Source organism: Colius striatus, chromosome 7, assembly GCF_028858725.1.
Source record: "Colius striatus isolate bColStr4 chromosome 7, bColStr4.1.hap1, whole genome shotgun sequence".
In the NCBI taxonomy this organism is placed as follows: domain Eukaryota; kingdom Metazoa; phylum Chordata; class Aves; order Coliiformes; family Coliidae; genus Colius; species Colius striatus.
The window spans coordinates 28,081,657-28,143,040 of record NC_084765.1 but is presented as its reverse complement, the minus strand read 5'-3'; the positions used below and the strand labels follow the sequence as shown (position 1 = coordinate 28,143,040).

The 61,384-nt window shown below is 40.3% G+C and overlaps 1 protein-coding gene across 2 annotated transcripts; it reads right to left on the bottom strand.

The window, feature by feature from the left end:
• Positions 1-1,785: 1,785 nt before the first annotated feature.
• On the bottom strand, positions 1,786-43,933 carry USP3 (ubiquitin specific peptidase 3). Of its 2 annotated transcripts, XM_061999395.1 has the most exons (15): positions 43,675-43,933; positions 28,647-28,707; positions 26,198-26,329; positions 17,665-17,748; positions 16,072-16,153; positions 13,420-13,502; positions 12,441-12,554; positions 11,687-11,800; positions 7,408-7,554; positions 5,899-6,005; positions 5,668-5,748; positions 4,701-4,819; positions 4,415-4,528; positions 4,231-4,298; positions 1,786-2,696 (listed from the first exon to the last, which is right to left on the bottom strand). In XM_061999395.1, exons 1-15 carry the CDS (start codon positions 43,763-43,765, stop codon positions 2,531-2,533), a joined length of 1,563 nt encoding a protein of 520 aa, XP_061855379.1. In that variant the 5' UTR covers positions 43,766-43,933; the 3' UTR covers positions 1,786-2,530. The 2 variants fall into 2 exon arrangements, with proteins under 2 accessions (XP_061855379.1, XP_061855380.1); XM_061999396.1 differs by lacking the exons at positions 28,647-28,707; positions 43,675-43,933 and adding an exon at positions 27,171-27,250.
• Positions 43,934-61,384: the final 17,451 nt, after the last annotated feature.

Here is a 61,384-nt window from a genome sequence, read left to right as displayed (position 1 = left end):
GCGGGCTGTTCCCGTGGCCGTGGCTCCCGCAGGCCACGCTGGATAGATGCCATTGCCCAAGACATTGACGTGACACAACAAAATGGTACTGTAAGGAAATAATGAAGTGAGAACATAACTCTGACCCCAAAAAATTAACTGGAGAAGTAGAAGCTGCTTAAAATAAGTGAATGTTGCTGAAGATTACAAATTTAAGTTTCTAAGAATACAGAAAGGCACATTTACATCACTGCTTTAGGAGAACACATGCTGTGACTACCGTCAAACTGCTTCTGGGCCCAGAGCTAGGTGTGTAGGTTTAAGCTTCGTCTTCTCAAAACTGAGATTCTCAAGCAATCCAACCCCTGTGGCATGCAGATAAAATGCAGCCCTAGATAGAATCTACTTGCCTCCCCAACTAGCAGTGAGCAGTAGGGCTGCCCCTCAGGGTAGCAGCAAGGGAACATGCATCAGTGGCCGCACACACCAGTGCACTCTGTCAAACACCTTTCTCTGCCTGTACAAATGGTGGTGGCTCCCTGCTCTGATTAGAAGGCAGGCTCTGGCTGCAAGAGATGCAGAAATGGTAGGTGACAAACTATCTACAACTTAAAGTAATGAATAGTTCTATTTATTGTTTGAGTAAAAGAAGACACATATGATGTCACTTAACGTAATAATAATCACAATAGGTTTCAACTACTGTACAGTTTACATATTCATACACCATTAGCAATGCTGAATGCTTTCTACAGTTCTCTAATCAAGCCAATTCCTCGCTTTCCTGCTTTAAGATGCTGTGAAAAAGCTATAGAAAATGACATTTAAAAAACAGCTCCTTGTGATTTCTCATTATCAGTGTTGGAACTAGCAGCCAGCCCACAGCGAGGGAACTGATCCATACTCCATGTGCAGCAGGCTGAGCTATTGGTACAATCTCTATGGACATTTTTACTGTCTCTTAGAATATGTTTAACTGAAAAGGTTCATCACATTTTACTTGAGTTCTTGTGTGTTTCCAGACTACTCTATTTACTGTTATCACAACCAAAAGCGCTGGCCGATGGGGTGACTCTAAGTAAATCCTACTCTTAGGCTATTGAGATTTTAGGAGCATCCAGTTCCTTGCTAGGCACCCAGAGGCTCCCAGAGAAAGGGAGAGAGAACTGAAATGGAGCATTTGGCACATCTCAGATTTTCTGGGGGACTCCTGGCTTTTGCAATATTGGTTCTCCTGTCCACCTCTGAATCATTTTAGCCGACTTCCAGTCTCCAGCAGGGTAGAACAGCTGAAATTGAGGTTGTAGGGCTTTTTTGCAAGAAGCCTTTCTCTGTTACATAGCCACATTTCAGAAATGGCACCATGCCTCCAGTGTAAAGATCCCACACTGGGCCACCGTGCAAAGGCTACAGCCAGTTCAGCCTGCTCCAGTCACCAAGCAGCCTTGGCTCACCATCTCCCAGCAGGCTGCACTGTGAAACTGAGCATCTCCCCTTGAGTTCACCTCTGAACTAAAACAGTTGTTTTGCAAAGCAGCTGTAACACCATTTTCTCCCTTGTAGTTTTAAGTGAACTGCAGGTATTTAGTGGACAGGAGCTACATTTAGGCCCAAGACTGTTCTCACAAACCCTAATGTGGGGCTGTACTTCCCAGTTCCCACCAGGAGGGTTGGGGTCCCACTGCCAGGAAGCCTCCCAAATTTTCAAGCAAGTAAGCGTTCACAATCAAACTTCAGGATGACACTCTAAACCAGGAGATGTCTAAGGCAATTCAGGTTTGGTTAAAAAAAAGATAAACCTCAACACAATTTAAACATGTATATATTTTAGGATAATTTTTTTAAAATTTGAAGGGAGAGAGGGCAGAGCACGAGAGGAATACTTGAATTAAACTGCAGTACTGATACAATTGATCCAACTGTTTATTTACAATGATTCCTGAAAGTCAGCAGCCTGAATACACAGCAATATAGCAGCAATTACCTGGTCTATTTACTGATGCCACCTCTCCTCGCTTCTGCAGACAAAGAATGATTGCTCGGAGGTCGCTGTTTAGTTTGTTGCACGAGAGAAAATAGTACGTGCAACCAACTCCTTGATTTAAAGAGCTTCAATCATATCTACGTAAGAGCCGTGAGAACAGCATGAATGTATTGCTCTTCAAAATCAGAAGCACATTTATCTTGCTTGTAAGGAGGACAGAAAGCTTCTCTGATGTAAATGTGCCTTTAGAAAGTGAGAACTGAAAACATTAATATAAAAAAGTCAAATAACTAAGTATTTCATGAAACTATATATATAAAAATTGAGTTATCACAACTAAAGCAGCAAATCAAAATCTGCTGAGGTTTTCTGGTATAACTAAAAAAAAAAGTTAGTTTGTGTCCAAGTTCAGTAAGTCAAATGCTACCATTGACACAACAAAACTAAAACCCACGAGAGGAAATTGAAAAGTGCACAATGAAATTAATAGTCTTGGATCAAGTATTTATGGAAAAAATGGAAATGTTTTGTCCGGTGGACTTGATAAGTAAGAATTACAAGGAGGTATTAAAGTTTCTCTGATCCAGGTTTGGCTTGCCGTTCCACGTAGAAGAGGATGTAGGCCTTGGCCTTTACCACAGTCTCCTCGTCGGTCAGCGTTACAGTACTGTCGTTGAAGTGGAACCAGCGGCCCTCGTGCTCTGCGTACGCCGTGTAATGTCCAGAGCCAACGCTGCGGGCGGCGGGAGGCGCGTGGGGAAAGAAAGGACAGTCAGAAGGAGACACACCACCTCACTCTGATGCGTTTTCTGTCAGGGCTAAAACACTTGCAAGAACCAGGGGAAGAAAGGAATTGACAGCCCTCCACAACAGTCGGTAAGATGCTTCCCTTCTTCATCTGTGGGATTCCAAGTTCTCCACATTAAAGTTTTATGTCAAGTAAAAGACTCACTTATGGGGATGAGTTGAAAGGGGTTTCTTTTCTTATGACCTCAGTATCATCCCACAGCTTTTGTGCAAGCAAGGCTTCTTGCACCACTGAACTTCCGTAGTTGCTACATTAAACTGAGTCTATTACCTGTTACAGTTCAAGGATTAGCTGTAAAACTTTCACTCCTCATTTAGGTCTGGAGAAACTCACACAGTCTAAACTATAATCAAAAGCACTCGCAGCAAAACGAATTCTAGAATACTGACACAATTTTTTCTAGTCCATCTGAAACAGATCCACCACACCTTAGAGCCATGTTTCTTGACTCTAACATACCTGAACTACACACCCATCCATTTCATTACCCTGCCACCCCAAGATAAGGCCTGCTTTCACTCGTTTACATGTTACAACAACATGCACAATCTAATTCCTTTCTAATAATGACCAGATTTCCTTTGCTCTCCATGTAGTTTTTCTCTGACTTTGAAGCACCTGTCAGGGTTACCTTTAGCAGTCAGATCTTTTTTTCTAAAAGACTCCAAACCGTTCCTCTAGAGAAAGCAAAAGGAAGGGCTTTCTTGACAAACTTTTGGCTTCGTATCTTTGAATCAAATTCAGGTATCAGCAAGGCTTTGATTAATGGGGTTTAGTTTCTTTTAAGAAAGTTCCATTCACAGCTCACACCCATGGAGTCGTTGCCTGAACAACAGGAACACTTTTCTCAGGATCAACAGTTGCTTTGTCCCCACTACTGTGACTCTTAACAGATCTGTCCAGGGCTAGGAAAAGGGGAAAAAATACAAAGCAAAACAAAGGCAGCACCTTTAGTTCCAGCAAGGCACATGAGGCAGCCTTGTGGCAGGGCTGTGGGCCTTCACTTCTGTAGGAGAGAAGGGGAATACACAACTGCTTTCACTGTGCCAGTCTACAGTGATTCCACACATGCACACACACCGTTTTGGCACCAGTGCACATGTGTCCCTTCAAAGCAAGTAACAGGAAAAAGTATTTCTGCCTTGTACTGAGACTTTCAAAATGAGGAGTTAACTTCTGGAAGGCCCGTTGACTCAAACCAATGGTTTAGGGCTTCTCCTTCCTGGAGGAACTAGACTGTTCCCATCTTGTACTTCTGGTCATTACCCCCAAAGACTGCCAGTAGGCATTCACAGGAATAAGTAACTGCACAGATCTATCTGAAGTTAATCCAGTTTAGCTCCATTGAAGTTTATAAATTACTGCTTATTTAAAAATTACCACTTATTCTGTAAAAGTACAGACTTTCACTTGGGCCAGAAAACCTGCATTAAGAAGCAGACTTACGCCAGGTACTCACCCTGAACCATGATGCACAACAACAGCCACGAGATCATACAGGCAGCTTTCTGGGCCACTGTTTTCAGGCTGTGGTTAAAAAAAGACAGAAATCTCTCAAGTCTCAATAGCACCTACTGTAGTTCATAATAAAGATGTACATCAAGGCACAAATTTCCACAGAAAGTATCAGTGAGTCTCCATACCTCTAACAAGTAGCATTTCATGTCCAGGCCTCGTAAGGGGAACTCAACATATGTATCAACCTTGTTTCTCAGATATGCTGTCCAGTGAAATCGTTTCAAGTGTAAGCATAGCACCTACAGGATTAAAAGAAGAATTAAAAATGGATGACTTAGAGGAAGAGGTTGCACTTTGTGCTGAACAACTGCAGTAGCCTACAAGAGGGCTCAGTGTGGAGGTCTTCTAATGGTTGAACCTTTAACTTCCATTGACACATTGTCACATGTTACTTTTCCTGCTTATACAAACCTTTGGTAGTTTCTGAATCCAGAATTTTTTTGTGGACTTCTGTTTCTTTTTGCATTTGTGACACATATACAGCTCTGTCTCATCAAGTTCTTCCAGGTCTGTAAAACTGCGAAGACAATCTAAAACCAAACAAGATACAGAAACTAAAACACTCCCACCAAGAAACTTGACTCAAGGTGACAGCAAGTTTGGGGTTTTTTTTTAACATTAAATAAAACAAATACAACAATATAGAAAAGGTGTGCCTATCTGCTGCACTCCCAGCATTCCCTGTTCCTGAAAACACAGCTATGAGCAGCTCAAGAGAAAAAAAGGCCTTCATGAAATCTCCATCTTTCAAACAAGATTCTGTCCCACATTCAGTCCAACTGTTTTCACAAGAAACTAAATCACTTTCTAACAAAGAAAACTGAACTTTTAAAGTTAACTTGGTTTTAGGTACACAGTGAACAGAGAAAACAAGACAGCTTTGGTTAGTATTTCACAATCTGCCCAAGTATATTCACAGATCTGTAAAAATTAACATCCTTTAAAACAAGGTCACCAACAGCACTACTGCCCAGCCTTGCACGACTATTTACATTGTACAAAAAGCAGAACCATCCATACTAAGTGCAAGAGGCATAGAACTTCTAAGCCTTAGCAAATGCCAGTAGGCATGATGCAGTTGAGTGTTGGTTGGAAAGACTGGAATACATTGGAAATACTTTGGGCACGAAGAAAAACCTCTGCCAGCATCTTCCTTGATAGTTAGCTGACCTCCTGAAGCACTTCTCAGACACAGTTCACCATTGTAGTATGTCAATGTACAGTGACTGAGGCAAAAGCTACCACAGAATCTCATAAAACTGGATGTCATGTGGCACCAAGTTACACTGTAGATGAAAGCCTGGCTCCTTTGAAAGAGATACACAAAGAGCATGTACTCTTAGTCCAGGTAATGATTTCATTAGCTGAGCACTCTTACCCCGTAGTGTGCACATTGGTCCACTTTCTTGATTTTTAGTACGTTTACTTCTGAACTGACTTGGAATATCTAGCGAGAGGTCTGGGAAAACAGAAAAAAAGTAGGGCTGAATAAATCAATACCTATTTCAAGCTAAAACTATGCTTCACTCATGACATTTAAATATATCAAGCTTCAGATTTACTCTTCTGCCTCAAGTCTGAGGCACGTTGAAAGCAGGTGGCACCTTACCTAGGAATGGGTCAAACTTTCTAGATTCAGTCCCACATATTAGACAGTTGACTTCATTTTGAAGAATGCCTCCAAAAATCGCTGTGACAACAGTAGATGCTCCATTTCTAGACAGACCATATCGGAGAGGAAAAGTCAGTCAATGTCTGAGCTTAACTTTTAACACCTGTTACAGGTTTACTGCTTGCAATCCACCACTACTAGGCAGAGTGCTTTTGTCCTTGTCTAACGAATAGTGACCTAGTTCATCCACCCAGGCACTCCAGAATTGTCCTTTTTTAACTATTCAGTTGTTATAATACTTTTGCTTTATCTTGTACCTCAAGAGAATGGGAACTGTGCATGCTCCAAGTAGATGCTCCAATTGCAGTGCTGAAAGTATTGTGGCTGGTTATGCTTCCTAAGCAGAGCACTGATGCACACAGGTCTACAGTATTTTAACCCTCTAATTAAGGCTGTTTCCAAAACAAAAATTCATCCTTCTTAGGTGGGTTAAGCATATTTTTTTTAGTTTTACACCCTTTGTTAGAAGTAATTTTGACTTCTTTAAGCATATTTCTGCATTTCCCTTCCAGAGAGAGCACAAGTTGCATTCAGATACAGTAAGCAATATGCATCACCATCACTGGTCTCTAGGTTTCATTACTCCCTTCATCTTTTTAGCAGGTTAAGTAACGGACTTACTTCTCATAGTTCAATTCAATTAAATACATTTCAAGTTGTATTATTATACAACTTCTATGCTTGCTAGTTTGTGCTTGCAGATATGACACTACAAGCCCACAGAAAGCTGTGTTCCTTACCTGCACTCCACCTACACATCTTCACAGTTAATCTACACGCTTCTCGTGGAGCAGAACATAAACCAGTGCTCAGGAAGAGAGCATTCACAGCATATTTATTACTGTACTCTACGCATCTAAGTGTATGAGACTTAAATTTGCCCTGGATAGAAGGCCAGTTACTTCACCTCACCATGAATTTGAACAGTCATTCTCAAGACAAATTTACAGCAGATTAAAATCCTGCATCTCTCAGGCCTGCTTACTAATCAGTACAGGAAGGGAAAACTCACTCAACTCTTACATAGGGAATCCAAGGGCTTAAGAGACTCAAAGTGCAGGCTGAACTGACTTAACATTCCTTCCTCAAGCAAATTAAAATGTTTTCTCTCTGTCATAGTTTCAAGTCTGAGAGAAAATGCACCTGGGACGGAATCCAAAACCAACAGTATTTTGAGACGTATAGAAAGAGGAGTGAAACACACAAATCACCTCTGTTTCAAGACACACAGTAACAGGAAAATCAAAATTACACTTGCTTCGGAAAGGAAGCACATCCTACAGGATGCTAAGCCTTTATAACCTGCTGCTTTGCAATTTGTAACGTTAGAGAGGTACCATGGAAAATTTAAAACTAAGGAACCATAACATTGAAATGTCAGATCTACCACACACAGCCTCATTCATAGGCGTTACGGTTCTGAAGAAATCAAAAAGCACTTCTTACATGCAACACTTGTTGCTTGCAGACAGGCTAGAATTTTCTTGCAAAATTACTGAACGTGAAACACCATTGAAGCCACCCTGGAGCTCCAGGTGTAGATGGTCCAGAAGGTAACGCATGAACTCGTGGGCATCCTGTTGCTGGTATCCCCTTAAAAGAAAACAAAAGCAACAAAATCACTAAGCAACAAGTTGAGAGCACCAGGGTCACAGCTAAGAACCTTTGCTTATTTCAGACTGAGCAGACTTTACAGGGACAGACACATTTTGTACCACAAAAGTTTTCTAGCAGCCTTTGGCAAAGTGCAGCGATGTCTGGACAAACGCAGCGATTCTGGTCCTCCACAGCTCTCCCTCCCTGCACGGCACTTTTTGAGGGTGGAGAAACATTTAAGAAAATACACTTCAGATGGGAAGAGACCTTTTGGAAAACAACAGGGAGCAGCAGAGGCTAACATTTGGTCACATATTGTGTCATCATAGCTGCTATGTTAATGAGCCTCACCAGACTTGGTCTGTACTAGTAACATCCTGAGTTACTGCTATCATACCCACATTAACTACAAGTACACAATGGTAGCAGAGACTTCCCCTCACTCCCACAAACCATTTCTCCTTTTTCTTTGTTATTGGCTATATTTGATGAGTGTGTCTGCAGAATTGTTAACAATCAGGTTTATACAGCACATTCTTCATCTCTACTTTGAATTACAAACCTGGTACAATTCAAACCAAAGGCACCGCAAAATCTATTGTTCACGTGGGATTTAGTCAGTATTTCAGAGCAGTTTTCATTCAGCCACTGATCCCACTCACTTGGGCAGTTCCAGAGAGTCACTTGCCTGTTTGTTCCACTCCCCACCAAAGCCAGGAATTTAATCTTTAGGTTTTTCAAATGCATCTTTCAGCAGCACTATGAAGTCTGAAATAATTAGGATGACAGATTTATTCCCTCTTCTAGGATGGGATCTATAGTCATGCTCAGAATTGCACATCTCCTCTGCAAAACTCACACAGCACTTTTTGGGAGAGGGAGGTAACAGTGGGGTATCCAGAGCATCTCTTGAACATTTGGGTATGACAGGCTAGCATGACACATCTGAGTCTGGTGCTCTTAACAGCAGTAATGCTGCCCAAAGAGTCACTGTTATTTCACCACTAACAAACCTAATTGAAGGGAACGGAGATTTTTACCTATCAGGGTAAAAATATGACCTTAAACTAAATAATACATCAAATTTAACAGCTGCTATTCATTTGCCATGAGATGTATACTGGGATGAAGTAGGAAAGCACACACTGTGAGACAGTGAAAGCTTTGTGCAGTGCTGACATAATTATGTGTAAGTCTTTGTAGGTCTAGTTACAAAACTCCTTTACGCAGCAGAGGTGGCTTTCCCTCTTCCTCTTGTTCATCTTTTAAGCTGTGCTATGATGCCTCCCGTGCCCCTTTTTCCTCCTCACTACTCCATGTAAGTATGAGCAGTAACTGTCACATAGGAATATTTGGGAAAAAACAGCAGAGACAGATTTTTATGCTGCTGCTCAGGGGAGGGAAATAATTACCCAGAGAGAAATGAGAATAGTCAGTGAAATACAAGTATGCAATGTGAGGCTGATGTGTTCACCAAAGAACGTGTATATGTCCTACAGAAATATTGCTAGGAGGTACCCAAATCAAAATGAAATAAAGCTTTTTCACCTTGTGGAATTACAGTAATGTTTTCTTTCAAACTATCATCTTTAAAAGAAACCACTGAGTTTGTATCTGGATCTGACAGCACCCTGTAAACATCAGGAGTGCTACCTACCTTTTACAAGAGAAAAACTAGCTGGCGGAAGACCTGTTGTGCTTCAACGGGCCAGAGTTCTGTACAGCCAAAAATAGGCCTTATTATCCCAAAGTTGCAAAATAATTATACATCACCATGAAACAAAGTCGGAAAACAGAACTCAGCTTCAAAGCTGCATGTTAACAGTGCACACTGTAGGATAATTTTGAAGTTGCTGAGATAAGACAGGATTTGCTTAGCTTAGTGAATACAGTTATCTTCAATATAATAAACTGCTGAAGATTAAATCTGTGGAAATGGTGCCTCAGACACCTTTTGAACATGAAACTCTTCATAAAAGAGCTCTAAAGTATATGGCACACTTGCTCAGCACAAATTTGATTAACCTTTGGAATCATTCCACATCTTTGGTTGTGCTCCTGGTACATGTGTTTATACTTGCACACAAATATGTTAATTATAGATGACAAGTTCTTTGGATTTTTCAAAAAAGCAAAAGTATAGATACAGATCTTTAAAAGAACATGATACAGATGATGCACTGTTTAAAATAAACTATGAGCTTAAAGCCCTTCAGCAAAAAGCATAGCTTCTCTGACAGTCAGCTTGTGCAATAAAACCGATCTCCCTCCACCTAAAGCAATTCAAGTTCACCTCTGACATTCCTTTTCCTACTGGCAACAAGACAGGACATAAACAGGAATAGTAACTAGGAAAATAGAGCATACTATTTATACAGCAGTAAATCCACAAAATACACATCTTGCAACTCTGCACGGTGCTACAGAACTATCTAGGCACGCAGCTGAATCACCTCAGCAGACCTTGTCTGGCAGTCAAGGAGCAAGCCTTCCACAGCAGCATTAGAGCCCAGAGGCACTCTGGCTGTGTTTACAGCAACTAAAAATGATGTTCTCTACTCCCTGTATGCAACATGAGACAGAGGGCCATGGAAGTCAGCAGCAGACCTTCCCCTAAGCTTCTGGAAGAGCAGCAGCACTTGCAGGCCTTGGAGGCAGCCATGACATGCCTTTAACAACTGAAATCTCTTTGGGCTAAAACAATTGAATGTTTCCAGGTGTTTTGTTTCCAACCTGTCCCATCACTTCAAGTTTCCTAAACACCAGCCATAGTGGCTTGTTTGCTGTTAAGAAGCTACAGGATCTGACTTCCTTTCATGTGCACGCTTGTCTGTTCCCCCTCTCCTTCCCATCTCACAAGCAGCACACAAGGTAGAACTGGAACTGCAGCATCATCAGCTTTTACAAAGTAAAATTAGCACCAAATAAATTCCATTTTTTCTCCCTGCATCATGTGAGTGTGGGAATTACTGAGCAGCTGACTATACTCCAGGTGATTTAACGTGAATTCTCCTATCAATTCATCACACATGCTCCCAGCTAATTAGGAATAAAAAGGGGAAGAACCCCAACAACCAGCACTTTTTCTTTTAAAAACCATGATGGAACCCACAGTGCTGAAAATTTGCTTGAGGAACTTTAAATAACTGGTTTCTCACTTAGTCTAACAAGAATTACAGTGAGGACTGCAATAAAGAAAGTGGTCAAGGACGTTGTGGGTGATGATCATTTGCCTATTATGTTTTGGTTGCTGTTTGCAACTACTGGTATTAAACTTCCTTGATTCTCATAGGCCAAGTGAAACATATTTGGCAGTGTGAAGAACAGAGTAAAAAGATTTGTGCTACTCAGGTTACTTGTTGAGCAGATGTGTTCACAGCATCTTTTCAGCACTGCTGGAGATGTAACAGATAACAGAACATCTTTACTACCTGAGAACATGGAGCAACTTACCTTCATAATATATCCTAACAGGTTTCAGTGCTCCTTTGAAAGAGGATCAGTGGCCAGGACAGGGAGACCTTGGAGAGGAACAATACTTTGATTTATATGGGTAATCTTCTTTTTCTCTTTCTATTTTTACCATCATTTTTTTGTTAGTATGGCCACAAAGTGCCTATTATGCACAAGATTTTTTTCCTATACACCTTATTTCATGTCCAGCTACTGGTGACTACAGTATTTTTGAGAGAATCAAGGAAGTTTTCAGCCAGTATGTTTGCATTTAGGCCTGTACGTGCTGTACCTTTCTGAATATGACTGCATCGCTTTCTTATTGCAGCTAAGCTTGGGTTCTGTCAGCACCATGCACTTGGCACTTACCTAACAGTCATTATCCCGATTCTTCACCCTTTGGAGCACTACCTTAAAGGTACAACCACTACTATTGTAGTATTTGATAAGTTTTTTCTCTTGAGCACTGCTACGTGTAGCATGTGATAGAAAGGCAGGGGAAAAAGCCCTACAGTGAACACAAAACTGTCGATCAAAGTGAAGATCCTTTTCAAAGCCACTTGTGGACATATGGGAAAGCTGCAAAGATTGCATCCCACAGATCTGGCAAATTTTAGACTAGGACAACAGCAATACAAGGTTGCAATCAAGAATATCCTTATTTTACAAAACTTACCTAAAATTTGGCATGATTTTCCAAACAACGTAAAATAAAGACTCTGGACTAAATGCAGTTTGGCTTCCTTGCCATAAAGCACAGAGGGTCTTTCTGAATTCTTCCACCAGTGAACTGCAAAGAAAGTAAAAGCTAGTGATTTACCTGGGTTTGTGTTATAGCCCTTACAGGTTTACTAGCTCCATGGTACAAGTATCAGATGTCACTGTGGTTAAGATTGTAATGACTGGTAAATTTCATTTCCAGTACTTCACAGATTTTACATCCAAAATCCTACCCATAATGTTGGAGAGACATGTGGGTTAGGAGAGCTACATTTCAGATGCTGAGGACTCACCTGGAAAGCAGTCCACCTTTTGCCACTTGAGTGTAGACTCTGATAACACCATCCCTTTACCACTTGCTCAAACAAGCCATAGACTGTGAATCACTCTGATTTTTATTTTCTTTTTTGTGAGTTCCCTTGCAGACACATCCTCATGACTGTATTTTAGCTGGAATTAAGTAATGTAATGTGTGCAGTACGAAAACTAGCACTCCAGCACTCTCTGATGCATCTGACTGCCTCCCACTGCAGCACCAGACCTATATAAGCAAACTGCAAGTGACATAAGTTTTGTTTTCTGTCCAACCATTTTCCTATGACTCTGTCCCCCTATGAATCAGTTCTATATGATTCTGCAACATGGCTCTACTCCTCAAGCATTTGGTGGTTTCCATAAAGCTTGGTGCTAACAAGGAGCAGGCAGCTTACACGTTGTTATCCCCCTGGCTCCTGGTATGGTAAGTTCGTCTGCCTGCTGTCTTCCCGTTCCTCAGCTCCACAGCTGGCAACTCTTTGAAGTAACAGCAAAACTGTTGAATGTTACTATGGAAAAAGGAAAAATGAATGAAATCCTTAAAGGTCAGAGAATAAAGGGAATATTATGTATTCTGGAGCCTGTTCTTTGAACTGCATAAACACAACTTCCTGCAGTAACAGAGGATGGCAATCACAAACAGTCCAAGCTACAAGGAATACTGTGGCAAATACTCATCTTCATAAATGACTGAGCAGATCTCTAAAGATCAGCATCCTCCCAACTACCTGAAATAATTCCATTTTGGCTCTGCTTTGACTACGAAATAGCATGGCAGACCAAGATAAGAGAAGTCATTCACTAGCAAACCAGGCTGCATCTGCTGAGGAGGCGAACTCCATGTCACCTATCAACTCTAACCTCTGCTACTACAGTCCCAGTAATGGAACATAGAGGGATGTGCCTCACCTCCTGACAGTGAGCCCTGAATGATGGAGAATAAAATGGAGACCAATTAGTCCTGCCCAACTCAGTAGTCTCCCCGTGAAGTAGGCAAATTCAGAAATGCAAAGGGCAATTACAGAGCAGCGGTGGTCTTGGCAGCTATGAAATGGGCACTGCAGAAATTCTTCTCCTACCCACTTCCACAAGATCCCATCCCTCAAAGCTCTGTCTCAGCTTTCCCAGGAAGCATAAGCATCAACATGTTTCAATAGAAGGGCAGTCTTCTTTTCTGCTAAGGATACGGCAGGCTTCCTCTGGAACACTGCATCACAGAAAGTCCCTCACATTGCCAAACAAACCTTAATGGTACCTGCACAGCAGTTCCTGCAAATCCAGGTGCACTTTCATACAGTGTTAACTTGCCAAATTCACTTGCCTAATGCTACCGCACACACCTACTCTCTCAGAGGCGTGGGGAGCGGGAGGTACCTGAGCGACTGCAGGATTGCATTCATGAAACACGTATTCCCCAGGTTCCGAAGGCCTGTGGCACAAAGGGCAGTGGTGCTTCCCTGGAAAAGAGAATGGCCAAGTTAAAGAAAGATGTGTCATTGCTCCTCCACTTTCTCCCCACAGAGTTGTTACTGTTATATCAGCACAGATTTAAGCAATAATAAACCACACTGTTTGAAAAGTGCAGTTTCAAAGCCAAAGCAACCATCCCACCACCTCAAATTGCCTTGAAGCTCCATCTTGACAAGAAACCCATTTCTTACTCATTCCTGTCAACAGAAAACTATACTACACTTTTTCCTGTGCAAATAAATAATAAATCTAGAATAGACAACACACAGTCAATCACAAGCTTTTGCTGCAAAGTATTTGTGCGTGCATACTTTACACTCCAATAATGTTCTGTGAGAGCTGGACAGCAATTTCCCTGATGTGCCCTTGAAAATACGAATCTTCACCCGCCTCATCCCATGTCTAACATGCTCAGTGTGGCAGCCTACAGGTTGTTTTTAAGTCATCAGCACTAGTCTGCTGTTGCAGCAGGGTTTTGTGGTGGCCAGGAGGATGTTTGAAAGAGACAACAGCATTTATTTGGGAGACAAATAGTCATACTAGACTGTGAAAAGAAAAAGCACAGCTGCAAAAGTGTTGAATGAAGAGAAGGAAAATAAACACCATTTTACAGTTTAGAAGTTTCAACAGGTTAGAGCAATATTACCCACACTGAGCTTGCTTTTTTGGCAAATAATATTCAGAGTGGGCTGGGAGGAGGAGGAGGAGGAAGAGAAATGTGGACATTGCTGCATTTATGATTTCTTGAAACCACAACACTTGGACACATTCCATTGTCTACAAAACAGCACATTGGAAGTTTTGGAGCATTGTTCATTGTTGTAACAGAATTAAAAGCTTAGACTATCTTTTAGCAGTACTATCTCAAAATGAACATATCACTTGACACAGAAGCTCACGTGCAAATCCAAATTACCAAATACATATTCAACGTGTTCCAAAAAACTTTCTCCTCCCCAAATCTACTACAAATATGGTCTCGAGTGAAAAAGTAATGACAGCAGGATATGTGTGTATACATTGTTTAAGGTTAAAAAAAACCCAACAAAACCAAACCAGTATGAATTACAGAAGCAATTTACCAGTTAAGTAAGAGCTGATTAAAGAGAGACTCATATTTCAATAAAGGAAGAGAACTTTCCAGTACAAATACTGCAGTGCCCTTAGTGTTTCCCTTTCTCACTCCTGTTCAGGGTGAGACAGCATGGTATTAATGCAAACAGCAGTGCTCTGTGTTTTCCAGATAAGAATCCAATGTGTCAACAATGAAAAGATCATTTGTTGCCATGGGCAATCTTCAAGTATTAATAAAACTGAGAAAACAGGACAGACTAAGAAGACTAAAACCAGCAATAAGTTCATGCTTTCTTCATATCTAATTGTTGCCTTGAATTTTCCTTTTTACTTCCTGCTTTTTACTGGCTTTGAGTTTTCCAGGCAATGATGCCGTGTGTAGCCATAGCTAAATAACCCCAATACTTCTCCCTCAATCACCCCAAGATCAGGACAGTAGAGGAAGCATACCCAGTCCATTCACAGGACCCTGCATTACACTTCAGGTAATACATTTTTTGAGTAATTAATCCCCTATCAACTTTGCAAACCAGCAACCTGTCTCTTACTGCCATTCATATTCCTCTCAAGAACTTCTCTTTGTAATCAAGTAATTGTTCCTCATAGCTGAAGACAGCTATTACTTCAGCTCCCTTGGATTACACTGCTGTCCTGCAGCCCCAAGGAAGAATAGCTCTGTTCTACCACTCCCAGCCAAGGGTGAAATGAAGCAGTTGCATACAACTGGGTCAGTCATCTCCCTCCCTAAAATCTGGGAGAAATTACAAAGACTATAAACTCCCTCACCAGAACTGTGGAAAACAGACACATTTGGTTTGAGGCATTCTTTGTCTGAAAGACACTGTGCAGCCCTTCAGTTATCCAGAAAAGGGCTGGATCATCCTCTCCTGGGTGCTACTCTGAAGATGTAAAGTTTCAACAGCAGGAAGATGAGACATGAGAATGAGGAAAGCTTTCAGAACAGTCCACAGTTCCTTTTGAATGCAAGTTTTACTAAGCTCTTTCAAAAAATTGATAATTTTTTTTTCCTAACAATTACCTTCTTATCTCCCTACAAAAATATAATACACCTGCTTGCTTGCCTTCTGCACTGTAAAAAACAATTCAAAACAAAGGTACAAAAAACCCTTGTCTGATCAGAAGTCTTATGTCTAGTCCTCTTTTAATCCCAATAAGTACTAGGCTCCTTTAGATTTCATTGATCCCACCAAGCTCAAATTGTCCTGAAGCTCCATCTTGACATGCAAGCCTTCTTAAGCATAGGGAAGCTCCAAATCTAGACCAACAGAAATGCAGCAGAATAACAAACATTCTTTTATAAGAAGAGGCTCTTCTAGATGTGGGGTGAGAAGGTAAGAGACAAAATACACTAAGCAGAATTTGGGTAACCAATCATAAGTATCTCAAGGCTTGGCCAACTATAAGGCTCAACGGGTTTAGAAAAAACCCTTAAACTCACTGTACCACATCTGTCATACTTACATTTACTTTTAACAACTTGCTGTTCAGAGATGAGTTTTCCAATAGTTTTCTTTTCCTATGTCTGTCTGATGAAAAGGCTGAACTGTTGGAAGATAATAAAAAGAGGTTACTTGGTACAAAACCCAAATATTGTATGAAATGAACAACGGATAACCATCCTATTGTTTAGCACGGTGATTACTTCTGCCATCAGTTGTCATTAAGACAGCAAAGAGCTTCCTGATTGCAACATATGCTTTGCATAGTGAAAGACAGCCTGCATCTCTCTCAGAGTACAGAGCACATTCTATTTTCAACACCAATGTCTGAGTTAATTGCATTAAGTTATACATGCTACGGCATGAGCCCTGCAGAGTGCCCTTAATAGCATGCTACTTCTCATCTAAAACACTGATCTTATTCCATAATCAAAGGAATATTTATTATAGAATTTTCCACTAAACACTTGTCAGAAGAATCATCTAAGCCTTTAGATTAAAGACAACTTCAAAAACATCAAAACAAAATAATAAAAAACATCTTATGTACGATGGCTGACAAATAAAAATACATGGGGTTATAACATTTGTGTTATACTAAAGTTACAAGAAAAATTAATTATTCTTCTCCACGTGACTGGAAATTACCATCTCCTCAGTTCTACCAATTTATGACTTCTCTTTAATCTAACAGCAAAATCATAACTTGGTCCAGATTTTAGGGCGTCCTTTAGGATATCTGTTACCTCTTAGAGTTAGAACTCCTGAACATTTCTGAAACACTAACATGCACTTCTAAGTACACTTAAACATCTTGATATCTCATTATATACCTGGGAATCCCATCAAAAAGAGAATGGAAACTAATGAAGGGGAAGGGTCCCAGAGGCTTCCCAAAATCATAGCAATTTCTTAGCAAAAGTCTTATTTCAACTCAAATATCAGTATTCAAATCTCTTTGGAAGCACCATACACATATACTTCTACTTAGTAGTATATGAGATTTCCAAGCAAACTGTGAAAAGACTTGGTGCTATCTAGCACAAGCCACAGCATCTGCATTACAAAGATTAATATCTACTTTTCAGTGGAACAATGCCAGAAAAAGACAGAAAAAAAAAAGGCTCTTCTGTATAATCTCAAATTCATAAGTCTTCTTCATTTTTTTTGCTTGGAAACTAAAGTATTCAATTAATATGAAGACTACTTCTGCCTGCATTTCCACTTCCATTTCTCTGCTCCAGAAAATTATTCTGATTTTGATAAAACTATGATTCTCTTCTGGAAACTCTTTCCCCTTTATAAGGAAGAAGACAGTAACTATTGGCTGGAAAGCAAGAAAGTAATCAATATCTGAATTTGTGTATCACTATACGCTGCTGTTACAAGATTCACTGTGTAAGAAACAAAACATGTGGTAGGTCAAATCCATTCATTCTATACCTCTGCTTCTCAGTGACAAAAAAAGATATTTAAAAATACACAGTATCACACACATACAAAGTCCAAAATGCATATATTAAAAATACATATACATTTCAAACAGAAATACCACTTAAATGATGCAATATTATAAGTCCACACAAAGTAGTCTGGATGTAAACAACCTACTTACTTTTCCAAGTTCTGTAGATGCTCTCTGACCTTCTGTACCAGGCCCAGCTTGGTATCATTGACTACAAAATCATCACAGCGGTAACTGCAAGAGAAACATTTAACAGAATGTGCAAAGGAGTTCAATTAAGCACTCCAAAACAGTCATACAAGTCTATGTGCAGGAAGCACCGAAGTGACTCCGTGGAAGGTTCTGAGAGAGCAGGGGAGCACAACACCAACATACTGAGCTAGGTTCCCTTGGAAACTTATCCTATAGCAAGAGAAGGCACAGGCACTATCTTATTACCTTCCATCTTACACCAATCCAGTTTTTTTCTTCTAGCTCGGTTCTTTATTAGCAATCAGAAACGTGATGTACTGCTTTGTCTCAATGCAGAACTCCAGTTCAACAAAAACTCAAACATACAGTGTAATCAAAAACAGCATTACTAGACAATCCACAGAAGATTTATGAGAAAAAAAAAATCAACTGACATCAAGTAAACAGAATACAAAGGTTCTATTAATGTAAAGCACAAATCAATTTACTTTAATACTGTAAAGTTAACATTAAAACCTGAGGTGCTGAACAGATAGAATGTAAAAGTTTCTGCTACAGTGAAGAGATCACAGATGAACTAAGAGATTATGTAATTTGACCAGAAGTCTGTAGCACCTAGCACTTGTGCTTTAACTACAAATATCACTCAATATCTCATATAGTTTCATACATACAGAAACTCTTACAAAACTTAAGCTGGTATTTTGAGCTTTTCAGGATAAGCATGCAAAAGTAAGTAACTGGGCTGAAAAAGAGAGAGAAGCTGATCCTCCTCAAAGCAAACGTGACGCCAAATCAAAATGGTCTCTCAGCAGAAGCAAGGGTTACAAAAGTCTACAATCCTATAATGTTCTACTAAGATCTCACGTTTCCCAAGAAGCAACGTAGTAAAATTTAATATTCTAACTGTGGTCTTTTAGTACCTTATATAGTGCACAAAGGCAAAGGCTACAGACCATTTCTAAAGCGGGGGAGCAGAGTCTTTTAGAGAATGCTGAAGGAAAACCCACGTTGTTCCACTGTTTGCTCACTACATGCAGACATGTCAATTTGAAGGAACAAGAGCAGCAAAGAAAACTGTCACAAGGAGAACACTGTTGCAAGATGGCATTAACTTCTGCTGCTTTGCTTTATTTTAAATCCTTTGCATTTCTTTCCTTCGCAAAAAGAAGGAACAGAGATCCCAGAGTGATGTGGACCCCCTTACCCTTGCTCTTTCTTCCACTTGTGAAGACTGTGACCTGATCTAGGTGAATCTGCGTCTGCAGGGGGGTTGGACTAGATGATCTCTAAAGGTCCCTTCCAACCCTACCATTCTATGATTTTATGAAAGACAATGCCCGTATGCAGTGGTGGTGGTGTCATTTGCCCAGTGTGTTGGACACCAATATGCACACACAGAGCAGAGATATTTTATTGCATATTTGAGCAGATAAGGGTGCTAGGTGGTAATCCACAAAGCTAGCACACCCCAACAGTACCTCCAGCACCCTATTTATACACCAAACATTAACATATTCTATACTCTAACACATATGTATTGTTATTCTACTTAGCAATTGGTTAGCAGCCCTTCTCCTAACATGTAAATGAGTGTGCATGCTCAGTTCACTTCCTCCACCCTCTTCTTTTGGGTCTGGGGTCTGAATTGGTGAGGTGGGCTGTAAGTCAGTGGTCATGATCTCCCCCTGCCAGAATTACCTTTCCTCCAGTTTCTGTTTGATGACGCCTTTGGGCCTTCTGATGCAGGAGTTCCCTCCTCATCAGTCTCTAGTCTCTCTCCAAGGATACAGAGTTATCAGGTTCACACAATGAAGCTGTTGACTAATGGTCAGCCTAACCTAAGCAGTGTTACTATAACTTAGGCATTAACCCATTCTTCTACCTGCCAGAGCCTGTTTCCCCAGACACTCTTTGTCCTTGCTTAAAGGAAAATTCCATTCTATAAAGTACATTAGTGTGGTAGTAGAAAGTGAAGGGGAAGAAAGGACAAAAGTCCCTTAAAGCCAAGAAACAGAAGTGCTGCAGTCAGTAAGGAAGCCCAGCCCTGCAGAATCCACACGTCCATTTTGGTAAACCAAGAATTCTGTGCAGCCTCCTAGGATCTCTCTCAAGGAAGGCAGCCAGCAGAGTGGCAGTCTTACTGATGGTGCACAGGAGCTGCAGATGACATTTCACACTGCTCTTGCATTCTGCAAGGGCATTCTGATATGAGAAACAGGAAGCTAAGAAAAGACTTAGCACCACTTGCACCAGCTCTTTCGAGAGCAGTGTGACAAAAAGGGAGCAGAGACTTGCCATGACTTCCCTTCCCCCACATCCCCACCTCAGCTCTGAGTAGTGTTTGTCAGCCCTGTGCTTACTACAAAGCATCAACTACAGTTTCAAACCCTGGCAAGCAACTGAATGCTTCCTGCAAAGAAAACTAACTGGATATGTTTAACATCAGAACTATGGCTCTTTCTTCCCTTTGGTATAGGGCTGACTAAAAGGTGAAATACATCGTCATCATCTCAGGTTACTCCTCTGCTGCAGCAAATCTGTGCTTTGTAGGTTAATGAAGCTATCTACTTCAGGCACAACTGGAATTTACAACATGCTTTGTGGCATGAATCTGATGTAGTTCAAGGGCAACAGTATCGCTGGTGTGAATTCAAACACCGAATTCTCAAAGAGACTACAGAGTTGAGAAAGTAAAGGTCCTTGCCACAGAAAAGAGTCTGTAAGACCAGTCTCTCCAGGCTCTCTGATGATTTTTGCCTCTGAGAACTTAATGTGACTCTCAATATTTCCAAATACTGAACATAGCAGTTATGGATACTTAACACAAGATTATTGCAGCAGTAATTGACTTTTTTTTTCCCCCAAGATTGCCACAGACCTAGTTAGTCTGAGATGGGGAAGAAGTAAGTAAAAGTACTTATTTTTTCAGCTGTGTTTTAAGTAGTTGCATTCAGCTTCGTCAGCCACCTACGATTACCCAGTGAAATGTTCCTGCATTTGCTACTCTCACAGGACACCACACCTCAGGAACAACAGTCACAGCAAACTACCTAGTCCAGCTTTGGTGAGAGGTAAATATGGTGCAGGTGGATATAGTACAGTCTGACTCCTCCTTAATACCAAGCATGTCCACACCTCCAGGTATAGTAGCACAATTTCACTGCTACTCAGCTGTGTAGTTACTTATATTTATAAACAGGAATGAAAGCATATTCAAGCTCACTGAAAGCCTCTACGTTGATTTTTTGCTGAAAGATGCTGCAATACTTGCACCCATGCCCTGAAGATCACCTTAACCTTATTTTTAGTCTGATCTGACAGAACAGTTACATCTTTACACAGAAGTGCAAGTTAGTACCTTCCCCAAGATAAGTGAATAAAACCAAATACATCTTTAAGTGTCAAGTTCTTTGCAAGAGTGAAATTTTTAAGATTCACATAGAAATAAGACAAGCTTCTCCTATTTCACTTTCTAATAGGCAGGTGTTTTAAAACCTTGCAACACTAAGGATTCAGCACTACTACTAGAAATAGCAGCACTATCGTCAATCTATTTTGGATAAGTGAAGTTAACAGCATAAGATGTAGTTTATACTTTAATAGCTTAAAATTTACTAAGCCCACACACTTTAAACATATAAATAAATAGAAACTGCTGAGGGATTGCTTCCTATATATGAAGCTGACATCCAAAACAGATGTTTAATGTGAGATCCTCAGGATTATCACAAATCAAGAATATACTTTTTGCAATACAGCAATTCTACACTATGCTTTTGATAGCAATTGTACAGAAAAAATTCTGTACTTTGGGGAGGGTCCCTTATATGGATTAGCACAATATTTTCCTCTATACACTATCTATTTTTAGCATCTCTGCCACCTCCAAGGCCTGGTCTTTTCTGGTCTCCTTTGCTGCTAAAATAGCAGCCAGCTACTAAATGTCTACACTGCTCTGGAGAACACTAACACTTAGTGCTGGCCATTTCAGTAGGTTACAGAACTTCATGTGGCATTTCTGGTTGGATTTGAAGAATTACAGGGCAAGAAAAATTAAGAAAACCTAAGTTTCCTTATTTGTGCTAACACCTTATACAAGTAAACTAAGAGTTCAAGTTTTACTGTCTAGATAACAGGTTTTTTACCTTCTTTAATTCCCTCTAACTGTAAAATGCAAAATAATGGTCCCAAGTAATCTAATTCTTGGATGTTTATGTGCTAACAAAATTAATTTGTTTTTTAACTAGAATGACAATCACAAAAAGAAAGAATAAAAAAGATTTTTAAGTCCCTGGCACTTAAGTTATTTTTACATCAGACTTGGGAGACACGTACAACCATGTCCCTTTAAGAGAGAACAACGAGGCTAATGGATCAGAAACCTGACCTGCAAATTGTGTCCGGGATTAAATTAACACAGGACACATATTATGCAAATACACAAACAGGGCAGCCGTTCTTCTGTGCTAACCAACTGCTCAGTGCTAGTGTACAGAGGAAACCAGTTTACTAGAGTCCTCTTGCAGGAAACATATTTCTGAAAGCAGGCTTCTTACACATATCATTTTACTTCTCATACAAACAACCACTAACAGAAGGAGAAAGCATTGAATGATAGCCTGAAGAGAGAAAAAGATGTGTATTTCTTGTAAAATCCTTTGTCCTTAGTACTTTAGAACCAACTGAAAGGCTCATTAACTCCAAAAAGTTGAATTCAGGAGCCTATTCTTCTCAATGCTTAGGATCTCAAACACAAGTCAGTCTGAAGATGTAGTACCGCATCTACTGTCTCAAAAGTGACCAAAGACCCAAGGAGAAAATAGTACTCTCATCACAAAGATTAACAGTCTCTGAACTTTTCCACTGTGAAGACTGAACAGACAAATTGGAGGACAGAAAAGAAAGATCAAAATCCTCTGGAAAGCAAATCCTTAGTTGCTCAATACTTAATACCTCCTCAAGCATGCCTATATTTTTCAAAACGTTACTAAACTCATAAATACAACAAAAACTTAATCTCAGATTAAAAAAAAAAAAAATAACCACCATCCCATCAGAACTGAAGCATTTTCTTTTCAAAGCTACTTAAAAGCTTGTGGCCACATGAAAAAACACGTACATGCCTAGACTTCCATGCTGAAATGCAATTAGAGGAAACTGCTTGATCTGGTTTTGGTTTACAGCAAGATTGCATGAGAACTAAAACCAAAACTCAATAAAGCATGGTAGCTTCAACAGTCACATAAAACTCAATAAAGCATAGTACCTTCAAAAGACACATAAAGTATTTCTTCCCCTTGGACTGACAAGAATAGATAAGGCAAATCCCGGACTGTGCTCTCAAGACTGCATGACGGTTTATGACACAGCCAAAGAAGAGCACAGAAATAAATGCCTTCTAGATGAGAGCTCATACAGTCTGGGCTCGCTGCTACTCTCACACAAGCTAAGGAACAGGGTATATTTGGCTCCATAGGACAGAAGTGGAATAAGGGTATTCTACTCAACTCTGTGCAGCAAACAAGATCGCAAATAAAAATATAAGTCAGCACTATATTGAAATTTCTACATTATTTTTACAGCAGAAGTAAAATTCAAGTTAAGTCTTAGGATGGTATTTTCTTGACTTTTAAATTATTGAAGTTGCCCACAGTCATGGTTTAACCTCAGCTGGTGACAGCCCCACACAGCTGCTCACTTACTTCCCCCCTGGCCGGATGGAGGAGAGAATCAAAAGAGAAAAAGCAAGAAAACTGGTGAGATGAAATAAATACAGTTACATAAGTAAAGCAAAACTGTGTGTAAACTAAGCAAACCAAGGGATTCATTCTCCATTTCCCCTGGGCAGGCAGGTGCTCAGCTATCCCAGGACAGCAGCTCCATCACTCGGAACAGCGACTTGGGATAACACAAGCCATAACTATGAACAGCCTCCATTTTCTTCTCCCCCAGCTTTATATGCTAAGCATGATGTCCCATGGTCTGGGATATTCCTTGGGTCAGTTGGGGTCATCTGTCCCACCTGTGGGATATCCCATGTGTCAATTTGGGTCACCTATTCCATCTGTGTCCCCTCCCAGCTTCTTGTGTACTCCCAGCCCACTTGCTGGTAGGGTGAGGAGGAGGAGAGGCCTTGACTTCATGTAAGCACTATTCTGCAGTAACTAAAACATCCCTGTGTTATCAACACTGTTTCCAGCACAAATCCAAAACACAGACTCACACTGGCCACTGTGAACCTGTGCCAAAACTAGCACATCCATATTGCTAGCATAAAATATTAATCTTTAAATAAAAGTTTACTTAAAAGAAACACCATTGCATAAACATCCCACTGCCTACTAAATTCATGTCTACACTGAACAGGCTAACAAGTAACATTTCAAAATTCATACTCCACAGGAGCTAGTTATGATTCAAATTCACCCAACCACATGCTTTAACTTGCAAGCACTATCTGATTGCAGCCTTCACAGTGCTGTCTGAAATAAAAGGGACAGAAGATGGTCTGAACACTTTCTGCTTCAGCTTTACACATCTAAGCTCATTTCCACTGGAAAAAATTCCACTGAAAAAACATCCAGGTACCTTTTCCCAACTATTGAAGGGAAAAACACAAAAATATCCTAAGTGAACGATATGCTGCTATTGAAATTTGTTCAGCTTCATATTAGCACAAGAGTTACAATTTGCCAGTGAGTTACACACAAGGATAACTCCCCGAGGCAAAGCTCTACAATTAGTTCCAGTTTATCCATAGATGACTCAGCCTTCTACTTTGATTACAGCAGAAAAGACAGACATCACATGCTAAACTGCATGTCATCTGTCCTGCAACAAATATGCTGTGAAACACCAGTGAGCTTCCGAAATGTGTGCCTATCTGCTCCTCACAAGCATAGCTTGTTTCAGGAATAGATCCCATAGTCCTTGGTTTGGCTGTTGCTCTTTTGCAATGCCCATATTGGGTCTGGGACAAGGTCAGCAGGTTGTTCTGACTTGCTAGTGTAACTCATCAAGCCTCAGCAAGTTGAGCATGCTATTTGTCATAGTGAACGGAGATATAATAAAGACTTAAAATATCCTGTTAAAATTCCTCCACACATTATTACTTTTACAGCAGACAGATCATAATTCAAACAAAACAATAAGCCACAATGTAGAATTCAATTATTAACAGCATTAATCGAGACAATGGAATTAGCTTTCCCCAGCTCTTCCAATGCTGGTAACCTGTGCAGATGTATCATTTAGAAATATTTTATAAAATGTAAATTGAAGCAAAATCCCCATACATCACAAAGCTACTCAAACCTCTCTTCTATGCTTAACATCTATACAGCTCCATGTACCATCTTGAATAATTTCTTAGTTGCTCCAAACAAAATTTCTTTTACTTGCAGGGTGTAAAAAGATTTGTTATGGAAGTATTTCTCCTCATAAAACCAGATACACGAATTCCAACAAACAGATTTTTCCCTGATGAAGCACAGAAAAGCTACACAGTTATTTGAACCCATCAGTGGAGCTATATACTCAACTCATTAGTTTTACAAGACTGTAATATGGGTTTCCCTGAGACTAGCACTGTTCAAATCCTGCACTGCCACGCCACACAAGTAACATACATAAGGAACCACGAAGCTAACAGGAAATGGGAAAGCAGTTATCAACAGTTCTGCTCCGGGATAAGGAGCTTGGAAGATGTTAAATGCACAAAAGCAGTTTTCAATAGGCTTCCAGTCTTTCCTCTGGGGAAAAAGAAAGATGGAGAACCTGACATTACCAGCGTAACTATTAAATCTCCCTAAACAGTGCTCATATCTCAAGCTAAGAAATAGAATAAGTCAGCCCAAGCCATTCTTCCATTAAAAGAATCATTTCTGTGATTCTGCAACTCTATATTGCCAGGAAGTTGATGCTGCTTCCCAAGAGAATCCATCACTTTCCAAAATTCATACAGGTTGCATCAAATCTCCAGGAGAAAGAAGTCCTTCTTCCAGAGTGGAGAAAAAAAAATGACACTGGAAAAGAATCCAAACAAAACACACACCTACATGCCTCAGTTCACATCTCTTGGATAGGATCTTGTAGTGTATTACTTTACTCTCTGATATTCTGACAAATAAAGGATATGTGAAAGGCTCACCAATTTGACAGAAGGAGTAACTTCAACCAAACAGCAGCTTTTGCAATTTTGAGATTAGATTCTCAACATACCTCAAAGGAAACAGAAGCAACTCCAAACCACATAAGTAACATTTATTTCAAAAAGTTTCTGCTACATCATTTGAAATGAAGTTTAGCCACAACCCATGCTACAATATGTATGCAGAAGCAGAGGGTTATTTCATGGCTGTTTTTAAACAGCCAGGTCTGGAAATCAAGAGACCAAGTGCTTAAAAATATGTGCAATACAAGGGTGAGTCTGAAGTTTTCACCATTCAGTATATAAAAAACTGTCATATCACAGTGTTTAAACCCTTACCAGTAAGTACTGTAGCTACTGCAATCCATACAGACAGTATGCTGAATTTTCTCTTGTTTTTCTGTTTTCTTATGATTGGTCATAGGAATCTGTGCATCTTCATAATGCTTTTTTGCATGGCCATTCACATACCTAAAATAAATGAAAATCAAAAAGACTTCTAATCTTAAACAGTTACTTAACCCACATTCATTGAAAATAAGAAAAAGGGCAGCCTGCTAAGCATCCAATATTTATTTATACAGGCATTAGAACAGGCAGTTTGCCTGTGTAAAAACATAGATTACATTTTCTAAGTCTTTACCTTTACTCTCCCATGTCCAAAGCAATCTCTCCATCTCCTTCAGAGCAACCAGAAACTGGTGTCCTTATACCAAATCTCAGCATATGGGCCCTTAACAGACTGATGCACCTTCACCACTGCAAAACCCATTATCTCTCTTTTTGCATACCCGCCATGTGGTTAGTTCTCCGCAGTGCTTTCCCATATACTCTTCTTGCAGCTCTGTTTCTCTCCACTCAGCATTCATCATCTTTGCGATTACTTTAACAGTGTGCCAACCCTCATATGAAAGTACATCCACGTTAAGCTTTCTCATTCTGCAGCACAATTTAATATTACAGCATAATATACCTAAGGACGTTCATTAATTTGAAAGGCTCTAGGGTTTGGGGGTCACATAACTGAGGAATAAATCTAAAACCTTACAACTCTTTGGCTGACACTATAAGCACTTTCACACTCAAAATCTGAGGTCTAGAAAATTAAGCATCTTGAATAAAAACAGTGTCCTTACAAATGTAAGCACCCAATGCATCAGCTGAAAATCATTAACACTTAGAAGTGCATGGCCAGATTTCAGATGAATTCCCTCCTTCCCTATTTCTTATTTGTTTAACTCAGCAATGCTAACCAATGGGAACTCTGCCAATGCTCAACATTAAGGTCTTTGTATTCCACACTTGTTCTCACCTGCAGGTATAAACAACTCTGTTAACGCAGCTGTGCTAGTCAAGGCACTGAAGGCATGGCGTTACCGACATCGCTGTGCTGGCAGAATCCTGCAGCAATTATGTCATAACCTGAATGAGACAGTTCTGCTTGCAGAGTTGGTTTTCTGCCTAATGGTTCAAATGACAAGTTTATAAAGCAATGCTCCCACCAGAAATGCTCTGCAGCTATAACGTGGTCAGTAACGTTTCCAACAACTCTAACCTGGAGGATGTACTTCAAGTAAAGATCTGGAAAGCCCTATTTCTCTTCCTTTGATTTCAAACATTTTCTGAACAGAGAATATGCTGTGTGCTTTCATGATACAGGTATACTACCTTCTTCTCATTCTTCTTCCTTTTGAGGATGGGAACAGTTTGGAAAGTCAAAATAAACTGCATAAATAACTGATTAAATGTCTACTAACTGCACACAAGAAACAGTGCATGTGTTCAATAGCAGTATTTTTAAAAAATTAGTAACAAGTAAAATATTCCAAACTATTTATTTCATATGACCACATAACATGAAGTCGCTCCCCCTCTCCCAGATCTCACCAAGTTAAAATTTATAAAATAAATGCATAAATACAAATATTTTTAAAAGACTTGTGAAAACTCTGAATAAGAGGCATTACTACAATTGTGACACTTATTGCTATCCAGATCAAAGAAACAAAACCTGGAGTTTATTGGATTCACTTTAGAAGATAAAGTCACTAAACTTAAACTTAAACTTAAGGATGCTCTTGCAGAATAAAAGCACACCAGCCCAGATGTTACCCTATAGATGAAAACATGTTCACATCTCAGATACTGTCTAAATGTCAACACTAACTGCATTCTCAATAATATGTGCATACCAAACATTCATGTAGCAGCAATTTTTCTACAATTACTCTGACATATAAACAACACCCCTGACCATATCATTGCTTTACACATTCTTTCAACTAATACAGACAAAAGCCAGGTGTAGTCTGAAGGAATTCTGATGTCAGCTAGTCCTTATACATTATAACAATAACTTAGTTCCAAAACTAAACCTCAGTACATTTGGAATTTTCTAAGCTGGACTGTTTTTCTCAAAATAAATTAATTTGTGGGCTTCCAAGAATTCTTAATAGTTTAACCTATTACAATAGAAATTTCTTTTACAAAATGGAACTTAAAATAGTTGACTAAATCACCAGTTCTCCAAGCTCTTTGAGCTGTGCAATTATATTCACTGTACACTTTTCATTTGGGAAAAAAAAAACCTGAGTATGATCTCTGGACTCGGTAGCAAAGAGTTGTGTTTAGTATAAATATACATTGTTTAATATGATCATGAAAGATTTATTTCACAGAATTACGAGGCATTCTGAAAAATTTTAATGAACTGCATCAGTGTGAAGTAAGTCAAAGGAAGAAGATAAAGGAATCATTAAAAATTTGCACACTAATACTTCGTACCCACCTTCCACAATGGACACTTGAGCATGTCAGACAGACCCATGGACTCTTATTTGACCGGCACACTAAAAAAGATTAAAAAGAAGTGTCAAATGAATTGGCTCTGATATTGCAGTTGTGTAACACATCCTGAGCACTAGCTATAGCTCTGCTGACTCCGTATTAGCAGCACACTTACATAAAATAGCCTGGCATGTTCACTAACCTATATGAGGGATTACACTAATTGACTGAAGAGCTACAGACACTGAAGTACATTAGCCTTCCTCTGGCTTGGATTTTAGTCACAGGCTACATTTACTTGTTACTTTCCAACAAAAAGTTAAGTTCATTTGTTTATGTTGCGTTCACATGTTGATTCTCCTTGATTTTGAAATAAAATACAGAAATATCAGAAGCACCACGAGCAAAAACACTGGCAAAGTTTAAAAGCCTTTCTTTTAGCTTTTCATAAGGCAGTTCACCAAATGCAGGACAAAAAGCTACAGCGCTTCACTTCTGTTTCATAAAACTTGTTACGCAAGAAGATATTTTAAAGATATTGCAAGAAAGTCTGGCAATCTGATAAACAGCATACAGAATCAGTTATTGTGCTACAAATGATAACACAAACCATTTATACGGTATCTATCCCCATGCTGCAGTGCAGGTAAAGGCTTTTTCCATAAAGATTCTTCTAAATGGAAGGGTTTAAAAGGAAAAACCAGCAGATACTAGAAAATGATAAAGCACCATCCCAGGGTAAAGGCATAGGAATGGGATATTACCACCCCTACCTCAACCCTGCAGCAAAGTCTACAAATTCAGATCAGAAACCAAATCTTAGTACATGACCCATGTAGGCAGAACACAGTAAAACAGGCAAGTTGAGTAAAATCCCCATTAGTCAAGTCAAGAAAAAGCATACGCAACTTTATAAGTAATAGCAATTTTGGAACCACAACTCAATTGACATGGAACCCTCAAACTTCGTTAGGAATTCCAATCTGGACCGTGTTATTGAAGAAAGGATGCTACAATATACAATGCTTAGATTTTAATGAAGGGGAATTGTTAAAACTATCCATTACCACAGAAATCACAGAAATAGCATTACATTTTCAAACACTCAAGTAATATTAGAAAAGAAAATTTAAATGCTAAGTGCACTTCTGCAAGGGCAGAAAATAACTTCAGTTATCCCCAAAATACAGGAGGTATGAAGTCGCCTTATTTTTTTGATACAGTATAATGAACTGCTTCTTGGAGTACCCTGTCAAAAAAAATCAGAGGCAGAACCAGACACCACAACCTTGAAGGTCTATAAAGCCAGGGGAAGAAGGGACAAAGACGGGAGGATTAAACCCTAGCATATATATAAGTGATTTATATTGGTACTTATTGTAGAAGAGCTTAAGAAGAGCCTTCCTGATCTGGAGTCAGACGTTAGAAAAAGAAATTGGGGAAGCTGAAGCATGCACGGAAGCTGCTGCAAGGCAGGACCACCTGCGCAGTCCAATTCAGAACTTTTAGCAAAACTCAAAAACAGGGTCACCAAGCTACAAACCGTGGTACATATCGAACTGTTAAGACCAAAGCCTATCAGAGAAAAACAAGCTAATGAAATAGAAAGAAACTCCTTTATCAAACTAAATGTTAATTAAAAAGAAAAAAGGAGAGGGTCAATTTTTGAGAGAGAAGTGACTTAACTGTTTAGAAGAGCTAATATACTCTGATAGACAGAAAAATAAACTACCTAACACTGCTTCTTAGATAATTGTTTTATGGACTTTAATTCATCATTACAAATGGTTGCTGTATTTCAACTCACAGGCTCAATTCAAACAATATTTAAGAATTTTGCTGTATTCACTGGAAAAAAAGAGTACATTCCACATTAATAGTGTTTGAAGTAACTACTTTAAACTCTTTAGTAAATACTCCAAAATTCTTTTCTTCAACTGCTCCAGTTATTACTTTGAGACCACAGGTCCTGATGTGATTTTATTTTCCAGAATTACACAGAATGAAAGGTAAAAAATTAACCAGAAGGAAACAGAAGCCAAAACCATTCATGCATGCAAACACAGATTAAGTGCTACATGAACAAACCACTACCCTACACTTTCCTTGCCAGGAACACGAAACAGTCTTTCTAGTATTAAAATACCAGCAGAAGTCTGAGAGTTTGAAATAACATTTTTGCTTTCATTGTTATCACCTGTGGACAGCAACGCATTATGATGCAAACTATTATTCTTACTTTTCACCAAGTACCAGACAACTACAATTTCACATTCAGGTACTTTAAATGCTAGCACTGTTTGTGTGACAGTGTTAACTTACACTGAAGCAGTGCTCATCCTGTAGAGTTCACACCAGGTTTAAGTGTTCTGCACAAAGCCAACAAACAAGTCCATCAGCTCTGCACAATCCCAAAAAAAACCATGTCCACTACAATTTTCCATCTTTCATATCAGGCGATAGGAAAAGATGGCTCATTTGTTTGCTTTAACTTTTTGAAAGAACTTTGCTCCAATTGCATCACATAAGAAATGTGTAGTTTATCTTCTGCACAAACATCTCCTCCCACAAAGAACTCAAACAACATGGATGTGACTCTCACTACGATTAAACACAGAAGCCAGTATTAAATTTGTGACCTACAGTTGCTCTGAGAGCATTACATATTTGGGTTTTTTTAAAGGTTCCTGAAGACTGCATTCTGTAATTCTCTGACATTGGCTAGATAGATACCTCCATTAAAGCTTGGCTCTCTAGGTATTCCTCAATTCAAATTTTGAAGCCGTTACTGTGTGTTAATAAACTAAATGAGGCTGGGAGCTTCAGGCGTTAGTTTGGTACCATGAAATACACAGCAAAAGCAGAGTCACAAGTGCGTGTTATTCCTTTCAGATGTCATATTGACATGAAGGCACTAGATTTAAAAGTAGACCAGAAACAAGAGACAGACATTCAAAGCAGATTATGCACTCCTGGAACTTGGCCCTTAGACTTGTATTTTCAGGTCACACAGTTACATAAAATAATGAGGAAAGACCCTCAAACCCATTTGTGCAGCTACATATGTCTTCTCTCGATAATCTGTATTCCAGCTGGGATTTGGGGTCGTCTTTGTCTCTTTTTTTAGTGCTATTTAAAAAAAGTGGAGGTGCACTACATTAGCACCTCCTGCTTTGGAATAAAGTTACGCTCAACAAACATCTTAACCACATTTTTAAAAAAACTCTTAATTATCTGTGTTTATTAAACCTTATTTAGTGCAATATGGGCTAAGGAATACTGGCTGCTTTCTCAGCTTGAACTAAAGTAGCTACTGCAACATTTGCCAACAGCCTCTTCTGCTATATTTTTAGAATAGCTTGAAGTGGTTAGGCAAAAGTGATACTAACATGTCAAAAGCGAAAGTAAACTTGCAATGCCACAATGCTGTCTGAAGCACTAAGTCATTTGCCATTTTTACATCAATATCAGCTTATCTGGAAGGCTATGAAGACACTTCATCATGCAATTGGAAAGGAAAATGCTATCTTTTGCAGAATGACTTCTCTAAGTGAAATCTGAAATACTCTCTGTAAATGGAGTATCAATCCATTCCAAAGAGAGCAATCAAACATCACTACATTTAGACTCATATACGGGAACATTCAGAGACATCCCTCCAGCTTCCACTTCCTGTAAATCATAGTGTTAATGTACATCAACTTATGCCAAGTACAGTGAGCAAGGTATGGTTAATCAGTTTGTCACTATCATCACAAGGCCTCCACCCCATCTTACCCTCATGATCAGTCAAATATGCCCTTCTGAATCTTGACTTTTTCCTTACTGAAAACTGACTCCAAGAGTAGTCTTGTGAAGCATGAACACTCCTGGCAAACACTGTGCTCCTTACAGAGCAAAGCTGCTGATTTCCGTTGTAGGAAAGTTACAACTATGTCAAAGTATACAAACAACCTATGAAACCAATAATCTTGTTTAAATAGCACCCTGCATAATTTAGAAACTAGCAAAAGAGAAAAGAAGCAGGAACCGGAAGAGACGAACAGGAAGCATATTCTGTAAGGAGGCCAAAATTAAGATACCTGCAAGATACACTGAGTACCAGAGACCTGGCAGTAGCACAGCCATGTGATCAATGCAAACTGGTCACTTTGCCAGTCACAGGAGTACAAGTGACCTGAGGCCATGGCTACTACAGAGCTGTGCCTGCATCCAAGTTTTAAAATAGTCCTTTATTACATCACTGAAGAAAAGGCCACAAAATATCAGCACAATACAAGCAATACTTTGGTCCTTCTGTTCAGAGCTCATTGAATGGAAACAAGATTAGGGTCACTAAACTATTTCCAATAGTCTCCAGGCCTTTACAAAATGACCTGGACTCTGTTGCCAAAAGCAGCTGTACCAACACAACTATCTTACTTGTATAATTAAACTACAATAACACAATGACTGGCACAGAAACATCTTTGGAGTAAGTGACCTCTTTCAGCTCAGCGAATGTTTACATAGTAGAGCTGCTATACTGATACAAACTAAACTGAGAAAGGCCACTGGTACTCCACTCAGTAGCCACACAAGAAGCAGTATCTGCACTGCTATACTGATAGTGTGCTGAACAAATTGTCCCACAAACATAAGCACTTGCTGACAAACACATACATACACTACGTATGTATAACATGCTCTGTGTGTAGCATGCATACACATGCTATACACACACATACATATATATATCTAAAAAAAGAATATTACCAAAGGATTCTTGAGAATCAGACTTACATTTCCTTTCCCATAGCTGTAACTTCATTTGACTTAACAATCCCTCAGTGCCCCGTAATTAAGATTTGGTAGCAGGACGTTATTCCACGTTTTACTCTTAAAAAATCCTGAACAAACGCAGCAAAAAAGAGCTGGACAGTCTCCACTAACAACACGTGAAGAAAAAGAGGAGCAATAATCTGCATACCAAAATGGGAAATCCCTGCTTTGTGAAACACAATCCCTCTGTCTGTGACGTACCAGGCCTTAAGAAACAGACTAAAAGCTGCCTCCTCCAAAGATCTGGAAGTGAAGGTGAGAGAAACTTGCCAGAAAAAATCCTGGGAAATGAACACAAAGGGTAGGAATACAAAATTCTGCACAAATATCTAACCAAAATTATGCAAACTTCCTTATCAGTAACATCTCAAAGGAGATTCAGAGCATTTATCAGAGAGTCCACTTTCATTTTACAGACTGAAAAATGGAGAACAAGGACCAAACACTTACCAAAATAATTTTATCAGCAAAGAACAGAACTGAGCCTGATATCCCTAACATTTTAGTCCCTTTTTTCTTTTTACTTGCAAGCAAAGGTGAGACATCTCAAATGCAGCACTCTGCACAAAATGTCCAAAACAGCTCTGAATTGAAGATCTAGAACTTCCAATATGCACCATACAAGAGGAACCATGCATCCAAGAGAGTCATCTACAAAAGCCAGTATTCTAAGTAGGGACGTGCTGAAGTTATGAGCCCATAAGAAACATCAAGGAGACAAAACTGTTGGATGTGGTCCCTTCTCCAGGCTTACATGCTGGGGTTGCAAAAAGGCTGTGTTCACCACTGGAATTTATAGCTTTGGAACTCATTTTGGATGCAGGCAAAATGACTTTTCAGAGACAGAATAAATCAGCTGAGGACTTTACTCCAAGAAATCCCCATTCACTTGAGATGTGAACACCATAGGTTTAATGCAGACACCTCCTACGCTTGGAAGGCTTTTCTTCCAAACTATTCCTAAGCGCTGAGAAAAGATTGACAATTTCTTCTGTTACAAATGGCACTTCCCATGAACAAGTAGCTATGCAGGGGAACAGTGAGACAAAGAAAGAGAGAGAGTGACTTTCACCAAACCTAGCATTTACAGCTTTTACCTAGGCTGCAGTCTCTGCAGCAATGAATATCCATGCCTTCTATATTCAAAATCCAGCAGATGAAACATTCAGTCATTAGAATTGAGGCTGAAACCAAGGATTTTCCTCTCACAATGTCCAAAACACAACAATACAGAGCTGCTTGCACTCTTTCCTTCTGACCCATAAACTCAGTTATAAACCAGAATATACAGCAACACAGCTTTTCAGGGAAAAAATCAGAAGTCTTACTCAACACCAGTCAAGACCATAAAGACATCTGGATATATGCAGAATCAGACACTCTGGAACTGAAAAAAAACACATTATTAGCAGAATCAAAGAAGTCTAAAAAAATCTACAAGTCTTCCAAGGCAAGTCTATTTTTACAGGCAGCATGTAAAAATTTGTAACAGGACACACAAGTTACTTAGTATTAAGTATACATGGATGAACACAACTGATCTTGTTCCCAGTTGACTTTGCATTCTTTTATGTATTTAAAAGGACAGTTGCTACAAGTATCCATGCAAGTGTTATTATCTGACCCTATTGCCTGTTTACATTCAAGAGGAACCAGAAATACTGAAAGAAGTGTCTCAACCATACAAGTTTATAAATCCTAAGACAGGGCAGGCATTAACTTATACAGAAGCAGACCATATTCTGTATAAGCACACTTATACAGAAGTCACACGTAGTAGTGTGACTTAAATATTGAGTCACACTACTACAGCTGTTAATTTTTGGGGGGGGGGGGGGGGGGCAGGGATTTGGAAGATGGGTGGGAAGTGGTGTGTTTAAACTATATACACATCTAGTAAGAGTATGTGCTCTACATTTTAAGAACTTCAGGCTACTCAATTCCAGATGAGCAACTCTAATGAAAACCAGGTGACTGAAAATGGAAGTAAATGTTACAAGAGCATATTTTCAATCTTGAGTAGGCTAAAAGCCCATTCTAGGCAGAGAAATCAGGAAGAAGGAAGCTTACAGGCTTTGAAAACAGGAGACATGGTCCACACCTTCCTTACAAGCCAGCTGTTCTACTGTTTATGTTTTAAAGAGTATTCCCATTTGTTTTCAAGCCTCATTTCACATTATGCTCTTTTTTCCATCATACCTGCAGCCCCAGTACAAGAAATCCATAAATGGACTGAACTTGTTCTAATCTGTTTGATATTAGAAAAATAAATATTCTATTTTACATAAGTTTCTTTTGTTAGATATCCTTATTGCATTCAAGTCAAAATGAAACCAGAGGGGAAATGTTTTTTTAATTATACTACTTAAAATGTTTTGTTTTAAAATCAGCTAACACCCACATACTAAAGATAAGAAAGGATGAATTTTAAATTACATTTAAATCAAAGCAAGAGAATTCACAAGGAAGTAAAATTCCTGGTAAGTATTACTAACAATACAAAAATGTTAACCATTCTTTCAGTGTTTCATGCCATCATAACAAGGAGATGCACAATAAATGTCTCAACAGTATCAAGTCTTCGTATGACCCAAATCACATTCAAATTGAAGAGAATTCATATAGACTCTGAAGAAATTTAAAGAAAGAAACAAGTAAAGAAACTACCTTCACCTTACACCCATGGAAAAAAAAACAACACAGTTATATCTTCTGCTATCATTTTTCAGTCCAGTTTAAAACAAGATTACGTTTTTGGTGAGAAAACAAACAATAGGTTATTTTACAATAGTGACTGAACTTATGAAATCAAGTTGTATTTGTGTTCATGCATAATGGCATATGTGGTTTCCTCTTCTTTTTCACTAAATAAAAGCATTGCTCAGTCTCATTTGAGAAATTTCAGATGGTGCAATAGAATCACTATTGCCACAGAAAATCATATATAATTCAGACATACTGAAGACAGGGGTAGATGAACAAACGTTTGTAGAATAAATAGGTCACTGAAGTCCCCAACACATTCCTAACACTGAAGAATGTTTGCCAGAGAACACTGTGATTAGCTTCATCTGCATGTAATCCACCTCCCTGGTTACGCTCAACCACATTGGCTTACAGTTCGGTATTTGGATTACGCAATCAGAATGCCACACTAAAAAACTTGGAAATTAAAAATCGCATGTTTTTACATTACTGCCAGTGTAAACCGACATGTCAATTCCTGAGGAAGTGGTGAAACGACCTCGTGGGGCAGGAGGGAGGGAGTGGGCGGGAGGGGAAGGGATTAAGTGAAAAAAGTGCAAAACTCAAGCCTGACCACTTATAGCACCGAAATACAAAGACTAGTAGAGCATGCTATGCTGCTTTTGTTATGGTAAAGAAAAAAAAGTCAGGTAGCACTACAAATCACATACAGCAACACTAATCTCTCAGGCTGCAGTTGATTCCATTTTTTGGCAATTTAGTCTTTCTGCATGTCAAGTCAAACTTTAGGTCACGAAACATCAGCTGTTTATCTTTTTGCATATACCACATGAATCACATTCCTAAAGGCAACAGTGAGAAAAATATGCATTACTGAAGAGGCAAAGAAGTAACACATTAGTACCAGGTTTATTTTACTGCACAATTATGGCCTAAAGAATTTTTTAATTATTACCTCTATTCCTTCTTTACATTCTAAAAATACTTTCTAGTGGTTTGGCTACTTTTGATAATTACTATCTAAAGTTAAATACACATATATACTTCTGTATTTTAAAACTGAATGCTTTCTAGCCCTCACAGAAAAACAGAGAATGTTCCTCCTTATAGTAATAGCATGCCAAGGAAAAAAAAAGAAAAACAATCTTTATGTTAGAGCAAGACACGCAATATTAATTTTCAGACAGAAAAAAACCACTGCAAAGCCAATGGTGTAAACACAATTTTTAAACTCTTAAGGAAAGGAATCTTCTCGAGTCAGTTCGCAATCAATCGCAGGTCAAAATATTCAAGCTGGAAATAGAAGGGAAAAAGGTATTGATAAGGACTTCCAACCCCCACCTCAAAGCCTGATAGTACCAGCTTGCTTTAAGGTAAAAAAAAAACCTGTCTGCTTGCAATATACTGAGGGGGCAGGCTCACTTCCAAAAGAATCACCTTATTTTGCCAGGTTGCCTGTGGGTATCGTGATTAGATTCAAATGGGTAATAATATCTGTCAATGAAATTTCATAACCACATTTACAAGATCCAAAATTATGCAAGATATTCCAAAGGTGGGGGGAACCCACAGTCACTAGAGGATTGCTTTGACATACCAGTTAAGATCACTGAATGATAAGGGTATTCATTGTGTCATGTGCAGTTTAATACACTCTCTTATAATCAAGGAAATGAATCACTAAGGACACAAAATCTAAATTGCTCATATAAAAAGGACACCATAAAGCAATGAATACTTTATCAAATATAATTCTAATTCATTCCACAAATAAAATGCTTTCTGCAATAATGTCAAAATAAAAATAAAAAAAGCCTTAACTACTTTTCAGATCTAAATTTCCGATTAAATTGCACTTTCTAGCCTCCATGGATTATTTTAATTAATGGCCTTTAACTACTTTTTACCTAGGCAACTAATGTTTGTTAAAACAGAAAGCAAAGCATGAACAGGTTACTATATAGAGTGGCACTGATCAAATGACAAATGGCTGGAAGCTTAATTTCTTTCAAAACCCAGTCCTACTCTGTGGCCTTAGCACCTTACAATCATCAGAAAAAATGAAGAATAATGCATTGATCTTGTTTAACACCTGCACATCTTGAAGGGATTGGGAAAGGTAGGTGAAAGTTACTATCCTGCTTATACTTAAACCAGTTGTAATGAGATCTGTACTAACCTGTGGATAAATCAAGAGTCTGCCATGCAGCCCTGAGTCTCTCTCCTACACACTGCGCTGTGCCCTGTATATCCCACTTCCCCTATCCTGTCTCCTTATATGGTACACTTTGAAGTATCATTTCAAAACATTAATTTTTAGTTAGATCATTAAATACTCTGTAACAATCAGTAGTAAAATCAGTTCTTCAAAGTTTTATGTAATGAAAAGGAAAATTTGGAAAAGCTTAAGAGACCAAAACTGAGGCCCTTCAATCCATCTCAGTAAATGGGACTGTAACAGATTCAGTTCCAAAGCACTATACTGTATCACACTACTGTCTCCATGGTTAGCTCATATATCAGTAACCAATTCAAATGGAGAAAAAACATTAACGGTTTTGAAGGAAAACATGACTGACTCTAAAAAAAAACCAATAAAACCAAATCTAACAAGCTTTACTTCAAAAGACAGACAGGGAAATGAATTTAAGGGGATATAACAACCTATGAAGTCTGTAGAGTTACTAACAAGCATTCCTGCATCACAGTGACCCAGGGAAATACATAAAAAAACACCCAACTTCATTTTAAAGTGATTAAATTTTAAAAAGCAAATTAATTTTTTTAACATACTTATTTTGTTATTTTAATTTCAAAATAGATCTGGTATTTCCAGGGCAAATACATTTTTCAGCTGTAAGGTGAAAAATAACCCTCACACACACCACTGGGTCTACACGCTGCCCATGAGCTTACCCTACATGCAGCTGACTGAACAGATCTTTTCATGGGAAGAAGGGCTTACCTAACCCTCTCCAGTTTTAGTGGGCCCTCTCCACTTCTCCTGTATTCTAGTGAGAATAGAAGGAAAGAGGAAATTAGGACCTCAAGTAACAAAAAGGAAAAAGCAAATGGAGAGATAAATACTCATGGAGTTGGAGGAGAAACACTAAAACAGTACAATGCCAAAACCCCCAGTGTGGCAGACTGCTGTTACCTACCCCAAAGAAAAGAGAGCAGTGTAACTGACTTAAGTGAGAAAACAAAAACAGAAACGGGAATGGAGGTGGAGGGAGTGTGTGCGTAGAGAGCAGGTGTGGACAACAAAAAACCAGAAACACCAAAACAAAAATCAAAAGCAGTCTGACCCAGTACAGTCATGTTCTTGGAAGTTCTACTCAGCCCAAAAACGTTTGTTCTTACATATAAATAAAACATTTCCTGATAGTCAGGGTAACTGTGAACTAACTGAATTTGCTAAATAATTCAGTAAATTTCACAGGAAAAATGTCATTATTTGAGCATGTGGATTTCCACCATAATCAAAGAGCTTCCTTCTGCTAGCTCTCCTATGCACTTTTTATGATCCCAGTGTCATTTGCAAATGCCACAATGTATGTCTCTGACCAACTGTGAAATTACAGCTCTTACTCAACAGAAGTCAGAATGCAAGAAACAGATGCCAGGCAAATATATTTAGCTTTTGCAGGAAATACCAGTCTGCAGCCAGAATTGCTCTTCAATATCTAACAAAATGATGTTATTTCTAGAAAAAAAAAGTATTCAACTGATGAAGATCTGAAAAGACCTTCAGACTTGCACAGGTGTGCTTAGAAGATTGCAATCTCACCTAGGTGAGGCATGGCTCCCTGTGGTTTCATGAGTCTATGAAAAGTTGTTGAGAAATACCACATCTGAGCCGTTCCAGAGTACTTTTCATAATTACATGATTTGCACAACAGCACTGAAGGTGTGGCACATCATACAACTTCAACTGATTCAGGCTGTGACACTTTGCAGTCTTGCCAATGCCTCCAGCTACTCTGCTTTCAACTTCAGCAGAAGTTTCAGAAATTAAAGTGCATAGAAAGACTATGCTCTAATTGGAATTAGCAGACATCTGCATGCAGTATTTCACATGACAGCACTGATCAAAAGCCATTTTCAGTTTCTGTACCATTTCTACTTTATATGTTCATCTCCTTTCCTCTTAAAAAGCCCAATTAGAGTAACAACAACAAACTGCCTGTGGATCTGCAAAAAAGCATCCCATGCTCTTTTGATAGTCTTAGAGCTCCTCAAAGTAAATGTGTGCTGCTTCCTGCACCACTTACCGTACAGAGCACACTTGATGGGATTAAATACTCATGGGAAAGCATGTCATTTTCTAAACAAGAATGCTTAAATTCTCAGACTTCCAAACTACACAAGAGAAACAAAACAACCATCGTAGAGATAACGTAAAAATGAACGCACACCATTCCTCTCGAATTTGGAGCAAAAACATTCATACTTGGATCAACACACTTGGTGTCAATGCTTCCTCTTACTTCTTTTTTAAGTCTTCCTTCATCACAAGATCTCCACAACAATTCTCTCAGGTAGCTTCAAGGGGAACTGAGTTGGGCCAAAAGAGCAATTCCAGCTGGTGCACACGCTCTTCCAATCAATTCCCTCACTTCAGTAATGCTACCTTCCAAATATCAGTGTCAAATGCAACACCTCTCCATTATACAGTAACACAGTATTCAATATAAATAACAACATTCAAAGTGCCTCCATGTTACCTCGTGAACTTATTGTTGCAATCGGGAGGGTTTTTGTGGAGCGGCAGGAAAGGTACTTAACCAACATGCATCACTCAGCTCCTCAAATCGCAGAAAGACAAGATCATGATAAAAATAGCCACTGGCAGCCTGAATTGAGAACTCGCTCTCCAACCTATGCTGCAATGTTTTGCTATCACTGCTGGCAGGTCACGTGGCTGCCAGAAAGCTTCCTGTATCAGTATCTTCGCTTACTCTCCTTTTCTGGAAAGATCAGTAGCAACTCAGAACAGGACTTAGAAAAAGTTCTGAGTCATTTTAAGATGATGTGCTTGATGACAGAGACCTTATTACTACAGACTGCAGAAAATTACCTCCTAAGTATTTTTCTCCAACTGAGGCCACATCACCAACAAAAGGAACCAAGTCCACAGAACTGCAGAAAACAGCAACAAAAGCAGTAGAAAATGCATTCATTTATACATTTTGTTTTCTCTGTTTAATTTTATACTACCAAGTTTCAGCAAAACCAGCAAATAAGAAATGGGTTTTATTGCGAGTTGCCAGAAACCAGCCTTCCATTGCCCGAAAAAAAATCATTTTACTAAAATGATCACAATCAAGAAATAGATGGCACTCTAAGTACCATTAAGGGAGTTAATGTAACAATAACCATGTATTACTAACTAGACCTGAAAAGGGAAGCACTACATTTTACTATTCTAGTAGGAATGCTAAATTTATTTTTAAAAAGAACAATTTTCATTGGTTTTAAATTAACCACAGACTGCCATTCATTCATGGGAACATTTGAAACTTAATGCCTACCTTTTTCTCTGGCCAGTCATCTATGCGAGTACTGTGTGACTTACTATCTTAATTTTCTTTAAAAGCATAGCAAATAGAGACACTCCCCTAGACATGGTATAGTCATCAATTTACTCAGTTCCAGTGTCCAGCACCTTCTTCCTGCTTCACAGCCATAGTATATCAGTTGATTGCCCAGTAACTGGCTCTTCCTGTAAGTGTCAGTTTAAGAAAAAACATCTAACAACAAAGAAAAATCTGTTCTAATCGCTGACCTTGTCTCTTGAGAAGCAGCATGCCCAACCAGGCCGTGTAGCTGTAAAGTGGGTAAGTTTTGAAGTTGGAAAGCAACTATTTTTAGTTTTGGTCGTTTTATCTTTTTAAAGTTCTCTGATGGGTGGTTCCCTACGGCCATATGCTTCTTGCTGACAACTTTGCTTACCCTTCATACTTGGAAGATAACAGACCTACAAGAGTTAGACTTCTTGGCTTTTCTTTTCTCAGCAAAGAAACATTAGGGACAACAGATTTTCTTGTACTCCTCCATTCCTTCTAATCGCTCTCCATATTATTTCACTGTAAAGTGTACTCCCTCTAAAATCAAAGGCATTACAGAGTAAAATAACTGGTTTTGCCAAAGGAAGTAGCAGCACTACCACACCTTGGCTCCAGGAAACTGCAATCAGGGAAGAACTCAAGTAAGCAGCAGCCTTCTCACACGAAAGCATGGATACTGTGAGACAAAGGACAACCATCTTTCCCTTAAAACAAGGAATATCTAAAATATATTTACCATTTCAGTGCTTCTGATCCATCTTTCCAAACCGAGTCTTTCTCTCTGGTGCCCACAGGCACAAGTCACCACAGTGCTGCTCTAACAAGGGCCTGCTTCCTATATCAAGCATACTTCGTTGCCTCTACTTTCATATTGAGCAGAACTAAACACATTGGAGTAACAGCAAACAAAAACATGTGCCAAAAATGACAGCAATCATCGGAGGTTATCTGCATAGAGGCATGCAATGATCCTTTGGAAAATTAAATGTAAGACACTTTGGGCACGGTACCTTAAAAGTGGAAGCCCCTGAACAAACAAGATCATAGGAGGGACACTACTGAAGACATGATACATTTCAAAGGAGGCAATTTGTATTATTCAATCAGTAAGCAAAGCACTAAAAAAAAGATGACACCTACACTCCTACTGACCCACAGAGCAAAGCAGGCAAGCCTGACTCCTACACACCCCACAGACCACCTTGGATGGGAAGGAGGGTGGGGGGGCAAAAGTGTCGCCTTCAGCCGCAACAATCGAATTAAAACGACACTCTCCAAAGTCTTTCCAAAAATTACTTTTTAGGGGAAAAAAAAGTAATCTCAGACATCTCTAAAGAATACCCTGACGCCGCAGCAGCCCCCGGCAGCTCTCCTCTCAGCTCCCCGAGGAAGCGAGGCAGGCTTCCTCGGGGCAGAGCTAAGAACGCAGCTCCTCCGGCAGACAAAAGGAGCCAAGAGCCGCGATCTCGCATTCCTCCGCGCCTGGCGGGGCTGGGGGCGCCGGCCCCGCCGCAAAGTCTGCTGCCTGCCTCGGGCGCCTGGCCGCGCCGCTCCGCCGGACAAAGCTGCACAGGCAAGGCCAGCGCGGTACCGGGAGCTGCCCCCCTTCACCCCTGCCGAGACTCCGCCGGGAGCACAAGGGGTAAAAGGGGCAGCGCCGAGACAATCCCCCCTTCCCCCCCGTTCACCCGGAGCGGAGTCCCGCGGGGCGGCGCGGTGGGGGCCGGGGCAGCCTCCCGCTTGCGTGCCCCCAGACGCCCCCCCTGGCCGCGGGGCAGCGGACGCCCGCGCGGCCCACGGCGGCCGCGGGGAACAAAGGAGCGGCCGAGCGGCGACGAGAGGCGCCCGCCCGCCGCGCGAGGCCCGCGGGGCGCCCGGGCCACCTCAGGCCGGGAGGGCCCGCGCAGCCTAGGCCGCGCCGGGCGCACTCACCGCTGCAGCACCAGGAGGAGGGCGAACCCTGCGGGAACTTGGCCGAGTCGGGTGCGATGCAGACGCTGGAGCCGAGGTGCGGGCACTCCATGGCGGGTGAGGCGGCGGGGCGCGGTGGGCGGCTCCTCGCGGCACTACAGTAACGGCGCCCCGCGCACAACAGCCATCTTAAGGCCAACCTCGCGATCCGCGCGCCGGGCTTTGCGGGCAGCCGCCCTCCCGTCCGCGCCCAGCGGCTCCCTCACCCCGCCTCCCCGCCGGGCTTTCCGAGGAGCCGGCCTCCCATCCGCCTGGCTCCGCCCGCCGGGCTTTCCGCGCCGCCGCCGCCACTTCCCGCGCGGGTGAGGCGGAGCGACCCGCGCCGCGCCGGGTAGGCCCCCGCAGTGAGCGCGAGCGCTGCGCGCCCTGCCCGCCCCGGCGCTGCCAAAGGAGCCGCGCGAGCCCCGCTCCCCGCGCAGCGCCGCGGCCGGAGGGACAGGCGGCGAGGCCGCGCTCTGGCGGCTCCTCGGGGCGCCGAGGAATGCGCAGGCAGCGGACGGCGGCCTGAGGGAAGCCTGCGGCGGCCAGGCCGGCGGTGTGCGTCTCGTGCAGGCGAAGGCCACCGCCGGCGGTGGTCGCGGAGCTGCGTTCCGTCCCATCTCCTCCCCGGAGGTGTTTCACACCTCTCTGCCGCAGGTTTCCGCACCGAAGTGCAGTGTCGGGCCCAAACTCTGCCACTGGTGCCTTGGGGCATCAAGCGCGGGCCGGAGCGGGTGTGCGGGCACTGACGGATCTGCCGGCACCGGGGGCCGCTGGCGTTCTCCTGCGCTCCGCTCATAAAAGTGCTGTGGCTTTGTGCGTGTGAAGGGAGACGTGTGGAGAGGCCGATGCTGCGTTCAGGCAGCTTGTTCCTTAAGATGCGTTGCCTGTGGCGTGGGCTTGCTGCTTGAGCTGTCTAGAAAAGCTCCGTGGTTTAACTTCTCCCAGAGACAACGGGAAGTCGTAGCACTGTTGTGTCTCTGCTGATTACTTGCAAATATCTTCACCTCACACCTTTTTAACAGTTGCCTGGTTTCAAATGTAGCTTGCTTCCGAATTTCCCCCTCCACGACTGCAGCCTTTAACTTGAAAAGACATGAAAAGATGTTGTATTTCCAGGCAATGCAGAATAACAGGATTCAGCAGTTTGCGTGCTTATGTTGGATCAAAGCGAATGTTCTATTAAAAATACTTCCTTTTCAAATGTAGCAAATAAAGTCCACCACCGTAATACCCAGAATAGTGGGGAATTTAAAAATCTGAACTGCAGCTCCTGTACAGTGGGAGTTTTATAGACCTTTTACTACAAGTAACGTGAGAAATACAGTTTTGTCACTGGTTTTGTGTTGTGTGACTTGTGTATGGACGGTAAAACCATCTGTCTCAATGTATGTTGCATGACACAGCACTATTTCATAGATTATTTTATAAACTGATAGTTCTGTATGGATTTACAGATAACTTTAAATATTCATATCAAAGATGTCTTGGTCGTCACACATTTCCTTGGTAAAATGCTGCTTTTTGCCCACTTTGTTCTTTTCCCTGCTTTTTACACAAGAGGGAAAAATAAAGAGCATGAAAATTCCAATTTTCCACAGCTTCACAGACTACTTCGACTACACTCAGAGGAGTTAGTTTGCTTTGGTAGCTGTGTAGTTAGAGGCAGAATTAGATCATAGATAACTGTACTATGAATTAAATGGCTGCAAATGTTATCTTGACCCAAAACCACCTCATGTAACTCTGGTCCTTCACAGTTGTCACATCTGATCAATCAGGCAAGTAATATTCCCAACAAATGTTTTACTGGTTCTATAGAAAGCACATATTTGCATAGTTTTCCAATAAATACTGTATAAACAGAGCAAAAATCAATTGGGAGGACAGAATTTTAAAACTTGTTCCATACAACACAACTTTGATATACCTCTAAGAAAGGTAGTTGTGTTTAGCACATTTATTAGCCAAGAGGTCCTTTTGTTTCTTCTCTTCCCTTTGACCTCCACTCTCTTCCACAATGTATAATGAAGATACACATTCAGTTAAAGCAGCAGTTTGACTACAGTTGCTTTCAGTCTTTTCCAAGCAATGCATATGTGTAATTTTCTTGTCATAACCCACCCATCCTTACACAAAGACAGAAAGAAATGTCAATATATCTACCCTTCTCATTTTGCCCTCTGTAGCAGTGTTACTTGACCCTCTCTCAGAAGTATTTTGCAACCAGAGTTTAACCAAAACAATCATTTCCCTGTGTGGATTGTTAGCACTGTATTTAAGTCTTTAAGAAATAAAAAAAATGGTAACCAAGGATTAAATATGGTAAACATGTTTAAATACTTCTAAGTGTCTAGTTTCATTTTAGCACTCCCATTCATGACTTTACATTTGTTGTAGCTGGAGAGGAGAACCAATTCCTTTCCTAAGTAAACAACACCAGGGTCTGTCTCAAAAGAACAGCGTGGCCTTGCACAGTCTCTGGAGCTAACTCCTGCCAGCATGAACCGTTACATCTCTACTAAGGGGAGCGTATTGAAATTAGTAGAGCTACAATACTTTGTATCAGAGCAGTTTTTTATAAGCGTAGCCACGTTGGAAGAGCATCTTCTGGCAAGATACTAATAGATCCAAGTATGAGGTAAGAGTTAATAAGAGATGGCAATCTTATTTTCCAAAGCCCCTCCTGGACTTGACAGAACAACTGTCTGAAGGGGGCAGCAGACAGGAATGGGTGTTACTTTTTGAGGTGGGGTGGGAAATGTAGAGTGGGGGACTACTAATATGTTTAAGAGAAGATGAAACGGCATAATCCATGCAGTAAAACTGTAATGAATGTAGTGGACTATGGAAGAGTGACATCCTCAAAAACGTTTAGAGATACAAGGCCTGTGTACTGCTTTTTCTTAGAGTTCCCCTTTTTAGTCCAGAAGGTTGTAAACTTGCAGGCGTTTAAAAAAAAAAATCAAAACATTGGTTTAAGAGGTCTTTGACCATCATCTGTTATCTTTATTTTAAGATGTGACTATTCAACTTGCAATATTACACACAAAGAAAAATGTTCCTTGTCCCCTGGTATGGAGTTATTAGGATCCCCACAACAAAAGAACAAAAGGTACTTGGAATTGCCAGGAGGTTGGGAGAGACTGCATGACTCTACTAAGCCTAGCTTTTTCTCCAATGACAGACACCAGTTATAACTTCTCTGGGCAGCATTTAGCCATGAAAAGCTACTAAATAGGTGTCATCTTACCAAGATAGGCCCTTTATCTTACATCCCTGTTTCATTTTTAGGAGCCAAAACCATCCGTGCTGTGTCACTTTTTTCTTTTGCAAGACAATAATGGAGTTTTATTCCTCCTTTCATTTGAGCTATTCAATGAGACTCTCTGAACAGTGTAATTTTGCCAAAACATCTGCATGTTTCTTCATTGTAGTTGCCGTGCCCACAGCAAATGTGGTAGCTTTTAATTATTTTTGTCTCTGGTTGCCACGATAAGTACTTATGTAAAGATGATTCAGTCTGTTAGGGAATCATGATACATAGCAGTTATCACATATGTAAGGATGAATAAGGATAATTTAGAAGAGCAATAAGTATATTTGTAATGCAGCCTCTGCCTACTGAAAAATAATTGATCAATTATGCAACTCTATGAACACTCAGTTTTAAGTGGCTTGCAGTGGGGCATACATGTTGAATGCAGAGGAAAACTGGAACAGAAGCTCTGGGTATAATTTTCAGGTTGCTTTATCAGTAAGATTTGTTGAGTACAAATTACTCGACTTGGAGCTGAGACCCATCTTTTGTTCCTATCCTTCAGATCAGAGTAATTTAGGTGACAGCTAAATGAAATCCTACAGCCATGCTTATATTGGGTGCAGTTGTTGCAGAACAGGAGTCTGTGAATTAGCATTATAAATTTCTATTTAATATAGCACATCATTGTCTTTCCTACAACAGAGATATTCCACACAACATCCTCTTGTGGGATAGATGTAGCTGTCCAGCTATGCTACAGGCACCATCTGAGCTTGTTGAGCACACATGCTGGAGTCTTCCTATCTCTACAGCTAAACACCCATCCTCAATTTCTAGATTAAATGCATAAAGACAGAAAGAAAGAATATTGTTTCTTCTTTCGTAAGTGGCGAACTCAGAATGTGTGAAATGAGATTGAGAGATGCCTTTAAGACTTGACTGAAAAGGATATTAGCAAGCCTTTTGCTTTGTGCAAATAAAGCAGTATTAAAATACTACTTGCCAATCCAGACCTAGTAGAAACTTCATAGATTTGGCTTTCACTTCTAATTTCCCAAAGGTGTAAAAGTGAAACTTTCAGGTAAGATGGCAATAGCAATGGAGACACACAGAAACCCATCACAAGGAAATGAATACCCCATTGTGGATGCAGCTCTGAGGCAGACAACTGGCCTGAAAAATATAAACGGAAAACATCAGACTGTAGGTAAGTTAGAATACAAGGTCTCAGCTTAATACAAACTTTACTAGAGGCTGGCCTAGCAGCCCTGTGAATCATATGCCATCTCTGCAGTGGACAGAAGCTTAGCTGCATGTGTCTTGTGTTTGAAAGTATGCTACAGCATAGTAAATACCACAAGCACATTTCTGGCCACATGTTGTCTCATTAACAAATCTGTTTCCATTTCCTGCATGTCCTCTGAGTACAAAGGTCACACACTTTTCTGATGTTTGATCAGAACAAGTAACTTCCATTATGAAGTTCAAGATTCTTCTCTAAAATTCAAGATGCCCAACATGAAGAACAAAAATGTAAAGCTAGGCAAATGCCCTGAGCAAGCATCTGCGACAGTATCTAGATTGCAAGAATAGAGTGTGTGAATAGGCTTGACTCCTTTCAAAGCACATCCACGACATTCTGCACACACACCTTGAGGGGGCGGTGTGACACAAATATTGTGCAAAGGTACCAGGTAGTGCCAAAGGACATACTTGTTCTTCATCCCTCCATGCTGTGTGTCACTGTAAGAAATTAGCTGAACTTCTGTTTCCATAGGATTAATGGTTCTCTCCAATGCTAAGGAGAGATCTCTCATTTCTTAATGAGCGGCTTCTCTTGGGGAATAACATTGACTACAGCAGTACAATTGTATTAGGCTGATACAGATTCCAGTGGAACAGAAGATTAACTTTTTTTCTTAAGTCTAATTCTAGTATGTATCTGAGGTCTACAGAGCAGCTGTGTTCCCTAGAACAAACAGAAAAGAAGGAAACTGTGCAAAGAAGTTGCATGCTTTCACTAGGATTCATGTGGGCTCAATTGTGTACAGCATGCACACACATATATACATTGGGGTTTTCTAGTATAGGTTTTTTTCTCTACGTGTCTATATATGTGTTTCTCTAGAAGGATACTCCACAGAATCAGAACTGTGGCTCAGATTCCCCAGGTGGTGTAGGTTGGAGTAGTTGCCTTGGGTTCAGGCTGGCTGAGGAACTGCCTTTGTGTGTTTCTTGCAAATTAAATCAACAGATTGTTTCACCCCCCTTTAAGTCCCTGGGCCAAAGACACTGGCTGTTAATGTGCTACTGTCTGAAAAAAAAACGTGTCCTTTTCCACAGCTTATGTTTGCCCAAAGAGACTGAGCATTTTTTGGATCTTGGCAACAACTGGGTATTCCATGAAGTTTGCTGTAACAGATTTGATTTTCTCATTGCTGAACATGACTCCAAAATCCATTTCCTAGAAGCGAACATTTTGGAAAGGGTACTTTGAGGTGATGCAGTTCTCTAGACTAGATACTCCTCTGCAGGTACCAAACAGTACCTTAGTATTAAAAGCTCTCCAAAACAATCTCGTTTGTGACAAAGTGTTAAGAACATTTAAGTGGGAATCTAAAGAGTGAAATCTGATGCAGCCTCAGCTCCCAGATGAGTGGGCTGAACTCCTGCGGATATAGCTCTAGTTCACTGTCTTGTGAGAGCTGTAGCTGGGAAAAGAGAGCAGTAGAAGGAAGAAGAAAATAGTGCAATGTAGTCTTTTCACCAGAATTCTCATTTTCAACAAAACTAACAAATATTCATGTAATCTTCTAATGTCTTGATTTCTAAGAGCCTATGCTAATTTTATATCACTTTTCCAAGCATTCCAGAAGCATCTTATTGAGCAAAGGCAATGCTTTAACTCTAATCCAAACTTTGCCTTGTCTGCACTATCACAGCTTCGTCACAAGGCAAAGTATAAAGGTGAACGTGACTTCTGTGTGATATATTTTTTTAACAAATCAAAGGAGATGTGAAAAATAAACGATACAAATAAACTGAGTGGTTTGTTTTCTTAAGGTGTTATTTGTATAGATGAAGGGTTATTTGTCATTAGTGCTTTGAACAAATGCCTGAAAGTTCTCATGTCTGGCAACTCAACAGCAGCTTCATCAGTTCTCCAGAGTCTGTTCAGTAATGCAAAGTGCATCAGGGTGATGCCCAGCAGTATTATTTAATGTCACTGGCATTTAGCTTTTGCTGTAGTCAGCTATGTAAATTTTCTATTACTCACAAATGCAGTCTTGAAAATATAATAATTCTGGACTTGTGCTTAAGCTACTTTTAAGATCAGCAGGCTTTATTTCATCCTATCTAAATCAGAATAGAACATTTTACAGCCAACATAACTAATTTCTCTTCACCACAACAGAACAAGGCTTCCTCGCTATTTTTCTACAAACAAGGGAACTACAGGTATATTTAAAAACAAAATAATAAGCAGTTCAGTTTATCTACTGTGTCAGAGCACAGAGAAGAACTCCCAAGCATCCTGTTGAAAGAAAATCTACTACTACCTATTTGCCTGGAAAATGAGACAGTTGGCACCAGCCAAACCGCCTATCCATCCTATCAAGCAAGGAGAAACTGAAAGCACTTGAGTAATTCCAGAACCTAGAACGCACTAGTACTATTTCTTATATCACTTGGAGTAAACTCATAGACGTTTCTAAGCCACACACACTGCCTGTTTAATTGACACTCAGGTTTTCAATTTCACTGCTATGATTATCTTTAAAAATCCAAGGAAAATAGACAAGAATTCAGTCACAAAAACTGAGAATTACTCTGATGATGACCTGGGAGGACTGAGAAGAGAATGAGATCCTACTGAATGATATTATTTAAGATAAAACTCAGGAATTAGAATGTAAAATCCATTTGCCTGTGAAAACAACATGTAAAGAAAGTATCATGAAAGACGTGTCTAATTTCTGAAGTCCCATCCCACACACTTAAAAATGGTATGATGGGAAAGTCCCAGGTTGAATTAATATGACTTTTTTCACCTCTAACATGTTCTTTCCATGTGGAATATTACTACAGTAAAAGTATCTGTGAACTGTAACTATACACAAATGATATCACTTTTCCTTCTATGTTAAACAAGCCTGTTTGTTGATAACCAAAACAACCTACAGACTATTTTTCCTTCTTTGTTTGCTGTCAGCTACAAAGGCATTCCATTTGTCTATGCTGCATGTACTCCTAGTTTTATGTAAAGAGTTTTGAACTGTACTGCACACATATTAGAACTTGGTTCTACTTCACTGACCGCAAAGAGCTATAAATATTACCACAAAAGGTGCCAATGTCTCAAAGCATTTTAATTCTGAAGTGTTTTGACAAAGCAAAGTATTCCTGGGAAAAACTTGCCATTGTAGACAAAGATAGTATAGACACTTCACTGATAACTGAGTTGAATTAGATTTGTGTTAGCTCACAAATGGGAGCATTTTATCCTGTTTAGAGATTTTCTTGCCCTGTCGCTAGGATTATATTATTTGTTAGGATGTTATCCTTCAAACTCAGTTATTCACAATGTTGAGTAACAACCTGAATTGTGGAAAAGGAGACCATTGGTTGAGATTTCCCTTCCTCGCTCCCTTCACTTAACATCTGCTAATTCAAGGACTTAACAAGACCTTCTGAAACTTTTCTGCTCTAGCTGGAACTTGAAACTGAGATGGTAAAATACCATGAGAGGGAGATACTCAGCTTATTCCGAAACAAGAAGCTACCAGAACACCCTATGAGTAGTAATAGATCTTTCAAAGCAGTCTTGCTAAGCTCTAAATATCAAACTGATTTACTCATTATAGAAAAAGGTGAATGTGCCAATGGCTCTTCAATGCCTTATTCAAAGAGCTTTCAAGAACTTTCCATGAACTGCTGACACAGATAGCCCTGAACTTTGAAGAACGAGTTGTAGCTGAGTTTTTTACTTGATTCACGCTAAAGGTTCCCACTCAAATATATTTTAAATCACTTAAATGCATGGCATTTTGTAGATGGGAAGGATCAGTACCATGATAAAATTCACATTGAAGAAAATTATCTGAAGATCTTTTATAGAATTTCACATCTGCAGTGTCTTTTATTTCTTTCACTCAGAACCTTGTACAATCAGACTCAATACAACTAAAGCAACTATTAAAAAATATTTACAGGTCTGCAGGTCTACCTGCTAGACTCTAGAATTTACCCAGGCTGATTTCTATAATGCCTATGTGGCCAGGAATTTATGGCGCACCATGAGAAATGATTTACTGTCATTCCCTCAGGAAGTGCTTAGTAAGTCATCCATGCTCACATAAAGCAACCATCTCCAATTCACTGTGACAGTGTACCACATTAACATGCATTTCTGTATGGTCTGAGATCTCTGTGTCTAAAAGAATCTAAGGTGACACATAACTACAGTAAAACCTTTCATTACTATGATTCCCTTTTGTTAAGTGTGCTTTAATAGCAGTGACCAGAATAGATGTTCCAGTCAGCAAATGAGTAATCTTGGTATGAAGTGCTGCTTTTTGTGGTCTCTCCTTGCCCCACCGCTAGCCATTTGAAGATAGTTAAGCAGCAGCTGCACAACTACATTCTGATGTCTTCACCGATCCACATATTCCTATCAACATCATTCTATAGTTCATTTGAACCACTTCCTATGGTTCAAACATACAAGCAATGAAAATAGTCTATAAACATCATCTAATCCTGTTGCATGTTAGCACAGTTTCATAACGTAACAAACACCTGGAAAAAATAATGCAGGGAGCTCATATAGTGATCCCAGCATTAAATTAGTATTGTTTCAGTAGAAGATGACTTTGAACGTTCTGTCATATCTTAAAAACTACTGAAGCCTAAGCAATGTCAGACTTCATTATTGTACTGTCTCTCTCCTAAGCATGGTATTTAAAACAGGTAGAGACTGCCAGGCCTGCATTTAGAGTATAATCAGATTTTACTCTTGTAAACATGACTGATTATCCAAGCCCAAGGAATTACTACATGTGTGCTGTGTAGTGGATTTTAAACAGGGCTTTTAATTCAGGATACCCAATTCTCCTTTGTCTCACTTCATGCCACTTCGTGCAAGCCTGGGGGAAAATGGCAGGCTAAACATCTTTCAGGTACATAAGGGCCAAAACTTTGAAGTACAGGTTAATGAAGACATGCTTGCTGAACACAGGATCATTTTCTTTTGATGGGTAAATATAACACCTGTAGTAGATTACAAGTCATCCTGAATGTTATCACTAAACATATGAAGGAAAAGATGGTTATCAGAGGGAGTCAACATGGATTCACCAAGGAGAAATCCTGTTTGACCAACGTGACAGCCTTCTATGAGGCTATAACCAGCTGGCTAGATGAGGGGAGAGCAGCGGATGTCATCTACCTTGACTTCAGCAAGGCTTTTGACACTGTCTCCCATAACATCCTCATCAGAAAGCTCAGGCAGTGTGGCTTGGATGAGTGGACAGTGAGGTGGATCGAGAGCTGGCTGAACAACAGAGTCCAGAGAGTGGTGATCAATGGCACAGAATCGAGTTGGAGGCCTGTGGCCAGTGGAGTTCCACAGGGATCAGTTCTGGGGCCAGTCTTATTCAACATCTTCATCAATGACCTGGATGAGGAGACAGTGTACCCTCAGCAAGTTCCCTGATGACACCAAACTGGGAGGACTGGCTGATTCCCCAGAGGCTGTGCTGCCATTCAGTGGGATCTCGACCAGCTGGAGAGTTGGGCAGAGAGGAACCTCATGAGGTTCAACAAGGACAAGGGCAGAGTCCTGCATCTGGGAAGGAACAACCCCATGCACCAGTACAGGCTGGGGGTCGAACTGCTGAAGAGCAGCTCTGCAGAGAGAGACCTGGGAGTGCTGGTTGATAATAAACTAAACATGAGCCAGCAATGTGCCCCTGTGGCCAAGAAGGCCAATGGCATCCTGGGATGCATCAAGAAAAGTGTGGCCAGCAGGCCAAGGGAGGTTCTTCTCCCTCTCTGCTCTGCCCTGGTGAGGCCTCATCTGAAGTCCTGTGTCCAGTTCTGGGCTCCTCAGCTCAAGAGGGACAGGGAAGTGCTGGAGAGAGTCCAGCGCAGGGCCACCAAGATGATCAGGGGACTGGAACATCTTTCTTATGAGGAAAGGCTGCGGGAACTGGGGCTGTTTAGTCTGGAGGAGATTGAGAGGTGATCTTATTAACACTTATAAATATCTAAATGGTGGGTGTCAGGAGGTTAGAACATCCCTTTTTTCTATAGTAGCTAGCAACAGGACAAGGGGTAATGGGATGAAGCTGGAACACAAAAAGTTCCACTTAAAGATAAGAAAAAACTATTTCACTGTTCAGGTGAGGGAGCCCTGGCACAGGCTGCCCAGAGGGGTTGTGGAGTCTCCTTCCTTGGAGGTCTTCAAGACCCACCTGGACATGTTCCTATGTGACCTGATCTAGGTGAACCTTCTTCTGCAGGGGGTTGGACTAGATGATCTCTAAGGGGCTCTTCCAACCCCTACCATTCTATCATTCTATGATTAAAAGGCTGATCTAAATAGCCAGAGCATTTAGGTTCTCAAACTTGGCACATAATCATCACTTTTGCTTCCAGATTCATGGTGCAATTGCTATCAGTATTTCTGCATGATGGTAAGGCTTCTCACTACAGTCTTTCTCTAAGGAAACAGGGGTTAACAAGCATGACTTCTTATTGTAGCTTCTTATCCACACAAGCAAGACTGTATTTTGCTGTTCCTATGATAAAAGACTGGTATGGAGCTGCTCCAGCCATGAAGATGGGAAGGAAAGAATAAAACCTGAAAACAGGAACTTCAGTTACTGGGCTGCTGATCAGTCTGATTCCAAACTTTGCCATACCCATCCTATCTCCTGCCTGAACAACAACAACAATAGCCACAAACAGACTGGTTGCCTAGGTTGTGGCCATTGTGGCAATGGCATTTCTGCAGGCAGCTGTTTTGCTAATGTCTAGAGTCAACCCTGGCTGTTAACTACAGAAAGAGAACTGGTACATCACCTTGTCATGTGGGAAAATGAGCAAATAATGGTGCAATATAAAACCACAATATATCTATGTAGAAGGAAGGCAAGACTTACAGCAGATTTTACTCCTTCTTTCAAGTATGTGCACTGTGTACCTTCTTGTATGTGTTGTTGCTACATGCTGCTTATATTGTTTGCAAATTATTCTGTTCTCAAAGACCTACAAACATTTCAGAGTTTTAGCAATTTGAGTTTATATTTGCTCACCTCACTGCAAGTCATCAGGGGTTGTGAAGATGCCTCACTAAGGGCTAAAATTAAGGGATTAAATTAAAAATCCATCTGATTTACTATCATCTGGACAGATTTGTGCAGCTAATGTGGAAAACCTCTTCATTCATTGCCTGTCAATGAAGAAGTCATTCCCATTCCCAGCAGCATCTCTGTGAGCAAACAGTTTGCAGCAGTTCACAGTTCTGTGATAAGAGAGGCTATTCAGGAATGCTTACAATCTACAGTGCTGAATTATGCTGGTCTCATTTTACCCTGTTTGTTATGATAATTTGGTTCTCACTATGTATGAAATAGCACATTGCAGCTCTGGACAGGAGACTACTGCAGTAAACAAGCTGGTGGGGGAACTCCAACAGCTCCATCTTCCCTAGGCATCATGAAAAATCCCCTTGTGGGGAGATTTAAAACCAGCAGCTGCACCACTGGCACATTGCCTTCCCAAAGGGAGTATGGGCCAGAAGATGTGGACTCCCTGCATTCCTGTGTGACACTTAATATTTTTAAAGATTTTTTAAACATATTATTAAAATACAACCAAAGTACGTTTCATTTAGAACACACCCATTTTTCATGCCTTCATGCAAATAACTGGTCCCCATTTGCCTCTCTCCTTTCCCCTACCCCTAACTCCCTGGCTTTTGCAGTCACCATTAAAGGTTTTACATTTCTGGAAAACTACAACACTGACTTCTTTCACATGGGTTTTAAAACCAACATATGACCACCAAAGTGTCTACCAGCAAGACAAACCAAGCAAGCTTCTTATGTTTCCAAAGCTAATAAATTACTGCCTGGAGCACAGTTTGCCCTGAGTTTCTGCACAAACAGAGTTCATTCTGCAAGCCCAACATGAGGAGACAGCTATTTTCATCATCCTATAGTTGCTTAAGCATAGGTTCTCCTGTTGATTTAGAACAGTCTCAATCCAGAACACTAAACCATAAATACATCTGGAGCTGATGTTGAGGAAGAGCTAATATTAATCTCTTGTTTTATTTTAAAATATACCTTTAGATCTCTAGATGTGTAGCAGACATCAGTGAGTCACTCCAGACAGCCTAAAGATATTTTGGAAGAAGCTGTAAAGTGAGTTTTTGGGTTTGTTTTTCTTTTCTTTTTTTTTTTAAACAGTCACAAGCAGACTTTGCTTAGTTTTTTGGTTTTTTCGTGCAAGAGAAGGAAAACTAGAGTTGCACAAAAGTTAGTGAGCCCATAACATCCCTAAGTCATGTAGATACTCCAAGGAAAAAACAAAACAACAGACTTCTAGTCAAACTCTAGCCAGCCATTATATGTTGATGAAGCTAGCGGAGTGGTGACAAAAGGCCTTTGCATTCATCCTCTGTGCAGCAGCATCAACTGCAGTGAATGTCTATGCTCAAAACAAAGAGCAGAATTGCACCAGTAGAAGAAGGAAACGGAGCAGTGAGGCCATTTTTACAAACTTCCACAGTTCTTGATGCTTTATGAGTCTGGCTGGTTGCAATGTGCAGAATCTACACATATTTACAAAGGTGTAGAAACATAAATAAAGCAGAAAGAAGTCAGTCACACAGTCAGAAACTGAAATCCAGCAGGAGGACACCTGTTACCCTGTCCAGATCACTCCTTTCTACCCTGACAGCTTAGAACCTAGACAGGGCCAGAACTGACAGTATAAATATCTGAATGCCTCTGGCTTCATTATAGCAAGACTTTTGTTTGGCTGCTCCCTCAGTGTCTCACACTGAAGCTCCTGAGTCACCACCATGACCGTGTGTGTGAATGGTGAATGAAGCAGACAGAGCAGAGGCCAGCAACAAAAGTGATTCTGTTATTCTGAGTATTTCTGGCAGGATCCAGCAGTAAGAAGCAATGAGAAGAAAGCTGTGTTCCATCTTTAGCAGTGAGTTTAGTTTAGTTTTAGGTCCATCCTCACTTTGCTGGACTCTGTTTCTTGACTTGTTTGCTTGAGCCTTTTTTAACCACACTTTTGGGCTTTCCACTGTGTGCAGACAGGACAAATATAGTGACTCACAAGTGTATACCTATTATTTAGGTGTTATATAAAGCCCACCTGAGAGTACCATGAATTCACATTTTAGGTTTGCTGGAAACTTCTGATGGAAATTTGTTATGGTCTGTGGCCACCTTGCAGGGATCTTTCTCATCCCCCACACACAAGCAACTCGTCAACATGTTTTAAAATAAGTCCAGAGAAACCCTGTTAGTCACAGTCAGTTTATGTGTTGACCACAGAAAAGGTTTTGCCTTTAGGATCCTTTCATTATTTCATACAGCTTTACTAGGTAACCTTTCATACCACAGGCTACCATTTGTGCTTTTCATGCGGTGGTAGGGCTCACTATCCTGGCAGGTGACATGGAAATTTGTTGAAGCCTGTTTTAGCACCAGTTCTTGTTGCACATTATTCATCTAGTCATCACTTCTCCCCATTCAATGACTTGGGTCCTCAGCCCCACCCTAATCATGGCGAAAGATCTGGCTTGCAATGACCAGTGATTAGTATCTTTATTTTGTGCATCATCCCCAATATGAAGGGCTTCATAAAAAGTAGTTCTTACCTTTCAGAGTTGCTGATGTGATGAAAATGAGGCAAGAGCAAAATGAAAACACAGTAGAAAAAAACTTCAGGCATTTTGCATCCAGCAAAGTTACACATTGTGCTTCAGAATGCATATTCAGTGCTTTTGCCAAGAAAGAGGTTACTTACTGTAGTTCAGAGCTTGATCTCTGCCAATAAGGAGCTAATATGCATTTATCTTTAATAGTTAGATGCATAGTAAAGATTTTATATCCCTTCAAAAATGAAACCTGATGTTTCCATCTGCTCCTAGTTGGTTTATTATGTATTTATTATATATTATTATTATTCTGAGACACACAAAATATTATTAACAAGTTGGGGTTTTTAAGTGTTCCTTCTCATATACATCTTTTCTGCAATCTCTTAATCTAGTGATTCCTAAGGTTCTACAGCCAAGACCACTAAATACTGATTTCAGGGATGAAATTGCAGCTATCCCCAGTTCCTGCTTTCCAAATGCCTTTTGAAGAGCCATCTGATGCCACCAAGACCTAAGTTTTGGAACGAGCAAAACATCTGCTGTTTCTGCAGACTAATGGTTTGTCACTGGAAAACAAATGGGAGTCAGAATTAACTTTTGGGACTTCCTTTAAAAATCGTTTTTGCCCCACTGGACTACTTCTGGGTTTCATTTTTAAGAGTCACACTGAACTGCATACAGACATGCAGGACCATAGGATCCAAGCTACAAGAGTGTAGCAGTAGAAACTACAGCACTTGCGCTTGGAAGGCAGAGACCAAACCTATGATCTAACCAGAGTAAGCTGTGGATTTCCAAGAGAGCTATCCCATAGCTACTCCTCTGTCTCCAGCTCCTGCCTGCCTGGCTGACTATGCCTCACCAACCAAGACTAGAATTCAGCACCTGAAGTTGAGATACCTAGATCAAGGGCCTTGAGTCAGTGTCTGTTGAACTTAATAGGCCACAAGCCCATAGAGTTCTCTTAGATATATTCCTGTGGCCAAACATAAGTGAGGTTCAGGCCTGAAGGAAGATCATGTCAAGGAAACATGGAACCTGCCTTGAATACTCAGAAATCCCCACAACCTGGAAATGCCCAGTTTAACAATAGAGTGACTTTTCTAGGGGAGATGGTGTCAAAAAGAAGACAATACTGCAGCTCTGAACAACCTGACTAATCTACACAACAAGTGATCTGAGAGGATGGACCTAATGGCTGTGTGCACTAACATTTCAAACATAGACATCAACTATTCTGTTCCAGCTCAGACAGGACTCAGTTTAAAGACTTCTGTCTTGGGTCACTGACACGAACTGCCTGGCACCCAAGACTCCTTAAGCGTTGTTGGGGTTTCTGAGACAACTGGGCTATATCACTCTATCAATGCTGTGCCCTCGGTCTCCTCAGTGAGTCCTGGGGCTAGACCTTTTGCTTACATGCAGCAGGTCTGCAGTAAGGAAACCTTGCACGCAGCCACGGTCGCTGCCCTTGCTGCCGGCAGCCAGCCCCAGCACCGGGGTCCGGGGGAGGCCCCGCTAGATGGCAGCGCGGCCCTGCCCTGCCCTGCCGCCGGCAGCCTCACGGCTTGGGCCGCGGCCATGGCGGCGCCTTGTTTCCTTTCTGTTGACAGTACACACGGTGCCGCATAAAGAGCCTGTTTGTTATGACCACTTGTCCGAATGTTTGCTAAAATGATTTTCAAAGAAAAGCACCCATGTGGTATCAGCATCTCCCTTAACCTTTGACACTGTTCACATCAAAGCCTTTTTTCCATTTTATTTCAGCTTTGCCTTTGATGCTTTTGCCTTTGACACGAAGAAGAGCGAGTGAGGGTGGTCAGCCATCGGAAAAGTTGCAAGTGAAAACTCCAAAAGTACTTATGAGAAGGCTTCATCTCACCCATTTAATGGGGCAGGGAATATCAAATATTTAATAGCATGACTTGTGCATACTGCCTGAACAGCATCCATACTAACTAGCTTGGAACGGGATGAACAAAAACCATTTCCATTAATTTTGCAGAGAGCTCTAACAGACACTAAAAATTAACTCTCACATACCTGCTCATCAGTTCATATGTTGACACTCCTTGAAGAACATCTGAAAGCCCACAGTCCCAATCTGATTTCCTGATAGAATAGATTCCTCCATAAGTGATTCCTCCTCATTTGATTCCTGTATGAGGGGGATGCTATGACCCTTTCCCATGCACTAGCATTGAAGAACTTTAGGAATCAATCTGCAAGAAAAGATTCCACAGGATATAATAAAGTATATACACTAATGGCTGTACAACATTCATTCCATGGGAAAAACACGATAAGGCAAAGCACAATGAAGACAGGAAAAAAAAACAATAGAAAATTTTGTCTGACACATGATGGATGATGCTGTCATCCAAGGCCAAAGTAACCATAAAGATACAGGGAGTATTTCTAATTTCTTGCAAGCTGGAATTGCTGGAAGTCTATTGGCCTCGTTCCTTTTTTCCAAAATTCTTGAGTCCACTATTGTGAAATGTATCATTTGACAATGGCAGAGCTTGATTTAGTAAATAAATTTGGCAATTTGCCTGTCAGAAATACAGCCATTCCTGGCAGGCTTGACTCTCAACTGCAGAGCTAATTTAACTTTCTCCATGTAGTTTGGAAAAATGGCTATTCTGACTCATTTATAACATGAACAGCTTTTGTAAAAAGACCTACACAAACTATTTCATATATTGTGTAGTCATTAAAGGTCTATTGGCTTACTGCAAATGGTGACAGCATAATTTCTTATCTACATTTTTAATTTCTTGTTCCTGTGTCTCTTTTTTGTACCTACTGTGATCACAGTAAAGGGCATTACCATGATGAAGTAATTATTGGAATAACAAATACAAGCAGAGTATTTATTAATCCAAAACTAAAGGACCAATTAAAAAGCATGAGCTAATACAAAATAGTTTCCCAAAAAGGTGAGCCAAGTGTCTTTGTTGTGCCTGTCAATCTGGGCTTGGAGCTTGTTCTGCATGTGATGTGTTATGAGTTGGACAAAACAAATAAATGGGGATGGGTTGATTTTGAGGAGAGAAGCAGTGGGGACCCCAGAGGTCCTTGCTTTTGTAATCAGATGAGCAAAACTCAAAATTTAAGTGAGATAGAGCAGGATTTCCATTGTTGAACCACAGAAATCACAACTAGGAAGAAACAGGATATGGAATCATCTTATGTTACAGTATAATTGCACTTTGGCAGCTCTGTTCCACAGGGACTCTCACAGCAGTACTGAAGCCTGTGGTCCTGCTGGGTGATTTTGATTAGATTTTTTTCTTAATTATCCACATCGTCTCTTGTCTTCCCTGTTCTTAGCTCTACTTATTGCATACTGCATTGCAAACATGTATTTTAATATGGCAAACATCCACATTAATGGAAGATATTTTTCAGCATTAAGAAATGCCTTAAACTTGGCCTGTGCCCTTTCTAGGATGATATCACATTAGTCTATACGTTACTACTGCCTTGACAGACACCGCTACAGTGAGGAGACA

Excerpts from the sequence above, each read along its gene's own strand:
- USP3 (XM_061999395.1), bottom strand. The coding sequence starts at position 43,765 with ATGGAGTGCCCGCACCTCGGCTCCAGCGTCTGCATCGCACCCGACTCG. Across the intron at positions 11,801-12,440 it reads AGCCAGGGGGATAACAACGT|TTCACTGGTGGAAGAATTCA; the intron begins GTAAGCTGCCTG and ends CTTTCTTTGCAG. Across the intron at positions 7,555-11,686 it reads AAAATCATGCCAAATTTTAG|GGGATACCAGCAACAGGATG; the intron begins GTAAGTTTTGTA and ends TTTTCTTTTAAG.